At 56.5% G+C, this 51,881-nt stretch overlaps 3 protein-coding genes across 11 annotated transcripts; 1 reads left to right on the forward strand and 2 right to left on the reverse strand.

Moving 5' to 3' along the window:
• Positions 1-709: 709 nt before the first annotated feature.
• ABCB8 (ATP binding cassette subfamily B member 8) lies at positions 710-15,554 on the reverse strand. 2 transcript variants are annotated; one of them, XM_006190523.3, is made up of 16 exons: positions 15,356-15,554; positions 12,171-12,483; positions 11,675-11,830; positions 11,503-11,597; positions 11,252-11,357; positions 10,307-10,468; positions 10,108-10,193; positions 9,895-9,992; positions 9,360-9,465; positions 5,723-5,756; positions 5,370-5,506; positions 5,096-5,190; positions 4,835-4,968; positions 3,772-3,919; positions 2,169-2,419; positions 710-1,454 (listed from the first exon to the last, which is right to left on the reverse strand). In XM_006190523.3, the coding sequence occupies exons 1-16, from the start codon at positions 15,448-15,450 to the stop codon at positions 1,329-1,331; spliced, it is 2,142 nt and encodes a 713-aa protein (XP_006190585.2). In that variant the 5' UTR covers positions 15,451-15,554; the 3' UTR covers positions 710-1,328. The 2 variants fall into 2 exon arrangements, with proteins under 2 accessions (XP_006190585.2, XP_014419647.1); XM_014564161.2 differs by lacking the exon at positions 12,171-12,483 and having other exon boundaries at positions 15,356-15,487.
• Positions 15,555-17,755: 2,201 nt separating this feature from the next.
• On the forward strand, positions 17,756-25,420 carry ATG9B (autophagy related 9B). 7 transcript variants are annotated; one of them, XM_032483151.1, is made up of 15 exons: positions 17,773-17,881; positions 18,284-18,428; positions 18,569-18,612; positions 18,762-18,826; positions 19,017-19,178; positions 19,696-19,837; positions 21,365-22,119; positions 22,269-22,422; positions 22,620-22,799; positions 23,393-23,629; positions 23,821-23,954; positions 24,118-24,214; positions 24,408-24,534; positions 24,620-24,761; positions 24,892-25,420. In XM_032483151.1, exons 1-14 carry the CDS (start codon positions 17,879-17,881, stop codon positions 24,745-24,747), a joined length of 2,373 nt encoding a protein of 790 aa, XP_032339042.1. In that variant the 5' UTR covers positions 17,773-17,878; the 3' UTR covers positions 24,748-24,761; positions 24,892-25,420. The 7 variants fall into 7 exon arrangements, with proteins under 7 accessions (XP_032339041.1, XP_032339040.1, XP_032339042.1 ...); XM_032483153.1 differs by having other exon boundaries at positions 17,797-17,881; positions 18,306-18,428; positions 18,569-18,666; positions 18,770-18,826; XM_032483150.1 differs by having other exon boundaries at positions 17,756-18,428; positions 24,601-24,761.
• Positions 25,421-25,514: 94 nt separating this feature from the next.
• Positions 25,515-43,581, reverse strand: NOS3 (nitric oxide synthase 3). 2 transcript variants are annotated; one of them, XM_032483143.1, is made up of 26 exons: positions 43,424-43,581; positions 41,824-41,926; positions 41,321-41,469; positions 40,947-41,109; positions 39,535-39,626; positions 39,303-39,444; positions 38,982-39,121; positions 38,694-38,868; positions 38,031-38,132; positions 37,273-37,467; positions 37,072-37,145; positions 36,741-36,885; positions 36,400-36,504; positions 33,669-33,736; positions 33,093-33,209; positions 32,817-32,991; positions 31,069-31,201; positions 30,866-30,944; positions 30,540-30,727; positions 29,780-29,952; positions 29,281-29,491; positions 29,103-29,190; positions 27,966-28,087; positions 27,007-27,155; positions 26,398-26,592; positions 25,515-26,253 (listed from the first exon to the last, which is right to left on the reverse strand). In XM_032483143.1, the coding sequence occupies exons 1-26, from the start codon at positions 43,579-43,581 to the stop codon at positions 26,092-26,094; spliced, it is 3,603 nt and encodes a 1,200-aa protein (XP_032339034.1). In that variant the 3' UTR covers positions 25,515-26,091. The 2 variants fall into 2 exon arrangements, with proteins under 2 accessions (XP_032339034.1, XP_032339035.1); XM_032483144.1 differs by lacking the exons at positions 25,515-26,253; positions 26,398-26,592; positions 27,007-27,155; ... (8 more) ...; positions 33,093-33,209; positions 33,669-33,736 and adding an exon at positions 34,886-35,925.
• Between the last annotated feature and the right edge of the window lie 8,300 nt (positions 43,582-51,881).

Raw genomic sequence — 51,881 nt, forward strand, 5'->3', positions numbered from 1 at the left:
CCACAGGATAAACCCAAAAGGGCAGCACAGGCAACCCCTCTTCCTCATGCCAGGGCGAGGACTCAGTGGAGTCCCCAACCTGGACATGGCTGTGACGGGGGGAGGGTTCCTGGTGGTAAGCGACATGAGCAGAATCAAGGCAGGGGGTGGTTACCAGTTCTGGGAGTCGACCGTGGCTGGTGGGAAATCCTGGCTGCTCCTAGGTCCCCAGAAGCTGACCGGAGTCCAGCCCCACCCCATTAGCTTTGGCGCCACGGGCCCGTGCTACCTCAGAGGTTGGCCCATCCTCTTTCAAGGTGAGGTTCTGGTCCCACCTGCTCCAGGGAACCTCCATGACCACCAGGGAGGCTGGCCTGGCAGTGACCCCTCTTGGTTGTGGACTGATTTTGGATTTTGTCAGCCCGAGGAGCTTAGCATCAGCTGCTCCTTAGTGGTTTGGCGACTTTTAGCACTGAACGTCCCCCCATGGCTGGAGTTTAGGGTGTGTGTCCTCCTCTGTCCCCTTCAGAGGTAAGTGTCCTCACACGGGGCAGGGAGGGTGGTTCCCAATCTCTGCAGGGGACAGACTTGAGATGCACAGGGCTGGGGCAGTGGTGAGACAGCCTGGCTCCAGGGAGCTTCTCCTGGAACCGACCACAGCTCCACAGCTGCCTACCCCGCCCTTCCCCTCCCCAAGGCAGGTCAGGCGCACGTCCCATCTAGACAGGGGGAGGGCAAGGTCTAGAGAAATTTATTTCTACTCCATCAGTGGAGCAGGAAGAAGGAAGGGATGTTGTTCCCAGAATGGGGACCGTGGATTTGTGGGGTCAGCTCAAAGGGTGGGCTCCTTCTCACAGGGCTGTGAGAGGCGTGTTGGGAGTCAGTGGAGGGGAGTGAGGTCCTGGCACGGGTGTGGGACAAACCCTGGTGTGGGTCCCCATTCTCACTCCCTAACAGTGTTTTGCAAACATTCCCTGCAGCTGTGGCCTGGACACCTTTAGGCTGTCAGGTAGAGGCGGAGACTTGGCAGGGTTGGGAGAGGGGCTGGGGAGGGACTGGGCAGAGGGAGCAGACAGAGCAGGGGCCCGGGGACTCTGCTCCCTCCCTGTGCAGCCCAAGGACTCTCAGCTCTGGCAGGAAGGAGACAGCCTGGAGGCAGGACGGGCAGTGGTCCCAAACTCCTCCTAGTCCAGCGCTTGGCCGCTTGGCCAGGTTTTATCGTGAGCAGGGGAAGCAGTGGCAGCAGCCCCCACTGCAGCATGCGGGCCCTCCTGGGGCCTCGGTCCCCAGGAGCTCCCCCGCGCTGAGCCCTGGCCCTGGGCACTGATGCTCGGCAGTGACCAGACCTCTCAGGACTTGGGGTGCCGGTTCCTGGGGCCTTTGGGGGTCTCAGGAAGTGGGGCATCCAAGGCTTGTCTCCGGATGAGCTCGGAATAGAGCCCGCCTTTCTTTAGGAGCTCCTCGTGGGTCCCCACCTGGAGAGAGTAAGGAGGGGCAGATGGTCATCCCAACCCAGATAAGAGTTCAGAGCCCTCCGAGGGCTAGCTTCTTATCCAGCGCTTCGGCTTGCCTTCACCTAAACCGGTATCCCTTCTGCCGACACCATGAAACCAAAGCACAGGTGGTTACAAATCGCTGCTGGCGCGTCTGTATTTGTTCGCATCACTGCCCTGCTTAGCTGGATGGTGGAAGAGCATCTAGGTCCCACTGCCTCCCTCACGGGGCCCCAGTGCCCCTTGCAAACCCCCCTCAGCTTTAGCTTAAAAGAGTGGCCGGGGGATCCAGGCCCCACACAGCCTCTAAGCCCTGCTGCAGCCCAGCCTCGGGGTGCTGCTCTTGGCTGGTCCCCGATCAGCTCCTGCACCTCAGCCCCCACGGTCCCCCCACCCACTAAGCCCAGTACGCTTCTCTGAGAACTTTCCCCTTTGATCCTGGGAGCCATGTTGCAGCTCTGCTCACCCCCACCCTGCCCCTCCAGGGGACAGAGGAAGAAAGTCGGGCCCCAAGAGGCCAGGGCTCATCTAAGGGCAGGAACTGAATCCACATGGGTGCTGTTTCCAGAACATGATCCCAAGCCCTCAGGGCCAGGCCAGACCCTCCTCACATGGCTCAGCTGAGCCACCCGTTCCACTGTGTCCATGGCTGAAGCTGTCCCAGCCCACCGACCCATTCCCTGGGCCCCAGCTGACCTCGCAGACTCGGCCGTGGGCCATGACGACAATGCGGTGGGCCCCACGGACGGTGCTGAGCCGGTGGGCGATGACCAGTACGGTGCGGCCGGCGCTGGCGCGGTCCAGGGCCTCCTGCACAACCCTCTCAGACTCCGAGTCCAGTGCGCTGGTCGCCTCATCCAGGATCAGCACTGTGGGCTGCTTGATGAGGGCTCGAGCGATGGCCAGGCGCTGCTTCTGGCCACCAGACAGGGTTGTACCCCGCTCACCTGGGGAGGAAGGGGATGGGGCAGGGGCCGGAAGCAATGCTCAGCTCTGTACTTAGACAGATATACCTTGCAGATGGGCACCAGGGTTGCCTGGATCTTCCCATCTGAGCCCTCAGGGCCCTCCCCTGGCCCTGTGTGCCTTCGGCCCGCCTCTCTGAGGGAAGGGACGATGGCCGGCAGCACCCTGATCTCACGTGCCTGTGCAGATGTGAGCAGGCACTCACATGGATGACCAGGGTCGTGCACACAGTAGGGCTCAGTACCACCCAGGGTGGGCCCTGAAGCTCCCCTCCGGCACCAGGGCCAGGTCTCAGAGCCACGACCGGCCTGGGCCCCACCCCTTGCCCTGGCCCTGCAGCTCTAGCTGCCTTCTCCTGGCTTCCCAGGTCTCTCTTGCTCTGGGGACATCCAGGACCCAGAGGTGGCCTCCTGGGGTGTGGTGGCAGCCCTGTGTGATTTGTAACCCACCTGGGTATTCTGGGAAGCCCACGTTTGGGGTCCAAAATACCCACAGAGAACAGCAGAAGTGGCAGCCTAGAAGCCAAAAAGAGCCTCAAGGTAACAGCAGTCACAGAGCAGCGAGGGTAGACTGAATCCCCAGAGAGACAAGGAAAGTGCCCAAGAGAGATGTGGGCCCGGATGCTCCAGGAAGAACGAGGTTCACGGGAATCCAAGAACCCAGAACATGAAGAAAGGCCACACACAGTGGGGGCACCACTCGGGAAGCTCAGCTCAGCCAGACCGAGGCCTAAGTTTCAAGAAGAGTGGAGAACCTTGGATGTGCCCACACTGTGAGATAGGCTGGAACATTGTGCAGCAAAGCCAAGGGGCTCTGGATGATAAACATGGCCCAGAGGTTGAGAAAAAGACCTCTGAGACAAACACACAAAGCTACAAGCTAGAGGAGAAAGATTCTAGGGTGATGCTACAATATTTCAGTGTTCCCGAATCACCAAAGCCCTCTTCTGGGTAAGTCAGGAGAGAGACGTGCTCAACCAAATCAACCCCTATGGAGAGCAAGAGGGGAAACACCGTTCAGTGAAAGGATGAAAGGACAGGAGCGAAACAGGGCCAGAAAGAGAAACAATTACACGGAGATAAAAGCCCGCTGCTGCTGGCCAGGTCTTAGGGGTGGAGCCCTGGTGAGCAGATCACCCGTGTCCCTGCAAACTCCTGTCTCTGCGGCCTGCCTGTGCCTGAACCACATGGGCTGGTCTCCTTTGTCCCCGCAGGTTATCTCTGTCCCCCTCGGTCTCCCCTGATGCCATGACTGCGTTCCCGTCCCCCTTGATCCCAGTCCCACACGTGGGCCCCGCAGACGTGAGCAGGGTGCCTGCCATCCCTGAACTCACCCACTATGGTGTTGTAGCCCTTGGGGAAGCTGGTGATGAACTCGTGGGCATTGGCTTCGCGGGCAGCTGCATAAACGTCTTCATCGGAGGCACCCAGCCTCCCAAAACGGATGTTCTCCATAATTGTGGTTCCAAACAAGACTGGCTCCTGGGGGTGGGAGGTGGTGGGGTCCACAAGGAAACATTCTGACTTTGCCCTGAATACCCAAGGGGCGTGTCAGGAGGGGCTCCTTGGAGGGCAGGTAGGGGTAGCTCGAAGTTACAGGTCAGACAAAGCAGAGGGGTCATCAGATGGGGGAAGAGGCTGAGCTCCCTGCAGGACACGGAGCCCCTCAGGAAGGGGAGCAGGGAGGTGGCTGGGAGAGCAAGGCCAGCTGGCCAGGCAGGGCTCCTCCTCTCTGGAGAGATGGGCGTGGAGGGGTTTTATAATTTGGCTGTCTCCTGCTGTAAGGGGATCCGCTTCATCCACATGTGGGGGCAGGTGGACCCTCGCTGGGAAAGTGGTGGGGCTGGCGGGGTCTTGTTTACCGGGTGGGCGGGCCACCAGCTGTCCCCAGCAACACCATGTGGGTGTGTAGATCTCCTGGACACCATGGGCTTGCCAGAACCCAGGGATCCTAAAATGGCCATCCTGCTCCCACTTGTTTGGACATTTTATTTGTTTTAAATTTATTTTTTATTTATTTATTTTTTAGTGGAGGTACTGAGGATTGAACCCAGGACCTCATGCACGCTAAGCATGCATTTTACCACTGAGCTATTACCCTCCCTGCTGCTTGGACCTTTTAAATCAAGGAACAGAGTTCCAGCCATGGTGATACAAGGGCAGAGCTGCAGCAACCAGGACCTGGATGAATGCTGGGGACCAGTGAAGACAGCCAGCCTGCCCGCCCCTGCCCCTGTGAGAGCAGCAAATGATGGGGGTGGGAAGGGAAAAGGCTGGGGGCCGGGGCGTAAGGACTGAGAGAAGCAGGGCTGCAGGGAAGGGGAGAGGGGCTCAGTGGGAGTTAAGACACCCTTTCTGGGTGTCGCACACCATGGGGAAAGCCTCTCCCCTCCTCACCTGGCTGATGAAGCCGATGACCTGACCCCGGAGCCAGGAAGGGTCGAGGGTGCGCAGGTCTTGCCCGTCCAGCGTCACCATGCCCGCCGTGGGGTCATAGAAGCGCTCAAGCAGGGAAGCCACAGTGGTCTTTCCTGGGAGTTGGGGTGGGGGACAGGGGCAGTTAGGGAGTGTGCCTAGGAGAGAGGGACCTGTCCTTCCACACTAAGTGGCTACCGCAGGGAGGAGTCACAGGGTGGGAGGGTGGCGGGCTCCTCTTACCTCCCCCGGACTGGCCCACAAGGGCCACGATCTTGCCTGGGGGCAGCGTGAGGGTGAAGTCTTTGAGCACTTGGAAGCCAGGGCGGCAGGGGTAACTGGGAGGAGCCGAGAGACCCTCAGTCAGAACAGGTTCCAGGCCCCTCGTTGCCCTGGTCCCTCCTGAAGGCTCCCTGAACCCCTGAGAGGAGCTTATTTAGGAGACACTGACCCACAGGTCCGCAGACAGGCTCCTCGGCCTGGCGGGAAGCACCCGTGTCCACCCACTGACACTGACCTGAAGCAGACGTTGTGAAACGTGACGGAGCCATGGAGGTGCTCCCTGGGGATGCAGCAGCCCCCTGACAGCCGGATGTCTGGGCTCAGGGTCATGTACTCGAAGACCCGGGTGCCCGCGCTGAGCCCCCGCACCACCTGGGGACAGGTTTAAAGTCTGTGATGTGGGAGTGTGGTCTGGGGAGTGGGCAGCATCTCTGGGTCCCCACGCGGCGGGGAGTACTTAGGGGGCTGGTGATATCCCCTCCTCCCGCCACCCAGTTCCCGTAGCACATTAATGACATCAGGGACGGACAGGACTCCAGCCCAGATCCCATGTCCACACCCCTGGACCCATCCCGGACTGCCACTCACCTGACCAAACAGGACAGAGAGGTTGGCCATGGACCTGTGAGCAGAAGAGAAAGGCTGAAAGACGGGGGATGAGAAGAGCCTGAGAGGAGGCCAGGGCTGGAGAGGAAGGTCTGGGTCTCAGCTGCACGGGGGGCATGTCCGCTGGGGCAAGGAAACAGGTGGCCAGAAGGCAAATGCAGAGACTGCTCCTGAAACCGGAGTCCCCAGGAGCCCTGGGATCCAGCGACACTAGGTGATCACCTGGCAAATAGCTTCTTTCAGAGCTGCGTTCTCTCCTAGCCCAGACAGGGCTGACGAGTGTCAGCTCCCTCAGGACGGGGGCTCCAGGGGGGAAGCAGGTCTGGAAGGCAGACACCGGGTGCAGTGGGGTGGGCTCCACGGGCCTGCAGCCCGCGGGGCGGGCGGCTCCCGCGCGAGACCAAGGCCGGCCGTGAGGGCCAAGGGGAGGTCGGCTCTAGCGCTGTGACTCCTGGGGGAAGCGAGGTCTACTGACGGTGGAAAACAGGATGGCAATCCTTTCAGAGAGAGAAAACGAAAGACACTGGACCACAGGGGAAACACTGGGGGGACCCCAAACCCATATTCCCTTGGGATATTTTATTATGGGCTTGCCCTGTGTAAGGAACGGTGCAAGTGTATCTGCCCAGATGGTGGGTCGCTGCCTCTGCCCCTCAGGGTGGGTGGCTGCGGGGAGGAAGGTGAGTCATTACCCCTTAGTCACCAGCCCCTGACTGGCCCGTGACAGTGTGTGTCTGCGACTGTGGATGCAGGTCCTCCCTGAAGAAGAGGAAAGACTGACTCTCCAGAAATCTCACTTCTCCCAGCACCCGGGTCGGGGGAGGGGAGGAGGAGCCTGCGAGGAAATGGCTCAGAGCACTTGCCAAAGGGAGCAGGAGGCACCAAGATAGAAGAGCCAGGACAGCCTGTTATCTGCTGATGAGAAGGGAGAACATTCGCCACAAGAGATCTGGAGGTCATTAGGGGCTGGTGGAGGTGCTGGGCGCAACTGAAAACCAGATGCACATCACCGAGCTCTCAGAGATGGCTCAGAAGGCAGGCCTGGGGGGTGGGTAGAACTCAGCAGGCATGATCACGAGGACTGGGTTCAATTCCCAGCACCTCTGTTAAGCGGGGGCGGTGGGGTCGGGGAGAAGGCCCCTGGAGGCCCGGAGCGGGTTAGGGATGGGGTGGCCCATCCTGAATGCAGACCAGGCGGCCTGGCCCTGACCGTGGTCTGTCTGGGCACCTCCCCATCTCTTCGAGAGCCCCAGTGCCACCAAAAGGAACACCTAGGATGGAGTCCAAAGTTTGAGGCTGCTTGAAGCTGGGACTGCTAACTAAAAATTGGCACTTGCCATCTGCACCTACAAGAATTGTATCACATTGGCACTTGCCATCTAACTCTGCTTGGATTAAATCATGAGCCACTGCAGCCACTGATCTCCAACATGCCCTGCAAGGAGTTCAGGATGGAGATCAGGAATGAGGCTCTCTGTGCTCTGGGAAAACTGGCTGAACAGGCCTTCAGATAGTTAGGTATTTTCAGAAGATTTTATGAGCCTAAATTCTTGCGTCTCCTCATATCTAGGAAAGCACTAAAATCATTAACGGTGGCATCTGCTCCTCTTGGCTATCAGCAAGTCTCTGCCTAAACATGTGTTTGACTGCGCGTCCCCCCCTCACTGAAATCATATATAATACTGAGCTCTTCCCCTGCCTCTTTGGAGCAGTTTCTCAGAGCTCTCTGGGATGCTGTCTCCCGGGATATAGTCCTCATTCTGCCCCCAATAAAACTTAACCCACAACTCTCACACTGTGTGATTTTACTTCAGCGGACAGGGCCCTGCCTCCTTCCTTCCCGACCCACCCGCCCTGGCTAGACCCCAGGAGGAAACACACCAGCTTAACAAAATGAGACCCAATTCCTCCAAGGTGAGTAATGAAGAATCTCCGTGTGGTGAGGGGCCTCCCAAAAGGCTAGACCTAGTGGGAGCAGCCCCATCCAGCAGTCTGCGAGAGATGCTTTCTTGAGCCTGTAATAAAACTACAACTGGCTAGGAGGTGCAGTGGGGAGGGAAGGAAATGTACCCCAGCCATAAGGGGAGGGAGCCACAGGGGACGGCCAGTCTAAGGGAGGAGGGCCAGGCCTGGGATGTGTGGCTGCCTTTCCTCAGGGGGGCAGCTCTGCCACTGCCCCAAGGGGAGGGCCGTGGGGTGACTGTATGAAGCCAGCCAGCGGCGTTCCCATGGGTCAGGCCAGGGGAGGGGCAGCAGGGGGAGGCCAGAAGTTCCATTTACACAATAATCAGAGCCTTTTAGTCCTAAGGCAACAGTTCTGGGCCTCTAGGAAGGAAGGATGAGGCTGGCCAGGACCAGAGAGGGTCAGAACGGGCCCAGATTAGAGAGCACCTGGTAGAAATGGAGCCAAGGATGGTGCTGTGTAGAATGCTGGGGAAGCCAGGGCCAAGAGAGGGTGTGTTTTCTACCTGCCTGCGTCTGGGTTAGCGCCATCCTGCCCAGGCCAGCAAGGCCAATGGTGAGGGATTCTGTAAGAAATGGCTGACACACAGAGGCGGTAAGGCAGAGCAGAGCCAGGACACGAGGACCACAGGAATCAGCAGTGAGGAGGAAGGGACACAGAGGGGCGTCTGGGTGATGCTCTAGTCTCTCGGTGTAGCTGGTGGTAACACAGGTCTTCACTCTTCGATTCCTTATTAGATCATATCTACACTGATTATTGACCTAACATATCTTTGTCATGTTTTGGTGTAAGTGGTATGTGGGGTGGGGGGGGCACAAAGTGAACAGAGATGGTGGGCAGAGATGCTAGTGCTTGGCTTGGAAGGGACAGAAGGGAGGCCTGTCTGGGGGCTCCGGTAGCAGAGCCGGCTGGGAGCTCTGGTGCCCATGGGCAGACGGAGCCAGCGGGGCAGGCAGATCTCAGAGCCGTGGACCCAGTGAGCCACCAGGGTGGACCATGCAGGGAAAGGTCAGGCAGAGGACGGCAGGCCAGCTCTTAAAAAGCATGTCAAAGATGGTCTATCCAAACATGGAGTCTTACTCAGCCTTAAAAAGGACGGAAATTCTGGTACCTGCTCTGACATGTATGAACCAGGAAGATGTTATGCTTAGAGAAATAAGCCTGTCACAAGGGGACAGGTACCATATGATGTCATCTATATGATGAGGACCTAGAAGAGCCAGACTCACGGAGACAGAAAGCAGAATGATGGTTGCCAGGGGATGGGGAGGGTGGGTCACACAGATGCAGCATTTCAGTTTTGCAAACTGAAGTTCTGAAGGGGACGGTAGTGATGGCTGCACAGCAACATGCATGCATGCAACTCTATTAAACTGAATACTTAGAAATGGTTAAGATGGTAAATTTTGTGTATTTTACTGAAATTTTTTAAAGAAAAAAGTTTGTCAAGGAAACTTCTGAATTGTTTGGAAGCTGAAGATGACAATCGTATTTCTGAATTAGGCTGGAGGCGCGGCTGGGAGCCTGGGGCTCCCTCTCCCCCTGCCCAGTGCTGCGCTGGGGGACCGGGGTAGTCGTCCCCAGAGCAGACTGGCAGGCACGCCCTGTCCCTTGGCCCAGCTGGGCTCTTAGGAATGGCAACAGCCCCACACTCACCTCTGCACTGTCTGGGAGGCTACCAGGAAAGACATGAGGTCTCCCCCTGTCAGCTGCTGTCCAGCCACGAGGGAGCCCCCAATAAACAGGGTTCCCAAGACCATGCCTGCGTGGGGAAAGGACAGGTGGTTAGGAAGGCGGCTGTGGAGGACAGAAGACAGACCCGGCCCACGTGTTGGTCTCCAGTTCCAGTCCCTGCTGTGCTCCCAACTGACTGGAATTTTGGCAAGTCACTCGAATGGTCTCTGCCTTTGTTTCCTCATTTGGAAATGAGTGGGTTGGGGGCAGCTCCATGGCTCCCTCCAGAGTGGCCCGGCAGCACACTGCACATAGTGACGCTGGGCCTACCTGCCCGTCGCCTGCCGGCATCAGCAGGCTCCACAGACTGGCTAACTGGCACTCAACAGACATCTGAAGGCCATCAAGCAGGTGGAAAGCCGCCCCTTGCCTGCCTTGCTGGGACCTGTCCTTCCCGCCTCTGCGCTCACCTCCAGCCACAGCCTGGGTCCCCCCAGGTGCGGCCTTGCTCACTCACAGTTGAAGGCGATGTTGGAGAGCCCTTGGAACAAGGCGATGCCTCTGCCCAGCTCCTCTGCCTTACAGCGGGACGCCTCCAGCTCTACTCTGTAGCGTCTGGGGACAGAAGTCAAACTGGCCCTCAGGAAACAGGCGGGGTGGGGCGTGGGGCAGGTGGGAGGTACATTTGGGGGTCCCCCTGCTTTTGTGCTCCGCCTCTGCCCCGACTCACTCCTCTTCCCACTGCTCCATGGCGAAGGCTCGCACTGTCCGAACGTTGCCCAGGGCCTCATCGGCTACACCTGTTGCCCTGGCGACCTGCAAGAAGTCCAGGAGATAGGGAGCCAGGTTGGAGATGGAGAGGGGTTGACAGAGGAGTATGGGGCAGAGAAGGAGGGTAGGGTAAGGAGGGTGGGCAGGACTTCTGGTACCTGCTCCTGACACTGGCGAGACAACTTCCTGAGAGCTGAGCCCATTAGGGTGCCAGCTCCCATCAGGGCAGGCGTGGCCACCATCAGGAGCAGCGTGAGGCGCGTGGAGAGCATAGATAGGGACACCAGGCAGCCGGCCACTTGGGTACAGCTTCGCAGCCCCTGAGGAGTGGGAAGGAAGGCTGTTTGACATCAGCACCATGACATGGGACATGGGGGACTTTACCAAGAGTCAGCTGGCTACAGCTAGCTCTATACTCACAAGGGCAAGGCCACAGGTCTGACCCCTGGGAAGTCAACCTGCAGTCTGCGGGACACAGAACTTAACCCTTCCTTGACCAGGCATAAAGGCGCTGGGTGAGGATGCCTATGGACAAAGGCATCCTTCCCCTAGACAAATCCCACTCTCCTGGTCTTCCGCTCTAGAAGCTGAACAAAACAAGAATCACCTGGGGATGCCACCTGGGGACTGCTGTTGGCCAGTGACTGGCAGGATCTGGCAGCTACAGTGACAATCTGGGGGTATGCAGAGGGGACATCAGGACACAGCAAAGAGCCATTGCTTGTTCTCCTGTTAGTGAGCCAGGCATTCTGAGGACAAGACAGGCCACTGCGATTTTGCTCTTGGCAATCTGGGCTGAGACAGGCTCTTGTCTGAGTTTTTGAGAAGGTTTTCCAGGGAAGTAAGATTTCAGGACAGGAAAGAAACAGCCTGTCCTGACCTTGGACAGTGCCGTGGCACCTCGCTTCTGTGAACTTCCCTGTTCCCTCACCCACACCCTCACCAGACAGCAGGCTTCTCACTTCAGTGTGAGCCTAGGCGCGAGGCCCAACAGTGGGGTGGGTGGGGCAGGGCTGGCCTGGTGCATCTGCACCAGGGAGTGAGTGTGCGTGCGTGTGTGCGTGTGTGTGAGTGTATGAGTGTGGGGGACCTGGGGCACTCACCTGGGAGATGACAAGTTTGAAGGACGATTTAAACTCCTGCACGTCCGTTGTCAATCGGCTCACCAGCTGCCCTGTCCTTTTAGCATCAAAGAAAGCAATGTCTTGTCTGGCGGTGGGACACGGGGTTAGCAGGTTGGGGAAAAGAGAGAGATGTTACCTGAGGACAAGGCCCCACCCCCAGACATTCACCCAGACCCCCTCAGGGCCCCTCAGCCCCCTGCCTGCACCCCGCACCCCACGGCTGGCAGTACCGAAGCAGGTTGCTGAAGAGGGCCCTCCTCATGTCCACTGCCATGCGTTCACCGATGCGGGACAGCAGCACCAGGTACCCGAAGGTCAGCAGGCCCTGGGAGAGAGGACGGGGCTCTCAGGGGTGCCCAGGCAACTCCTCTGGGTGCCCCCAGGCCCTCCCTTCTGCCGTACCTGGATGCCATAGAGAATCAGCAGGCGGGTGCTAAGGTTCCGGGACTCAGTCAGGAAGTTGCCCGCACGGTCCCTTGTATACTTGGCCACAATCTCCACCAGCTGACCCAGGAGAAGGGGGATCTGCACGTTCACCAGTGCTGCACCCAGCGCCAGCTTCAGGGAGGGGACAGACGTTTAGGGGAACCACACTCTTCCCAATCCCTGGCCTTTCCTCTCCCACTGTTGTCCATGCATTGGAGGCTCCCATGTCTCTCTGAGAGTTAAAGTTCAGCTGCCAGCCCCTGGGGACCCCCGTGTCCACACAGCCACCCTGTGCAGGTCCTCAGCCCCTGTCCCCAAGCCAGCTGGCTCTGCTGCTTCCTGAGGTCTCCTCTGAGATTTGGCCAGGCAGGAGAGCTGTCCTGATGTGTCCTCTGGCTGGGGCTTCTGCAACCCCCTGGCTGGATCCTTCCCTGTCCCTGATGGGGGCAGAGGGGGCGGGAGAAGACCTCACCACGATGGCTGCCCCCAGGATCAGCAGGTGGGGGCGTAGAAACTGCCAGAAGAGCTTCCAGTTAAAGCGGGACTCCACGACCCAGGGTCTGGAGCAGGCAGGAGGGGCCTCTTCTGCCTCACACAGTGCCACAGGGCAGAGGCGGGGGCATTTAATCAGAACCACAGGGCCCAGGAGGGCTCCCCCAACCCAGCACCAGGCAGAGGGGCTCCGGCCAGGAGCTGGGGGTGCTCGAGGGATGCGGGCCCGGAGCTGGGACCGCAGCTGGGCCACGGCCCTGAGGAGGTAGGAGCTGGGGCAGCCGTCGGAGGACCTGTGGGGAGAGAATGCCATTGATGGCTTGAGGCCCCAACTGTCCCTCGACTGAACGACAAACTGCTTGAGCCCTCAGCGGAGCCCCATGGAGAGCAGCATTTCCTCTTCTGTTGGACCCACACTGCCTTTCTCAGGGTGTTCTTAAGCAACCTCGGTTTCTGAGACAAAAAACCCATGACGGAAAGCAGTGGAGGAATGAGAAAACTGAGTGGTCGAGTCTTAAAGGCGTCCTCAGACAGCCGGGCCCTGTCAGCCTCCAGAGGCACCGGCCCCCTGGGTCAGTGCCAGCTCCAAGCCCTGCTCTTTCAGAGTCACGAGACATTGGAGCTGGAGGGCACTGCTTTCACAGAGAACATGGAAGCTCTGAGTGAATGCAGCTCAGAGAGGTAGAGCGGGAGAGTGCCAGCCACGTCACCAACGCGGCCACCGCCCCACTGTCACCAGCCCGTGGCCTGTGACCCTTGCGTCCCTGGGAGGGGGCCGCTGTTATTCTCACTTGATAGACGAAAAAACTCACGTGAGGCTGAGAAACTGAAATAATCTGTTCCCAGGCAGCGGAACTGGGATGAGAGAGGAACCCTGCTGTCGGATTCCAGGACCCAGGCTCATTCTACTCTGCCCTGTGTAATAAGCTCAGGTGATGTGTTGCAGGGCCAGGACTAGACCCAAGTCCCCTGAGCTTACTACACCCCATCAGCCTCTCCCCTTCCAGGCCTACAGTGCTTATGTGACAATGCACAGAAGGAAAGGGTGACAGACTCCTCTGTCTGCTGAAGATAGAAAAAGAAATAAAAATCCAAATAATGTATCTTGTCATCTTGCACAGGCCAAGATCGTCTCCTTCCTGCAGTTTTGGTATCTATAGGTGGCAATGTAGGGTCTCAGGCCTACTGTGCACCGGTGTTCTGCTCTGAGGCACAGGGAACAGGAGGTGAACAGGACGGACCAAGTAACTACCCTCATAGTGGTTAAGCTTTAGTGTGTGTGTGTGTCCGGAGCCGGGGGCAGATAAGGGGGAACAAATAGCTAATGACAAAGCTTGCCATGGGTGGGGGGCTGGGTAGGGGGAGTCATTACAGTCTTTTTAAAAGACCTGGACTTGAGGCAGCAAAAGGACCGTAATCAGATTTGCATTTTGAAGATCACAGCAGAGGGGAGGAGACTGGAGGACAGGTGTGGTTATAGAGAGGCCTGTTAGAGGCAGAAGTTATCCAGCTGAGAGAATATGGTAGGATGCTCAAAGATCCAAATGAGATTATTGATGGGGAAAGACTTCAAAACAAACAGAGAGGTTTTCCCTTTACTATGAGGGTCTTCCATATTTCCAGACCCACCTAACTGCAGACTCCATCTCATCGTTCCCTTGTCTCAGTGAGGCCTGGGCTTCTCTGCTACCTTTATATTATGCCTTCCCTCACCCTATCCACCTGTCTGTTTTCTGCTGGGCACTTTATGTCTATCCAAAACTTAGATAGAGAAGCTCACTCTCCTTCTGCACTGGGTAAATGTCTCATTTCCCCATTAGACTATGTATTCCTTGAGGGGCAGGAAGCTCTATCTTATTCACCACTGTATCCCTAGCAGTTAGCAGAGCTCTGGTACATAACATCATTCAGCCAATAGTTATGTTTGTTGAGTGCATGCCCTCATTAGAAATGCAGAACAATCTGACCTGACTCGCTACTGCAGCATTTGCAAAGTTTTAAACTTACTGTGACAACAGCAAGGAATACATTTTACATTGCAATCCAGTATAATGAACACAATATGTCACAGAAAATTGAAATGCTTCACAAAACTACTTTCTCTAATTTCTTTTTAACACATATTCCATCATATTCACTTTTAAATGGCTTGTACTCACTAAATTCACTTTATGATCTATTGTGATTTGCACATCTGAAAAACACCAATGAACATACAAATACTAGAATATTATTTGATGGCTTTCCTTGGGTTTCTCTCTGGTTTAAATAATATCAACACCCCTACTCTTTTCCTAAGGACTGTTTTCAAGCCTTTGAATAATTTACCATGGCCACTTTCCAGCTTTTCTCATCTTCTCCAAACTAAGGCTCTAAGCAGTACTCGGCCCCTGCCAAGAACTGGCGGATTGCTTCTGAGCACCGGTACTTGTAGCTTCAACTCCGCCTGGCTCTTGCCCTCCATCAATCAGATAGGCTTTCCAAACAGCACAAGTCCACATCCACCCGCCCCTGCGAATCTGCTGCCTGCCTGGCCCACAGGTTCTTCACTCCAGGAGTAGAAAGGAATCAGTCCCTTTTCATAAAGCATTTACCAGTAAGTCGCCGTTTCAGAGTCCTTGTTCATTTCCCACCTGTGTGTCTTCCTCTTAGGACCAACGTGTAGAGCCAACATACAAGAACACATACATACACGTGACTAAATTGACTCTTTAACTCTGCTGAAAGTATCCAGATTTAGGAACCATTTCACACTGAATCTTGGGAACAACAGCAATACTAAATGACTCTGGACACTAATAATTTTTGTCCACATCGCAAGACCAATTCCAAGAAGGACAGGGGCAGGAAACGGGGGCCGGAACACCCGTGCAAAACGGCGCCCCCTGGTGGGGAGTATAGGTCGGGAGTGGTCACCACCCCGGAGCGTCCCCTCCGTCCAGCCCACACGTGCTGATACAGACGCACCGAGTCTCCTGCTGGTACCTGGGTCGTCGCTATAAATAATTGAGGCCAATCCCTCAGGGAGTGACATTCAACTCTGGGCCGGGCCAGCCTACGACTCCCAGCAGGCCTCGCGCGAGCCCGGGACTCCATCTCCCGGCAGGCCCCACGCCCTGCCGGCAGGTCAATGGCCCGCGCTCCCGTAGGTTTGTCCCTTTTTACCTGACGGCCGAGAATGTCTGGAAGCGGAGGGGTAGCAGCGGCCTGCCTGGGACAGGGCCACCCCGAATCCCGACCCGAAATAAGTGCACCAGCATGGTGGAGGGAGAACAGGAACAGCCGGCAACAGCGGTTTCACCCTTATCCCGTTGAGGGCTCCATGTTGGCTCCGGCCCCCATCCCGACAACCCCTTCGCCACTTGCCGATGATTGGTGGAAAGAAACATCAATTTCGTTGCAAGCTGTGATTGGAGAACACCTTGTTCGCGCGTCTTCTTCTGGAGCTGTGATTGGAGAGAGCCGCCTGTAGCCCGCCCCCAGTCCTGGCCTGGGGCCAAGCAGGATGTGGCACCGCCCTCTGACCGCTGCCGGAGTAGGCTCTGGAGTGACGTTTTGAGGGTGTGCGCTGTACGCCGCCCGCCCCGGGGTATCCATAGTAACGCGTCAGCTGCTGACCTCCGGGCTGTTCTCTTATGGGTACTTCTAGCGGACTCGAGACGTCCTGGAGTCCCGAGGGAGTGTAGAGCGCTGGTTCTGGGTGACGAAGGGACAAAAATCGTCTGGAGCGTTTTTTCAAAATAAGTGCACGTTGCCCATCACAGTCCTCCCCGGGCGAATCAGAGCTCCGGGGACGACAGTCACTTATACTTGGAAAAGAACTCCTCTGGTGATTCTGATACTCTTCCCCCTACGCAGTGGTTTAAAACCACTGGTGTGGAGGTACTGTAGCTTATCACCGCACGCCCTCAGTTCCATCTCCCCAACAGATGCCTTCCTCACAGTATATCAGGCTCGCTTGCCTAAGGCTGCCAAAGCACAACTCTTGTACCTTTGTGTGCTTATTTATTTTTTCTGTGTAATGATTTGTTTGCATAGCTGCCTCTCTCACTGGGCTGTGACTTGCTTTTGGGTAGTGGCTTTGTCTCATTCATCTGTCCCCTCCTTCCCCTCCAAATGCCTGGCAGGGAAGTGTCCTTTATAATAAATGGACTTGAATTGGGGGTGGTGGTAGGAAGGCTGCCCATCGATGAATCTGGAATGAAACTCGGTAGGAAAATGTGGCAGGATTAGTTTGAGGTTGGGCTGGGTGCGGAGGGATATAGGAGAGTCCTAAAGTGAGTATGGTGGAGTATCTCAGGGTGAATGAAGTTGGGAAAAGACCAGAGGAAACCCCTTGTAACCCATCTTGACAGACGTCTCAGAGAGATCGTGGGAATTTCCTAGCCCCTCTGCAGTGTGGGATTCCATTTTGGGCACTAGGAGTCTTGTTTTTATAGTTCAGCCTCCTGCTTGGGGATAAAACTATGCAAGTCCTGAGCTACTGTGACAATGCCCCTCACAGGAAGGAGGCGCAAGGAAAAAATAGGTGTACCTGGACTCAGATTTTGTGAGCAATTCCTCGACTGCCTCTAAGTTCCTCTGGTGGACAACATGGGAAATGTTCTGTTCCTCTCTCTCCGGTTCCTGCATACTGGTCTCTACAGCAGCCCTGGAGCCTAAGCCCTGGTGGCTCTGACACCTGGGTGGCTGAGTCAGCACCTCTGGAATGGCCATCAGTAGGTAACCTGATGATTCAGGGACTCAAGAATGGCGTTGGACAAGCCACCAAACCAGTTGCCTGGGCCTCCGCCTCCTCGTTGAGGTGACAACAAGGAAGTCAACTCAGTCAGTTCATCCATGGGGCACCCAAATTATCCTTCCAAATTCCATGCCCTCAGCTGCCCTCTGCCATCAACCCCGATGCTTCTCAGAAGGCCCCAGAAACTGGATCAGGATTTAGGGGAGAGGGTTTCAAGAGGATAAATAAGTAAACAAGTAAACATAGCGGCGCATCCAAGAATCCCCACTTTTCTACTGTAAGCTCCCAGAACCATCTCACATCCAAGATAATTAAAACCTCTCCTATCTTTACTTCCTCTCCTTAGTTTCCCCCAACCTGGTTGCAAAGTCAGGCAGTCTCCCCCTTTTCTCTTCCTTAGTACTGTCACACACACAAAACATACAGCCTTTCTTGTCTTTTTCTTTTTTTCTTTCTTACTGTTTTTTGTCTTAAAGCATTTCTCTGTTGATCACTCTGTGTTTGTATATGCAGGGAGGAGAGATAAGGTTTTAAGAAATCAAAGATTCACTATCTTGACCCCATAGTCCTATAGTCCTTAATAGGATTCTCTTTGCTTTTGTTATTGGCGGCTACCCTCTGGCCTCCTCTGAAATCCACTGGGAGTCTGAAGATGGGACAGCAGGGATCTCCTTCGATCTACTGTTCTTCAGCTCCTGCCTCCCCAGCTACTGTCCCTGCCAGGCTAGAGGTGGGGCCCTAAGAGGTTTGGCTGCAGGTTGCCCTGGAAGGGGTGTGAGTGGTCAGACAGGTGACTGCGAGTTGGGACGCCTGAGGCCTGCCCCACCTGAGTCACCAGGCTGTTGTTGTCACTGGCCTTGTTGAAGTCCCTGCTCAGCCAGCCAGACCTCGGCGGGAACAGCAGCATCTCCCATCCTTCCAAGCTTTCAGGAGAAGCCGCTGGCCTTATGGTGAGGCGAATGGGTTGGGGGGGGACCAGGGGGCGGTTGGGGCGGTGGGGAGACTTGGGGCCTGGATCAGTGCCCCTCCTCCCCATGCCACTGCCTCCTCTTCCTCCTCCTCCAAGTCGGGGGCCTGGGGGAGGGAGGGTCTCCATCTTCTCTCTGTCCCCTGCCCCTCACACAAGAAGTGCCCTGTCCTCGGCTCCTCCTTCAGCCCTGGGGCTCCCCTGCCCAGCAGTGCAGGCGTCAGGGGCTTCTCAACCTCACCATAGTGCCATCTCCACCCCAGCCACCCCCACAATGCAGGCCAGGCCTGCGATGACACCCATCTCTGTACCCCCCTCCTGGGGTTCCCGCTCTGCCCCACCCTTGGCCTCGGTGACTCCCCCTCCCCCATGCCGGTGCCCCCAGGACCCTCCTGGGCTTCGGATAGGCCCTCTGATCCCTGAGCAGGATTACGAGCGGCTGGAGGACTGTGACCCTGAGGGGTCCCAAGATTCACCCCTCCACGGGGAGGAGCAGCAGCCCCTGCTTCATGTACCTGAAGGACTCCGAGGTGAGTGGGTAGTGGCGGGGGCTGGGGAGGGTCTGGGGGCTCCAGAGTTTCCTCTGGACTAGGCCTCTGGCAGTAGCTTGAGGACGTGGAGAATTGTCCCGGTGAGAGCCGAGTCCCCATGCTCTTCCCTCTGTGCCCAGGCTCCTGGCACCATATCCAGAACCTGGACAGCTTCTTCACCAAGATATCCTTTTGTGCTTGGCCTGGCAGCAGTGGCACCGAAGGCAGGGAGCCAGGGGTGCAGTGGGTTGGGGACTTGGGGGAGGGAGGGGGAGGCGTCCTCAGGAAAGGCCCATCATCACACCTCAGGCTTATTTCTTGATGGGTGGCCACATCTACAGCTACCACCAGAGGAGCGGCTTTACCTGTATCCTGCTGGAGGATGTCTTCCAGCTGGGGTGAGATGCCTGTCCCTGGCCCCAAACTCTTCCTCTCATTTCCTCAGTAGCGCCTGCTGCTTCTAGTTCCTCCACTGCCTCCCCAGGCAGCCCCAGGGCTCAGCAGGTTGGGTTAACCAGGCCAGCCTGGAGGCTGGGGCTGGAGCCCACTGGCCCTTGGGCCTGACCACTGCACTCCTTGCCGTCCCAGACAATTCATTTTCATCGTCACCTTCACCACCTTCCTCCTTCGCTGCGTGGATTACAATGTTCTCTTTGCCAACCAACCAAATAACCGCACAAGACCTGGGCTGCTCCACAACAAAGTGACCTTGTCAGATGCCATCCTACCCTCATCCCAGTGTGCCCAGCGGTGAGTGACAGCCACTGGGGGAGGTGATGGAGGGGACTAGCAGATGAGAGCCCCCACCTTCTTTTGTCTTTTGGTCTAGACCAGCTGTTCTCCAAGTTTTTGGTCCTGGGACACCTTTAATACACTTAAAATTAGTTGAGAACTCAACTCCCAAGAGATTTTTCTTATGAGAATCAAATCTATCTCTATTTACCTTATTTGAGATTCAAGCTGAGAACAGCTTTAAAACCTGAAAATGTCCAAGCACACATTCCATTGACTGTGAATGTGATGTCACGTAGCCTCTGGAAAAGTCCTCTGTATATTCTTGAGAGAATGAGAATTAAAATGGCAGAAAACCTTAATATCTGAAAAGTTTTGAACTTGTAGATACTTGCGAGGGTCTGGGGAGCCCCAGGGCCCACACTTTGAGAACGACCGGCCTGGCTGGGTCCCCTCTCAATGACCTCCATCGCTCCCCAAGTCTGGTCTCCCTTGCTACCAGGCCCCTACTTCCTGTCTGTCCCACCCGACACAGGATCCACTCCAGCTCCCTGATGGTCTTCCTTCTGATCCTGGCTACTGCCTTCTGGCTGTTCCAGCTGCTTCGCTCTGTCTGCAACCTCTTCAGCTACTGGGACATCCAAGTGTTTTACAGGGAAGCCCTCCACATTCCCCTGGTGAGTTGGGTGAGCGTGTCTGAGGAGAGGTACAACGTCGGGGGGGAAGAGGGTAGGGAGGAGTGAGGGGCTGCAGAGACAGAAGGACCTACTGGAAAAAGGGCAGAAGGACTTACTGACCCCTACCCTTGGCCCAGAATATTGTTAGGAGGTGGGTTACCACTTGTAACACAAGGCCCTTACTGTGGTGGAGCTTAGTTGATTTAGATGGTTATAGAAGATGATGTATGGTCACATGCTTGTGGTTCAGGCAGTGGGTATTTAGAGGAAGGGCAGTCATCTGGCTTTATAGGGCAGGGGGGTTTGGGATGGGGCTGGGAAGGGTAGGAGGTGGGGACGCATTCCAAGCCTTGGGCAGGGAGGGGGGAAACGCTGAACTCTGTGGGCAGCAGTGAGGAGACTGACCCACCAGCCTGCATCTGAGCATTCCAGTCCCCAGTGGGTAATCCTGCCTCCCTTTCTGGCCTTCCCCCTGATTGCAAGAAGCCACTTCACAGGCCCCTTCACTGTCCCTGGTCACGCTTTCCTCTTTCTTTCCTCCCTGCCTTGCTCACACTCCTTCTGGCTCTGTACCTAAATTCTTTCCTTAAGGCAAAGCACAGAGGCTACCTTCTCCCCTCAGAAGTGCAGAACCTTCTGCACAGCCCTCCTGTACAGCAAAAGGGAGAGGTTTCAGAAAGCCCCTTTGAGTAGGAGAGCACAAACCATAGCACAGGGAAGAGTCACGGGGGCAGGGGTGGAGGCAGGGAAGATCAGGAGCTGGACCGCTGCTCCGCTGGGAATCAGCTGACCCTTCTTTCTCCTTCCTGCTTACCCCATTTCCCCTATTCCTTCCAGGGGAAGGGGAGACCCTGGGATGGACTGGAGAGGCTGGCCTGGAGGGACTTGACTAAGCTGGACTGGGGAAGCTGGGTGAAACTGGGCTAAAATGAGGTTTGCAGATGAGTGAGATCTGACAGCCCCCACCTCCATGGCCAGATGTGGCCATTGTCTTAGGAAGGTTAATCTGACAGAATGGGATGGGGCTGGGATTCTCAAAGCAGGCTGAGATAAAAAGTGGTGAGGCTTCTGGGTTGGTGGGTACCCTAGGAACGGGGAAGAGGGATTTCCCTGTTACCTGCAGCTGGGATGTGCCTTCTACGTGTAGGGCTGTGTGTGTGTGTGTGTGTGGAGGGGGGGGGGGTGCTCAGGAAAATCTACTCTTAAGGAGCTGTGCTCAGATACGTGTAGAGTTTAGCTTAGGAGGTGTCCCTGGGAAGCACATGGCTCATGGCCTCAGGAGTGGCAGGGGTGTGAGGAACACAATTCAGAAGCAGATGAGAGGAAGTAAGGGTTCCCATTGTTAGAGACAAGGTAAAGGGAGAGCGAGAAGGCAGAGAGCGGAAGGTGACAGGTGTCATGCCTGAGGGACACTGGGTGAGAGTGGTGGGCACGGGAGGACACTCAGGGACTCTGGTCACGGTGAGTGTGGGCATCACTGTGGAGAGGAATCCAGGTCGCTGGCTCTCAGCCGTCCCCTCTCCTCAGGGGGAGCTCGGCTCAGTGTCCTGGGCAGAGGTGCAGTCCCGCCTCCTGGCGCTGCAGAGGAGCGGGGGCCTGTGCGTGCAGCCGAGGCCGCTGACGGAGCTGGACGTCCACCATCGCATCCTGCGCTACACCAACTACCAGGTGGCGCTGGCCAACAAAGGCCTGCTGCCGACCCGCTGCGCGCTGCCCTGGGGAGGCAGCGTAGCCTTCCTCAGCCGCGGCCTGGCGCTCAACGTCGACCTGCTCCTCTTCCGCGGGCCCTTCTCGCTCTTCCGCGGCGGCTGGGAGCTGCCCGACGCCTACAAGCGCAGCGACCAGCGGGCCGCCCTGGCCGCGCGCTGGCGGCGCTCGGTGCTGCTGCTGGCCGCCGTGAACCTGGCGCTGAGCCCTCTGGTGCTGGCCTGGCAGGTGCTGCACGCCTTCTACAGCCACGCCGAGCTGCTGCGGCGCGAGCCGGGCGCGCTGGGGACGCGCCGCTGGTCCCGCCTGGCCCGCCTGCAGCTGCGCCACTTCAACGAGCTGCCGCACGAGCTGCGCGCGCGCCTGGCCCGCGCCTACCGCCCCGCCGCCGCCTTCTTGCGCGCCGCCGCGCCCCCGGCGCCCCTGCTCGCGCTGCTGGCCCGCCAGCTCGTCTTCTTCGCCGGCGCGCTCTTCGCCGCGTTGCTGGTGCTCACCGTCTACGACGAGGATGTGCTCGCCGTGGAGCACGTGCTCACCGCCATGACTGCCCTCGGGATCCTGGCCACCGTGGCCAGGTGTGGTGGGAGATGCCCAGGGAGGGGGGCGTCTTTCCGGCCTGGGGCTGAACCTCTCGCGAATCTCTACCCCTCCCACCGCTAATGCATCCCACCCGCACATCCTCTTTACTCGCCGGCCCCTTCTCCACCCCGATGCCGCCCTCTAGGTCTTTCATTCCGGATGAGCAGGCCCAAAGTCGTTCACCGCAGCTCCTGCTGCAGGCGGCCTTGGCCCACATGCACTACCTGCCGGAGGAGACCGGCCCTGCCGGCAAGGCCAGCGCTTACCGGCAGATGGCGCGGCTGTTGCAATACCGAGCGGTGAGGGTCCAGGCTGAAATGGGGCTGCGGAGGAGGCTGTGTAAACCTCGAGGTCTGAGAGAGGGCGGGGACAAACGGGCTCAGGGCTGGCTATCCCGGGAGTCTGGGAAAGGCGGAATGACGGAGTTGGAGGTTTCCTGCCTGGCGAGTGTGGTTGCCCTCAGCAACCCCTTCTCAGCCTCGCCCTGCTTCTCCAGGTCTCCCTCACGGAGGAGCTCCTGTCCCCTCTCCTCACCCCACTGTTTCTGCTCTTCTGGTTCCGCCCTCGCGCCTTGGAGATTATTGACTTTTTTCATCACTTCACTGTGGATGTGGCCGGGGTTGGAGACATCTGTTCCTTTGCCCTTATGGATGTGAAGCGCCACGGCCACCCTCAGGTTAGAGCCTTTCACTGGCTGTGCCGGGTTGTGGTTAGGTAGGAGTTTGCTTGCCTCACTCAAAGCAGAGCTGGGTTCCACCCCCAGCTCCATGGTTTGCCACCTGTGACCTTGAGCTAATCACCTCACTTCCCTGTACCTAATGCCCTCGTTTGTCAAACGAGGACAGTGACCAATGTGCAGGGCTATCATGGGGATTACATGAGATGACGTGTGTAAAGCCCTAACAGAGTTCCAGCACATCCTGACACCAGTAAATGGGAGCCAAGACTGGTAGAATGGCTGGAAAACAGGTTGATCAGTGGATGGGGCTGGAGTAAGGATGGGTTTCCTGACCAAAGCTGTAAGGCAGGCCCTGGCATCCAGTGTGCACCTGCTGGCAGAACATTGAGCCTACATCCCAGTGCTGGATCTGGACCCAAGTTCTGCTCTGCTGCTGTTTTTGGGTGATCTTGAGCAAGTCCCCATTGTGACCTCCATCCTTTCACCTGGAAAATGGGGCTATTGTCTTCCATCCTGCCCACCCCACGAGGCACCCACTGCAGGTATACAAGCAGTGTTCGTGGCACTTGAAGGATTGTCGTTGCTTTCAGTGGCTCTCGGAGGGACAGACAGAGGCCTCACTATCTCAGCGTGCCGAGGATGGGAAGACTGAACTGTCCTTGATGAGGTTCTCCCTGGTTCATCCACAATGGCGCCCCCCAGGCCACAGCTCCAAGTTCCTAGGGCACCTTCGAGGCCGGGTACAACAAGATGCAGCCACCTGGGGCGCCAACTCTGTTCGCAGTCCCCCCACCCCCGGGGTCCTCAGCAACTCTTCCTCACCTCTGGTGAGTTGAAGCTTGGTTTGCCCTTCCACCTTCACACCCTGCCCCCTCCTCTCCCCTCCCCTCCTCTCTCCTCCCTCAGCCTCACCTTTTGCATTAACCTACTCACTAGTTCAGCCTGCTCTCCCACCTTACTTAGCCCTCCTCCCTCCCTTTCTGTCTTCTCTTCTGACCCTCTCTTCTCTTGCTCCCAGCCGGAGACCTTCCTGGCCAACCTTTTGGTGCAGCCCCTCCTGCCCCCACAGGACCTGAGCCCCACAGCCCCTTGCCCAGCTGCAGCCACAGCCAGCCTCCTGGCCTCCATTTCCCGAATTGCCCAGGACTCAAGGTGAGGGGTGGGGACTTGAGATGCAGGGGTCAGGGGTGGTGGGGCTGATCAATGCAGGGGTATTGGGGGGCTGAGCAGGACGAGGAGATAAAGCCTGGCGTTCCTTGTGGAGTGCAGGGGGGAAAGGGCATGTCTTTCTGATCTACTGCACCTTCTGTTTCAGCTGTGTGTCCCCAGGAGGCACTGGGGGCCAGAAGCTGGCCCAGCTCCCAGAACTCGCATCTGCTGAGATGAGTCTCCATGCCATCTACCTATACCAGGTGAATAGAGGGATGCCAGATAGATGGGGAGAAAGCCTCAAAACAAATGGAGACTGTGGAGGGGGCTGGAGTGTAAGAAATTATCCAACAGGAGCTGGGTAGGAGGTTTCAACACCCTCTGTACGTAGCCTGGGGGCTGGGTCTCACGCTGCTGGGCAGGAGGGAACCCCTCATTCTTCTCCCTTCCTTTTAGCTCCATCAGCAGCAGCAGCAGCAAGAACTGTGGGGGGAGGCTTCAGCCTCCTCCCTGTCCAGGCCCTGGTCCAGCCCCCCACAGACTCTCTCGCCAGATGAGGAGAAGCCTTCCTGGTCGAGTGATGGTGAGGCAGTTGGGGTGTGTAGGGGACAGACTCTGGGTGAGCAGCAGGCATCATGGCACTGCCCAGCTGATGGATTTCTCATCAGGCTCCAGTCCCGCCTCCAGCCCCAGACAGCAGTGGAGAACCCAGAGGGCCCAGAATCTGTTCCCTGGAGGGTTTCAGGAGCCCACAGACACGCAGAAGGAGCCTAGCCAGGCCCCTAGCATTGACTGAGAGGGCTCCTTAAGGTCAGTATTACCTAACTGGCATGGGGGTGAGGGAATGAGTAGGGAATTGGGTGGAGTCAGACTTGGAGGGATGGGAATCCCGGGAACCCAAACCCCTGGACTGTTTGCAAAGAGCTTTCTCCTTCTCCAGGTTTCCTGGCTTCTCCAGCCCCAGGAGATCAGACGAAGTGGAGTGGAAGGACGTGCCAAGCCCCCCTTAAAGACCCCCATGGATGCTTTAGTTGGGGAGTTGGGCAGGATTTGGAGTCAGTGATGCCCTGCCCCAGAGAGCAGAGAAAGGGTAGGAGAGGAGAGGCAGCTGGAAACACATGTTAGAGCCCACATGGAGGGGCAAAGGGGACAACTATTTGTCCTGGAGTGGTTGCCTGGGAAGAAGTTCTCAAGTGACCTCAACGTGGAGGGCTGGGCCAAGGTGGAGGCCAAGCTACACAGAAGGGAGCAATGAGGGACTGGATCTGAAAGGCAGTAGGTTCTTCAAGCTCGCCTGACCTTCAGGTTCCCCTGGGACTCGTGGAGGGCGATGGGGGTGGGTGAGTGGAAAGCCTCTAGGGAGGCCTGCTGTTTTTGGAGTTCAGCCTTGGTGTGATGCCTGAGGAAGTGGGTGTGGTTTCTCATCCTGTCTGAAACAAGCAGTAAAGGTTACTCCTGGCTGTGGTGCACATGTTTGTGACTTTAGTCCTTGGAATCCCCACTCCTGGTAGCTGAGGGCTGCATCTGCTTCTCAGTCAAGATCAAAGGAGCGACACAACAGAATTGCCTGTAATTGGCTGGAAACCATGTTTTTAGAGGGCTGGGTCAGAGAGGAGTGTGTAGGGCAGGACTCCCAGTCGAAGAATTACTCCCTCCACCTCCCTCTCACTGCAGAAGTTAAAAGACAAAGCTTGTCATTCTGTAACTGTAATTGACAGTGCTGGGTCGCACATCTTAGTAGCTCTCATAACTTCTGGTCCAGTCTCTTATGGTGAATCTTCAGTAATAAATATTTGAATGATTTAGAGATCAGGTTTCAAGATAAGATACTCCTTCCTGAAAGAGATGAGGGGAATCTAAAATTCACCTATCAACACGAAAGGGCTGACAGTAGGCTCAGGAACACCACTGCTGGGAGGGGCCTTCCAGATTTACTCAGACCTGGGTTAGGGAAACAGGCCTAGAGAGAGATAGAGACATTCCCGGGAATAAGGCCAGTCTCTGGACAGGCGTGGGAAGGCACCTCGGGAAGGGGGCGGGGGAGGTGGCTGGTCCTGGTCCGGCAGACAGGAGAGCAGCACCGCCGTCGTGGACTGATGGCCCCTCTTTCCGGGAACTGAAGTGGAAAGCAAGCGGGCTCTCAGGAGCCAGGGGTGTCTGGTCCCGGCAGGTCGAACGCCCAGGGCACTGCGCCCCGGAGATGCCGCTCCTGCAAGGAAAAGCTCTGGGTGCGTATGCGGCTTGTCACCTCCTGGGTGCGCAGCGTGAGCCCAAAAATGTCCTCGTGATAGCGTTGCTGATCCTGCGGGCAAAGAGGGCGGAGGATCAGGACCCCGGCCGAAGCTCCGTGCGGAATGGGCCCCGCCCCCGGCATGGCCCCCTTGCCCCGGCATGGCCCCGCCCCCGGCTGGACGCCCCCCGGGCATCTGGCCCCGCCCCTCCGCACCCGCAGCACGCCGATGACGTCGCCGGCCTCGTCCAGCTCCATGTCGCCCTCCGTTGCCAAGATGCGCTGCACGGTCTGCAGGACGTTGGTTGCCATGGTGACATCGCCGCAGACAAACATGTGGCCCCGCTCGAGGCAGAGGACGCGATGCACCTCGGCAGCAAGCTCTGTCCGCAAGATGTCCTGCACATAGGTCTGAGGGGAGGCGGGATTAGGGGCAGACAGTGATGGGGCTGCCGGGGAGGGAAGGACAGGCCCCCGGGGTGCCGGGGAGGGAGTTCCCGGGTGTGGAAAGATTGCTGGAGCGCCAGGTGGGTCCTAGGTGCGCTTGGGTTGGGTTTAGAGAGGCAGAGCCAAACAAGGGGCGGGGCTTGGGTTTGGATGGGTAAGAACCGGAGGGGCCTTGGCTCGAGGGTGGGGCCGGGTGGGGCCAACTGGGGTGGGTGTCTGAGTGCCATTAGGTGGAAGCTGAGTGGTGGTGAGCGGAGGGTCAGCACTGCAGGGGGCGGGGCCGGCCTGACCCTGGACCCCTATGTTCCGATGGAGCGCACGTCAGTTCTTTTCCTGTCCCTAGCTTCGGGTTACCCCAGCGTCCTCAGAGTCCCGCACCTTAGGACTGTCGGGTTCCCGGGAGAAGGCGGTCAGGACGCGGCCAAACACCCCGCGCTGCTGGGCATCCTGCACCTCGTCACGGTAGAGATGGTCGAGCTGGGAGCATCGGCAGCCGAACACCAAGGTCATGGGGGCGGGTTGCAGCCCTGCGAGCATCACTGCGGCTTGGGAGAGCCCTCCTCCCTCGGGACATAGCCCTAGCGATACCTCCCACTGGCTGCCCTCACCCAGGTTGACAGACCAAACTTCCAGGCAGATACAACTACTCTTGGCTGTTTGGCCTCCAGGAGAGTGCAGGATGCTTTCACAGAGACCCTGCCTGACTCTGATTTACAGAGAATGTCGAAGGTCACAGGAGGTGGTGACTTTCCACTGGTGGAATGGCCAGTGGTGACACTGTGCTACAGCTGGGGCTTCTGACTCAGAATCCATGCCCTTTGTACCACTGACACTGCAGTCTGAGACTCTGTCTAGCCCCTTTCTTGCTCCAACCCCACATCCTCCCACACTGTCTTCCTTCCTCTCAGTCACAGCCCTCTTTTGATTTACCAGTCCCCTGGGCACCCTATGCCCAACCTGAATACCCTGTAGCCTCTTTGGGTCTTGGACACATGTAGGTGACCTCTGGCACAGTCCAGAGTCCACCTGGAGCATTTCTGACTTCTGAGTCCGAGCCCCACCTTCTCCAGACTTCCAGTTCCCTTTGTCCTTAATCTCACCAACACCTACTTTGTGCCCGGCACCAGGAAGCCAGACCAACAGTGCCCTGCCGTTTCCTCTAGGGCCCCTTCCCCCAATACTGTGCCCTTGGTCTGATATGCTTCTTTCCACCTTTGTAGCCCTGTTCCTTGCCCTCTTTCCTACCTGGTTCCTGCTTTCCAGCCCTGTGTCCCTTTGCCCCTAAATTGTGTAACTCCCTCCTACCTTCCAGTCATTCCCTTGGCTCCCAGCCTCACCTTTGCTCTCAATGTCATGCAGCCGCTCCTGCCAAAATCCTCGAAAGGGGGCGATGCCAGTGCCAGGGCCCACCAGGATGCAGGGCAAGCTGGGATCAGGTGGCAGCCGGAAGGAGGGAGCCCTAGCAAAGAGACTTTCTAGCAGGCCCCCTTTCCTTCACTAGCTACCTCATTCTTATCAACCTCAGCAGGGTGGAGAGGAGAGCTTCCACTGAAAATGAGTTAATGTTTGTGTCCAGCTCATAGTAAGCATGATGTGTTTAATAAAGGAACTGCTTACAGGCAGAAGCTCTCTGGACCCGTGGTTTCTGGAGGCTGGGTCAAAGGAAATATAGCTTAAACTTGAACTGAAGAATGTTTTGATGTTTAAGAGATATAGAAAGTTTGGGGAGGAGAAGGACTGAGCCTTTTGGTTCATAATGGGTTCACTGGGTGTGTTAATTTTAAGCCATAGCCCCGGTATTGGTATTTGGTTTGTGTGCACTAGATTGGCAGTTTATTTGTAATTTAGCTTCCTGGATGGGTTTGGGTCACTGGGCCTAGCTGGTGCCATCCTGGGAACTCTTCTTAGTCCCACCTGAGACTTTCAGCTCCTGGGCGCTGGATGGGGCAAGACTTCTGAACACAGCACAAGGGAAAGGTAACCTGGATCCTCCACTTGCTTTGAGTCCTCAGTGATACTATCATCGCCTAACCAGTTGTCCCTGGGCTAAGTGGGGACGGGACATGTTCCCAGGTACCCTGCCTGCCAACATCAGGCCAGCCCCAAGGATGCAGGGAGGGGCACAGTACACCTTCTAAAAGGAACAGGGCCTGCTGAGTCCAATCCCAGCCCTGTTTCTGGGAGCTGCAGTTTCAAGGCAGGACCCTAGGTCCAAATTAGTGAAAGACCCAAAGCTTAGACAGAGTTCTGAAGTGGTTTAACTGGATGCCCCGCCCTTGATATGCTAAGTGGGTCCTCCCTGCTACCAATCAGACCCCGCACCAAAATTTCCACCCCGCTCCTGTACATACCTGGAGATCCCTCCATCTGTCCCCAGCCATCCATGTGGCACTCTGTCCACCCCTGCTTGGACTGGCACTCTCTTCTCAGTGCCCCTCCCACCTCCACCCCCCCCCCCCACAGTGCTCACTTACCCTCTGATGAAGCAGGGCACAGGGTCTCCAGTCTTGAGTTGGCTCAGCCATGTGGAGCAGACCCCGTAGTGCAGGGGACCCAGCCCATCTAGGGGGGTGGGGAGGGAGAGGGCCAGTGAGGGGTCCATCCCAGGGTCACTGGGTGACCCTGGCCCTGCCCTGAACTCCCTGGCCTCACCTTGTGTCCTGTATGCCAGCACGGCGACTGTGAGGTGGATCTCTCCTGGATTGGCGCTGGGTGCTGAACTGACCGAGTAGTACCGGGGCTGGAGCAGGGGCAGCTGGGTGAGGAGCAGTGGGGCAGGCAGTGCCACAGATGGAAACTGCTCCAGCACCTCCAACAGCGTGGGGCAGCGGAACCACTTCCACTCCTCATAGCGCCGGGGGTCCTGGTCGGGGCAGAGGCAGTGGACTTGGAACCTCCTAGCCCTGCCTGTTGACCTCCCTTCTTGACCCCTCCTGAGCTGAGCCTCCTGGGGGGTTTCTCCCTCCTCAGTCCAGACCAACAAACATTTCTCGAGTACCTTCTCTGTGCCCCTTTAAGGCATGAGAATTCAGAGATGAATAGGAACTCCAGAACTGGCTGTTACAGCCCCAGTACTTGTTAGCCAGGTGGGTTCCTCTTCCCCCAGCTCATCCTGCCTCACTGGCCCCTGCTCCCCACTGAGGTGGCCAACCTGGCTGAGGGTTTCAAGCTCCTGCTGTTCGCTGGGCTCTTCGGCTAGGGTGCTGAGCAGTCGAAGAAGTTGAGGGCTGGGCGGGGAAGTGATGTCCAGAAAGAAGGTGAGAGCCTGGCGCAGCGTGCACGGGGGCAGCCGGGGATCCCGCACCCAGCAGGGAGGAGGTCCACCTGCGGGGTGGTGCAAGGGGAGGGGCTCTGAGGAAGGGGCCAAGCCTGGACTGCATTTCCTGGAGTGATGACTGCTTCTTGGGGGTCCACGTGGGCTAACCACACCTCATCGTGTTTTATCTGAGACCTGGCCCTTGAACAGTGGTGGTAAGCCTGTCTGGGCAGCCTCTGTGTGTGTGTGTGTGTGTGTGTGTGTGTGTGTGTGTGTGTGTCTGTGTTTGACGGTCCCTACTGGATTGGGTTGGTCTGGGTTCCTGCCTCTCCCCCACACAGCTTATTTTAACTCCACTTATTGGAGCGGCAGAAGGTAGACCCAATGGCAGCTCCAGAGCAGGCTAGGGTGCCTGGGGGAGCCTTTGGGAGGAGCCCAGAGGGAGGGGATGGCTGGGGTGGGGCGTGGTGGTGGGTTCTGAGAAAGGAGCTGCGCTCTGCAGACCATCCAGCAGCAAGGCCAGCCTGGCAGGATGTAGCTCAGCCAGCTGTGAGAGGAGGTGGCAGCCTCCTGCCAGGTCCTGAACCCGAGGGGACCCTGGGGCCAGAGGGATGGGGGCAGCTCTCACGGTCATGCCCCAGACCACGCCCCTCACCAGGGCTGCCCTTCTCCAGCTGCTCCACTGCCACAGGCTCGGTGGGCGGCGGCGGGTCCTCCACACGGCTCAGCAGCGCCTCCACGAGGCCCGGCCGGTTGGGCGGGCAGATGCCTATGTGGTCTCCTGGCTGGTACTGGAGCCCCTCCTGGCCTCCAGTGTCCAGGCGCACCAGGATGGTGGCCCGGCTGGGAATGGGGAGAAGAGGAAGTTACAGGAGGGCTGAGGGGATGAAGGGGAGGGAAGGCAGGATGCGGGAGGAGGGCCCCGGGGTCTGGGGAAGGAGGGGCAGGGACAGGTGTGTGTTGGGGAGTGGTCCTCCTCACGTGGACTTGCTGCTTTGCAGGTTTTCCACTGAGCGGACTGTAGCTTGGAACATCTTCCGCCTGTGCACGTGGATCAGGCCTGAGGGGTGGGGGGCCAACGAGACTGAGCCTGAGCTGGGGACCTGGGCCTGGCCCCCGAGTGAGTCTGGGGACCCCAGAGAGCCCAAAGGGCCAACAGAGTCAGGGTGAATTCACGGTCGCACCTGGCAGCAGCTGGAGGCTCTCGGCCTGGACACTCAGTCGGTACCTCTGGCGTTTCCAACTCCGTCTGGGGCTGAATATGTCCTGGGCAGCGGCCTTGGCATCTTTTCCAACGCAGAACGTCTCACAGGAGGCCTGGGGGCGGTAAGGAGATGAGGGCTGAGGACCTCTGGCCACCAGGGAGGGCTCAGAGGGGCTGGTGGGCCACCAAGCTGGGCGGGTGGCGTTCCCAGTCGTCCCCTTCCATTCCTGGGGCTGCTGGAGCGGAGGCACCATCTGAGGCTGGCACTTGTAGGATGGGCAGCCCCAGGGGCCGGAGGGAGAGTGGGCCTGAGACGGAGGCTGAGGCTGCCAGCACCTGGTTCTTCAGCCCATTTCGTACCTTGGCCACTGGGCTAGCTCTTACTTTGCATATATCTGTATCAACATCCACTCGCTTGTTAATCTGGTGAGTGTTAATCCCATGTCCCAGGGAGCACAGTGCTTGGCACACAGTAGGGCTCCATGAATACGTCCACGTGTTCAGAGCTGTGTTCACATTCTACTCCTGTACTTGCAGCTTACCTGCCTCCGTATCCCCGTCTTTATACCTCTTCAGGGTCTGGTGAAGGCTAAATGAGATACTTTATGGGAAGCCCTTAAGTGCTCCTGGAGTGGGACACAGAATTCCGGCAGCCATGCGAGGGGGTCTCTGGCTGGTCTCTCATGCCCTGCACTGCACATAAGGAGCTGGAGGGAGCTTCTGGGGCAAGACCCCTGGTAGGGTGGATCTCCTATTTGTCTCTGCTCAGGCGCAATTCTGGCAAACTGCTTGGCCAGTCCCCAGCTTGAAATCTAGGGCTCACCCATGATTGGTTGCTCCCTCTCCTCCTGCCCGGTATCACCAGTCCTGTTAATCTTTCTTTTGTGTGTGTAAAGTCTTATATCTCTTCCTTCCTTCCTTGGCCCCCTCCCTTCCTTCCTACCCCTACTGCTACCACCCTGGTTAGCTCAGGGCCTTCCTGCTTCTAGTTGGTTGCTCCTCCGGTTAACCCCGAGCCTCTGAAGTGGTGTCCCCAGTTCACGCTGTTCTTTTCCCTTCTCTTGTCCCACTCCCAGCTTCCTGTCGCTTCCCTTTGTCTGGATTCTTTAGTCTTGTTTTCCATTCCCGCTTCTCCTCCCCAACAAACCCTCCATCTGTCTGGCCGGCTCTCCCCAGCACACCTCCTAGGATGCCTCCTCCTCAGATGCCTTCCTCCTTGCCATCACTCTTGAACTCAAGCCTCGGAACCCTGGTGAGGCCAGCGCTGCCCTGGAGTGGTGGCTGGACTGGGAGTAGGAGCCCTGTTCAATTCCAGGCATAATCCCCAGACCAGGAAGAGCTCCTCTGGAGGAAGCCCAGGCTTAGAAAGTCACAGCCCTGGACCGGGGCCTCCTTGTACTCCCCTAGGCCAGGACCCCCTCCAGTCAAGACACCACCCCAAACCTGTCTGGCCTCTGCAGTTTCTGCGTCGGCCTCAGCATCAGCCCTTGCCTTGGTCTAACTCTCTCCTGATCCCTTCTCCACTCAGCCAGAAGGGCTGACTGTGCAGTGGCAAAATGGAGGTGGATTTTAGAGGAATAGAAGGGGCCAGAGAACCACGTGAATCAGGGCACTGGTGAGGTCCTCTGTATTGCAGGTCTCTGGGGCAGATGCCCAGGTTGGCATGAGTCAGCATTGGGGTTGGAGGAGGGTGGGAGTGAGATGTCGCGACAGGCTCGGGGAGCTCACCTGGAAGGCAGCCTGGGCCCAGCCGCGGAAGGCCTCCTCCTGGCCACACAGCTCGTCGCCCTGGCCCAGCTGCAGGAGCCGCTCCCCACCCAGCTCTTCCAGCCGTGTGTCCACCGCACGAGCAAAGGCGCAGAAGTGGGGGTACGCCCGGGAGCCCAGCCCGAACACACAGAACCTGGGGTGCAGGGAGCCATCACTGGAATCCCCCTTGTCCTGCCTGTGTGCCCAGACAGCTTGTCCCTCTCAGTATGCCTCCCCTCGCTGTGGCCCCCAGACCTGAGGGTCCCCAGTGCCCCTGCACTGTCTGTGTTGCTGGACTCCTTTCTTTTCCGCCGCCAGGAGGACACCAGTGGGTCTGAGCAGGAGACACTGTTGAAGCGGATTTTGTAACTCCTGCAAGAGAGGAGAAAGACAAGGGTGTCACAGGGATCTGGAGACAAGGTGCAGGCCCAGACACAGCCAGGGGACGGCTTCAGGGTCTGCACTGGGCAGGATGGACGGGACCCTGCCTTTAGGCCTGGCCTATCTCTCTGGAGCAGGCTTGGGATTGGGGCTGAGGGCTGGTGTCCCAGGGTCTCTGAGCCTCCAGGCCCTGCTTCCCTTCCTCTCTCTGAAGGAGACCTCAGGACTGGTCGGCCCTGACAGAAGTGGGGACTGAGGGTGGGCAGGTCAAGAGGATGAGGCATCCTAAGGCTGTCCTGGGGGCCCAGGCGTCTGCTCTTCTGTCCTCCCGCTTTTTGGGAAAATGACTTGCATCCCAGAGGGAGAGGTCTTTAGACCTCCTTTCCTTTTGTGTCTCCAAATGCCTCACCGCCCTGATGCCCTCCCCCCAGAACTCCTGTCCCCACTCACTTGTGTTGTTCCGGCCGAGGGGAGCTGTTGTAGGGGCCTGACATCTCCATCAGGGCTGCTGCAAAGCTCTGGCGAGGGGAGGGGAGTGTTGGCGGCGTAATTAGTTTATTTCAAACTGTATAGGAGTTTGTCCTGCACCAGGCTGGTCCTTATTATTATTATTTGTACCTTTTTGTCTTTTGAAAATTTCAAAAAAAAAGGTATTGACTTTCTGAAAATGTTACAGAAGTGGGTAAAGTAATGAAAGAGAAACTCTGTCCTTCCCCAGTTTGATCCCCTAAGGCATGTGTACCATGGACAGCTGTTTAACTTCATAGCCTTTATTTCATTGTACTTACATACATATCTATATTTATAGTTTATTTTTAAAAAATAAAAGCGGGACCATATTATACTTCCCTGCTGTTCATCAATAACCTATCTTGGGTGTTCTTCAAGGTCATCACACCAGGACTGACCTCATTCTTTTGAGTGACTACATAGGATGCCCTCATTTGTAGGAACCATCATGTATAAGACTTCCCTCTGACAGGACGCCTGGATGATCCACACGCAACGCGCAAACACTCACACACGCGGTTCCTCATTTGCGTATTTCAGTAGGGTAGTCCTTAGAAAGGGAATCGCTGAGTCAGAGGACATAAAAGCTCGATGGGGTCATCAAATCGTCCTCCAGCATCAGGGTAGAGGGTGCTCTTTCCTCACTCCTGTCAACACTGGGTGTGACCAGTCCTTAGCATCTCAGCCAGTTTGATAGGTGGAAAACAGCTCAGTCTCCCTCCATTGCCCTGGTCGCTAGTAACACTGACATCTTCTAGAAGGCTGAGCCACATCACATGCTGCCACAGAAACAGCTCAGCACTACATGCTACAAAAACCTTTCCACAGGAAACATCTAAACATGGCAAGGCCATAAAATCCCAGTGGTAACTGTAGATGCATTTAGGTGGCAGGTCTACAGGCTTACCATAAGTAGCGTGTACCCTAATTTTACTTTTTGAACATTTTGTTGGTGTCTAATGTTCATACAGAAAAGCAATAAATTGCTTTTATAAACATGTTATAAATGCACAGCTTTATAGATCTTCACAAACTGAACCTACCTGTTTAATCAGCATTCCATCAAGAAGCATTGTCAGCATCCTAGAAGTCACTTTCGTGGCCCCTCCCCTCCCCCTCCAGTCACTCCCACTCCCACCCTGGGGTGACCACCCACTTCCCTGATTAAAACACCACGGGTTAGTTTTGTCTGTTTCTGAACTTGATCCAAAATGCTTCCTATGGTCTGATTCTTTTGTGTCTGGCTTCTTTCCCTCTACGTGATATTGGAGATTCATCTGTCTTGTTGTGTGTGGTTGTAATTTGTTCACCCTCATCGCTGCATCGCATTTGAATAGACCATGATGTGTTATCCAGTCTACAGTTGAGAGTCATTTGAATCTTTTCCAGTGTGGGGGTATATCATGAACAATGCTGCTATAAATATTTTTGTTTGTGTTGTTAGTGAATATATGCCATTTTCTGTGGGGCAAATTCCTAGGTTTGCTCCATTAAAAAAAAATGAGGTGAAATTTATGTACATTGAAATGCACAGAACATAAAGGTGCAGTTCAATCTGTTTGGCTGTTTGGCAGTCTCATTAGAAAAAAATTAAACATACATCTACCCACTGACCCAGCAATCCCACTCCTAGGTATTTATCTAAGAGAAATGAAAACATAAGGCCACAAAAGCCTTGTGCAAGAATGTTCATAACAGCTTTATTCACAATAGCCAAGCGCTGGAAACGGCCCAGGTGTCCGTCAGCAGGGGAGTGGAGAAATAAACTATGTTCATGCTATGGGTGCGGTTCGTGGACAGAAATGAACCACTGAATCATTCAACAGCGAGATGAACCTCCAAGGCAGGCTGAGTGAAAGAGGCCAGAATACCATGTGGTCCCCAATCTATGACGTTCTAGGGCGGGTGATAGATGCCAGAACGGTGGTTGCCTTGGGTGGGGAGATTGGGACGCAGACCGACGGGAAACTGACAAGGGGACTTTTCAAGTGATGGAAATGTTCTCTATCTTGATAGGGTTGTGGGTCACATGGGTGTAAATATTCCTTTTATACTAAAAAAAGTTAGTGACTATTTTTCTTTGAAAGGCAGATCAGAATGAGGACGGAAATGGGTGGCAAGGCAGGGGAGAAGGCTTCCATCTGCACTCTGCTCTGGGGACTGAGGAGGTGCTTAGTGCTAAGAAGGCATCTATCACCTAGAAGCAGAAACAGAGAAGGGCCCCAGAAATGCAGCTGGGGACAGCCTAAGACAGAAGTGGGAAAGATAATAGTTAACAATGACGTATTCAGAGGTGAGACTCTAGTTTGTTTCTTTAAAGATTTGCTCAGAAAGTGAAGTTACCTAGTCTCTGTTGGCACCTGAGTGCTTTTTTTTTTTTTTTTTGTTAAGAAGACAGAGCTTAGATCTCACTTGAAGTGCAGTCTTTCCCATTTGTCAAAGCCTGAGCTCATTCTCACTTCACTTCCAGGAATGAAGTGCCTTCTGCGTATTAAACACTTGCTCTGATGATGGAAATGACTGGGGATACGGTTAAGAAGGTGTGTGTGTGTGTGTGTGTGTGTGTGTGTGTGTGTGTGTGTGTGTAGGAGCCACAAGGATGGGCCTCAAGTATGGCTTTAAGTTTTGAGTCTCCCCTCATTTCCAGTAGCCCCTTTCCCGGCAGCCTCACCTCTCCATTCTCGGGCGGATCGCCATTCCCAAATGTGCTGGTCACCACCAACACCAGAGTCTCATGCTCCAGGGACACCACATCATACTCATCCATGCACAGGACCTGTGGGCAAGGAGAAGACGGATGTCTTAGGAATTTGGGCCCCGGTCCTTCTCACTCTGACCCTCCCTGGCAGGGCAAGATTCTGACCCTGACTTGATCCTTGAATCCCTGAGGATCCTGGGGTTCCTTGTGGGCCCTGATTTGTGACCCTCTCCTGACCTCCAGGGTGTGTCTGAAGATGGGGAGACACCCCCTCCCCTGGCTTTCCAGACCCTGCCCTCTGATCTCAGTCCTACCCGGGGGTCGAAAGCCTTCCGGAAAAGCCTCCCCAGCTGCTGCGCGTAGCTCTGGGCCCGGCCAGTCTCGGAGGCATACAGAATTGTTGCCTTCACTCGCTTCGCCATCACGGTGCCCATGAGTGAGGCAGAGATCTTCACTGCGCTGTGGGTGAGGGCGGGGTGAGGGAATCCCAGGCGTACAGGGCCAGGACCATTCCAGGCGCCGGGCCCAAGCATGGTCTTGGTGGGTGTGGGTTGGTGTGGAAGTGTGGAGGGGTGGTGTGCCCAGACCACTGCTGGGGAGGTCCCCCTGGGTATGGGGGAAGGGCAGGACTCCTAGAGCACCTACTTGGCCACTTCCTTAAAGGTCTTCTTTCTGGTGATGCCGACGCCCTTGGTCGCACTCCCCTTCCAGGGGTCTGGCTGCAAGGAAGTGATGGGGGGGGCGGGAGTGGAGGGAGAGGTGAGGAAAGAAAACCGAAGGTGGGAGGCCCCTGGGTGCTGCTCAGTTAGAGCTGACATAGTAGGCGAGAGCCACTGGGGTGGGCACCTGGTAGCGGAAGGCAGGGGACAGGACATAGTTGACCATCTCCTGATGGAAGACAGGTGTGAGGCTGCCCGAGATAGGGGGCACGATCCAGGCCCAGTCGGCAGGGCAGCCTCCCCTCGCCTTCTGCTCATTCTCCAGGTGCTTCATGAAGGAGGCCGTGGCTGCGTGGTGATCCACGATGGTCACTTTGGCCAGCTAGGGTGAGGGAGGGAAGGAGGGATGGGCTTAGACTCGGCCCACAGACCCCACCCTTCTGTCACCCCCAAATCTGATGTATACCATCTTCCCCCAAACCACCATATTGCCCCTAACTGCAGCATCCATGGTCTTGCTCCAAGTTCAGCAGGCCAAATCTGCTCCAATCTCCACCTTCTGTATTCCCTCCATAGCAAAATAGCCACAACCCTTGAGACCTTATAGAAATACTCAGCAAACACTGGTTTCCTCAAATTACAACACTCAGCTTGCCTTTGATCCTGGAATTAGAGTTCCCAGAATCCAGTGGGTCCCACAAAATGCAATACTTAGTATGCCCTGGGGACCAGAATGACTGAGTATGAGCTGGTGGGCGGGGCCCCCATACTGCAGGGCCCAGGATATCATGTGCCACGTGCCCAGAACTGCAGGCCTGGTGTGTCCCATGGCACTCAGGCTCTGGAACTCCTTCCAGCTGTCTGTGACCCCTGCCCCAGTTTCTAAGCGCCTCCCTCTCTTCTAGCCCCGGTCCCTCACACTCTGGCCAGTCAGAGCCTGTGCACCTGATAACTGTGCAGCACAGCCAAGTTGATTTCCACTGCAGCCTTGTCTTTCCAGAGGGACGAGGTGGTCCGGGTATCCAGGTCCATGCAGACGGCCACATCCTGGGAGCAGGAGTGCATGGCATTGTTAGGGATGGGGCAGTGGAGGGTGACAGAGAGCATCTCTCTCTCTGACTCGTGAGTGCAAGGAGTCAGGGTGGGTGTGCGGCTGTCAGGAGGCCTGACCGCTTCGTTTGGAGTTGATTCAGGTTCTAGCTGGCAAAGGCACCACAGAGCAGAGAGGGGCCCTGGGCCAGCCACTCCTCAGCCCTAGCCTTCATTTCTCATCTCTAAATGGGCTTTAACACTTTTCAAGTCAAGACCCACTTTGAGAGTCTGATGAAAGCTATAGAGCTAGAGAAACTATCCACAGAAAAATAACTATATATTCATGCTTTGGGATGTGCCCCCCTTTACCCCAAACTTGGTGGTTCCAGAACCCTCCTCTGCCCTTCTAGCTTAGGAGGCAGACTGGACCTGACCTTGCTCAGATTCTCCCCGTTGCTGACATCCTGTATACTTGTTTGTGAGTCAAAACCTCCGGCCCTGGATGGGGTGGGGCACACAGTTCCTAGTGTGTCCCTCCACTGGCCCCCGCCCCTGCCACCTGCGCCCAGTCCTCACCTCCAGGATGTTGTAGCGGTGAGGATCGCACAGATTCCGAGTGCCGATCTCAGTGCTCATGTACCAGCCGCTGAAGGGGGCCGCAGGGAACTCCAGGCCCCCAATTTCCAGCAGCATGTTGGACACTGCCGGGAGGGCGTACCAGCGCAGGCCCAGGGTTGCAAACCACTCCAGCCTGGGGGCATCAGGGCGTGGGATCAGTCCCTGTGGAGCCTTGCCTGCCTGCCCACCCGCTGGGCAGCCCCTCTTTTCCCCTCTTCCACCTGACCCAGTCCCTCTTGTGCTCACGTTGGGTGCTCCAGGGGCACCTCAAGGACCAGCTCGGGGGGCAGAGCAAAGAGTTCTGGAGGCTCATCTGGGGCCTGGAGCAGCAGGGGCAGCACATCAAAGCGACCGTTTCCTGGGGTCCAGCCATGCTGGATACAGAGCTGCAGGGAGTGAGGTCGGAGATGGGTCTGGGGGGCCCAACCCCCTTCTTTGGCATCTCACATCCTTCATCTCAGTGAGGTCCCCTCTCCCTGCTGCACTGACCACTCTTTGACTGGACCCCCTTGCCTCCTTCTCAAGCCCTCAGGGGCTGGCCTCCCCCTTCTCCGCCTCTGTGTCCACCTCAGTGATCTCCACGTTGGCTGGATCGCCCCGCACGGAGCCATCCTGCTGCCTGTAGCCTGCGTAGCGCACCAGCTGGCTGTTCCAGATTCGGAAGTCTCCACGGCCCGGAGTGCGCTGGGGGAATACTGTGATGGCCGAGCTGACATGGGGACGAGAGCTGGTCAGAGCCCAATGTCACTGGGTGTGCCTGGGGGAGGGGTGGGGTCTCGAGAGCATGCGGGGCACTCACCGAAGGTTGCCCCGGTTAGTGGCATACTTGATGTGGTTGCAGATGTAAGTGAACATCTCCTGTGCAGAGCCGCAATCCCGGGCATCAAACACCTGAGCCATCCGAGGCAGGGAGACAGGAGGGAGATGGGGGTCTTGAGGATCAGCCCCAGGAGAAGGGAAGGAGGCAGGGGAGGGAGTAGTGACCTTGTCCGAAGCTTTCAAAGGCTGGGGGAGTCACAAGCTGTCAGGCATGGTTCTTTCTCCTCTGGGGGGCCTCCCTGACCATTTGCACCCACACTTACCCCTTCCTGCCCTTCACCCAGTAAGCCTGGCATAGCATGGTCTTCTCCTTGTCTCCTTGCTGGGGCAAGTGTCTCCCCATCCCTACAGAAGCTGACTTGGTGCCTGGTACTGAGGAGGGACCAAGTCATTGCCAAATTGATGACCGGGAGGCCACCTAGGGGTGTGGGTGGTAAGTTCCCCTTCACCCATGGTGCTCAAGCAAAGGCAGGTGACTCTCGCCAGTTTTCTGACTCTCCTTGAGCACAGTGATGATGGGAGGAGGGTGGCTGCAGTAGGTGCCTCCGGGGACTCTGCACTTCCTGACTTTCTGATGCTAAGCAAGTCTTCTTGACAGTTGGGTGGAGGCCCCAGCAAGAGGCTGGGAGGTCCCTTTCCTGCTTCAGGTAGGAGACTTGTGTTAGTGACAGGGGCAGAGGTGGCAACGGTTGGCCTGAGGGCATGTGCGGGATCAAATATAGAATCTCTGATGGGTTCAAAGCTGAGCTAGAGCTTTGCACAGTTTAAGGGATTATGCAAGTGTCAGACAGGATTGTTCTGATTTGATTCGAGACTCCTTTGGGATTTACTGAGCATGTGGCTTTATTCAGATTCTCTGGTGTCCAGTTATAGCTAGGGATGCCAAGGTCATGCATTCAGTTCCCCTGCGGGTCAGCTTGCTTCTCTGAGTGCCTGGCCACAGGCTGTTCCAGTAACTCCGGGTGCGCTGTGGGTCATGTGTGAAGGAGGGTGTGGGGACCAATCACCAGAGACTGGGAGGTGTGTCTGGGATGAGGAGGCTGTGCTGGGCAAGTGAGGCCCACGAAGAAGAAGCAGTCAGAGGCCTTTGTTCTGACAGTACCCCCAGGGATCACTGCTCATCTGTCCTCAACTACTCAGTGTGTCCATCCGTCCATCCAACCATCCATCCAAGTGTTTCTCCCCCGACCCAGGCACTGCTATGGGGCTTAACAACCAGGTGTTAGCTCCTGGGCTGAGGGCTCCCCTGGGAGGTACCAGTCTCTCAGGGAACAGGCAGGAATGTCCCCACTGCTTGGGGCCCCCCAGGGAAGACTCAGGATTTGTTGCACCTCTCTTTTCCTCTTCTATGTCCCCCAGCCCCCAACCTGGGTGCTTGCTGGCCAGTCACACCTGCAGCTTCCCCCACTGGATCCGGCCCACACAGCGGGGAGCGTTGCGCCAGGCCTGCTTGGCCCCGAACACCAGCTCGCTCTCCCGAAGCTGGTAGGTCCCCGTGGCTGCCACCTCAGCTTCCACCTCCTGAAGCCGCTGCTCGTGAGCCTGGGAACCACTCCTGGGGAGGAGAGGGAGCAGAAAGAAGTCGTGGGGGGCGGGCTCAGGCCTGTGTGAGTGTTGCGGAAAGGGTGGTGAGCTCAGGCCCTGCTCGAGAGTCAGGATGGGGGAATAATGAGAGTGGTCCTGGGAGAAGGGACGCCATTTCTAGGTCTCAGCAGGACCCAGTCAGAGGACAAGGGTGGGCTGTGGGTCTCCAAGGAGGCTCTCACCTCTTGATGGAGCTGTAGTACTGGTTGATGAAATCCCGGGCCTGGCTCAGCAGCTGCTCAGCGGGTGGAGGGCCCTGGGAGGGCCGGCCTGGCAGTTTCCGTGGAAATACGAGGGAGCCCAGGCAGCGTCGGGGGGTACAGGGCCCGTCCTGGGTCAGAGTAGGGGGCAGCCGAGAGAGCAGGGAGCACAAAAGTCAGGACCAGATCAGGGGGAAGGGGCTGGGGCTGGGGCCTGGAGGCCAGAGCCTGGGGCCGAGGGAGGGAGGGAGGGTGCCGGGAGGAGTCAGCGGAGAGCCTGGGCTAAGACTGGAAATAAGGCGGAATTGGGCAGGACTCAGGGCAATGGCTGGAGGCTGAGAGTGATAGAAGTCCCCTGAGCATCCCTTTGCCCCTCTGGTTCTTCCCAGTCTCCTCCACTTTTGGAGAGGAGGGGCCAGTGCTGGAGGGGATGGGCCTCAACCATCTTGACCCCCAACTTGGGAGGGGGGTGCTCTGGGCCATACCTGCTGTGACTGAGCACTCAGAGTGTCGTAGGCGATGCTTCCCACCTCCCAGTTCTTCACACGAGGGAACTTGGGCGCCTCTGGAGGCCGGGTAAGCGGGGGGCTGTTGGGAGCCAGGGCAGGGTCATGGGAGAGAAGTGTGGCTTTTGGATGTACAGCACTAGTAATCTAGTGATTTACTGCTTGCCTGCCTTCTCTCTCATCAGTTGTCACAACTGCCTTAGGAAGTAGGCAATAGCGTACTCCCATTTACAGATGAGAGATCTGAGGCTCAGAGAAGTTAAGGATCTTGCCAGGGCCCACATGGGCAGAGCTGCCCCTTCTACACCCAGGCCTGCCTCACTCCTGCCTTGTTCAGCCTCTTGATGCTCAGCCAGACCCTGGGCTGCCGGGGCTGTGGTGCTGGGATCCTGAGCCCCTGGCCCCAGGCTGAGTCCTCATCTCCACTGCTCCTTTGGGCCTGGGGTGTCCAGCCCCCTGAAGTTGAGATGACCCTGCCTTGAAGGGAGGGAGCCTCCTTCGCAGTGGAGGAAGCCCCAGCAGGGATTCCTCAGTCCAGATTTCCCAGATTTCCCTCCGGCTCACACCCCTCCTGACAGTGGCCATCGTGTGAAGGGAAGCCTTGGAGGCCTTATCACTTCCTCCCAGAGCTGCCAGCCTAGCTTCAGAGAGGAAGGGAGGGACTCAGGCCTCGGGTACGCCTGTGCGGCCGGGCCCCTGGCCCCTTAGCCCTTCCCCACACAGCTGCCCGCAGCCCCAGCCACCCTGCCTGGCCTGGCACTCAACCTGGCCTCTGCCTGTGTCCTTCTCTCCAGGGACCTTTGCCCCACAGGGGCCCCTTCTGGGGACTGGGGCTGCAGGGCCAGTTTTGGGGTTGATGGCTAGAGGGCAGAAGGGCCTGGAGCAGAAGAAAAGAGCCTAGCTGGGGGTGGCGGGGGTAGGGTATGGCTCAGTCATAGAGTGCGTGCTTAGTATGCAGCATGAGGTCCTGGGTTCAATCCCCAGGACCTTCCTTGAAATCTAAATAAATGAACCTAATTACCTCCCCTGCTAAAAAAAAAAGTTAGGGAAAAAAAAAACCCTTAAAAAAAAAAAAAAGAGCCTAGCTGCTCTGTTTTCTTAGAACCTCCCTGAGGACCCCGTTTCCTGGCCCAACTCTCTCCCCCATCCTCTCACTCCCTTGTACCTATGTCTCCCCAGCTCCTTTCTTCTTCTTCTGTTATCATGGCTGTTTGTTGAAGTCTTGCCGTGAACTAGAAACTTACAACAACCCCACGGGGTGAGTACTGCTATATCCCTATTTTAATATAAATGGAGGCTCAGAGAGGTTAATTAATTTGCTCGAAGTCCAACAGCTCTTGGCGGCAGAGAAGAAATCAAACCGTGGCCACTCGCACCTGGTAAGCTGGCACACTCACCCCCGGCTTTCACCTGTTGCCCGCTGGCCCTGTCCTGGTCTCCTGTCTGAGCTTCCCTGGCCGGCTTGTTCTGTCCACACTGACAGCCTTTTGCGCTGGCAGCTCCAGCCCTTCTGAGCCCTGGCCTTCAGGCCTTGCCACCCATACTCTTGCCATCTGTTCCTAGCCTCCGTGGCCCTCACCTGTGGTCTGGCGCCGGTGGGGGTGCAGGTGCTGGTGCCCGGCTGGGCTCAGGTGCTGGGGCGGCCGGGCCCTGCTTGCCACACAGCCCGAGGCCCAGCCCCAGCCCCAGGCCGCAGGGCGGCCCGGGCTCCTGGCCCACGCTCTTCAGGTTGCCCATGTTGGCTTCGGCCTGGCGTCTTGGGCCTCGCGTCTGCTGTGCGGCTCCCAGCCGAGCCTCAGCCTTTTCCTTAGGAAGGGGAGGGGGCAGTGGGAGGGGGCTCTCCGCTGCTGGCCCTCGCCCCGCCCCTGTCCCACACACAATGGGACAGGAACAAGGCCGGCTGGGAGGCCCTAAACTCTCGGCTCCCCGCCCGCAGGCCCAGAGGGTGGGGGGGGGGGAGGCCGGACGCCTGGGTTCCGTTCTGAGAACGAGGGATGACAAGTGGGAACCCAGGTGTCTGGCAGAGCCCTGGGGCCCAGGAAAATGGTGGGGTGGAACAGCCCGAGCAGCAGAAAGAGCCCTCTGTGGTGCCGACCAGCGGAGAGGCCTTCCACCTCACCCTTGCTGGCCTTGCCCTGAGGGGTCAGGCAGCAGGTGAGCCCTCTGTCAGTTGCAGGCAATGATTCCCAGACTCTTAGTGACACCAGGGAACTCTAGGGTCACCCTCGTACTCTCCTTCACCACCCTCCCTACATCTAGGTGCTCCTGGACCTTTGAGCCCTTTCGGATTCTTGAGGATACAGGCCCAGCAAGAATGCAGTGACCCTTTGTCCTTGGGTCTGGCATTAGGGTATCCCTTTCCCCCCCAGCTCCAATTTCCTGGAACCCCCACCCCCTGTGACTCAAGTGGGGGACACAAAAGAGCAGGAAGCTGCCATCCAGGGCCTCCACCCCAACCCTGTCATCCAGTGACGCATGCTTCCCTGGGGGTGGTAGGTCAGAGATAAACCCAGCAGCCAGGGCTGAGGCAGACACTGCCCACTGGGGAGATCTTGGAGCCCTAGCAAGAGGGTGGGGAGAGGGGAACTACAATTTCCAGCATGCAGGTGGTGCCCACTGACACTCTCCAGGCACCTTGAGCAGTAGTGCATGCTGGGGTTTGTAGTTCTAAGACATGGAGGGGCTGGAGAAAGGCCATGAGCTGGGGCATTTGGATCTACAGGGGTCGAAGCCCTGTGGATTTGAGACCACAGAGGCTAAGAGAATCTGCAAGAAAGAAACAAAAGTTGAGAGACTGGGATAGGCAGAGACCAGGAGAGGCAGACAGGCAGACAAATAAACATGTAGATTTGTGTTGGCTGGACTCCTCTGAAACACAGTGGAGGATGTGATTGGTGTGGACCTGGGTGTGGGTGTCGGGGGGCAGCAGGCAGACCAGCTGGAAGGAATGGGCTGTGCTCTGAGCTCTGGGATCACACCAAGAAGGTAGGGTCTGCCAGTCTGGAGGGAGGAGGGTGAGTGGTCCTTGTAAACATGGACAAGCCTGAGTTCTTGGGTGCCTGGAAAGCTTTGCTGGCCCTCCTGCAGGCAAGGGGCAGGTGAGAGGCAGAAGGTCCAAGCCTGTGCTCACTCCTGGCCTGTCCCCCAGCCTGCCTCTGCCCTGGAGCCTGAGGCCCCACCCGACTCACCTCCCTTTCCAGTGAGGCTGGAGTTGGGATCCAGGCCCCTACCTCTCAGACACATTTCCCCACTGTGCCTGAAGCAGGCCGACCCCATTTCTGGCTCCCATTCGGTCACCACTGACTGCACATCACTCCTTTTTTCCAGATTCCAATTAAGAGAGCTGTGGCTGGCTTCCTCAGGGACAAGGAGCGTAACAGGCTGAACTCTTCATGACCTCTCACCGATAGCACTGACCCTAGCCCTTCCATGTGGTCTCCTAACCTTGGGGTCTCCCCTCCCATCTGTGCTCCACACTGCTGCCAGACTCATCTCGAAATCAGGGCTTCCCTCATGCTTTGGCTCTCCCTGAAACCTTCAACCCAAGGTCAGAGCCACTCCAACACACTGGCCTGGCCCTCAGTTTCCCAAATGTGCGGCTCACACCCTCTGTTCTACACAAACAGGCTTCCTCACAGATATCCAACCAGTCCTGTGTCTTCCTGCCCCTGGGCTCTTGCTAATGCTGCCCCGTCCACCTCTCCCTTTGCCTTCTGACTAAAGAGCTTTCTTTTCCTTCCTCACGGCCCAGCTTTGGCATCTCAGGAGGCACCCTGTCCATAGGGAACCTGCTGCAGGAGGTGTAGGTGTGATGGCCTCAGAATCTGCCCAGCAGCAAAACCCAAGCCCTCACGCTCCTCCGAAGCGCCAATCCCTGAGCCCCGGCAGGTACATGGCTCACCACTGCTGCCCTGGGGGCGTCTACAGGCGGTCTTTCTGTGGTGCTCCCGCTGGCCTGGTGAGACCATCTCAGAACTCACTCTGATCCGAGGCTTCTCCCACCTCATCCTCTTTCTTTTTCTCTCCTTTCACAGATGTCAGACCTGCATCCTGTTCCAGAGCCTTTCCCTGCCTCCCCATTATGTTTCACGGGCACAAATCTCTTAGGCTTCTAATTCCTTCTTAGTGCGCTTCCTGGCGGGTTTGACCACCACAAGGCCCCACTGTGTTTCTTCTGTGACGCCTTCCTCCCAACCCCTTTCTCCATGCTCCCCAGGCCACGGGAACATCTCTCGCTCTGGTTCCTCCCAGAGTGGTTCGTGGGCAGCTTGCTCTGTGTCTGATCTCTCTTCCAAATGAATTCGTGTGCTCTGGAAGGACAGGTCAAGTTTTGCTCATTTGGGATTCTGCCAGGCCTGTGTCCCCCACACTGAGTAGGTGCTTCGTGAATACTGGCTTGTTCAACTGCTAATGTGTGCGGCCGCCCAGGGGCCCATGGCTCTGTTCTAGAGGCAGTTGGAGAGGGGCCATTGAGATGGGAGGCCCGAGGCTGGCGGGTCTGGGAGGGCAGAGGGAAGGGATTGTGCTGCTGAGGGTGATGGCGCCAAGAGGGGGCATTCTCCAGACATAGGGAGGTCAGGGACAATTCAGCACAGCAGCACTGATGGTGGGGGCGGGGGTGGGCCTGAACTGGTGTGCATCTGGGCAGAGGGAGCCATGGCAGTGGTTTTAGGAAAAGAGGGAGAAAAAGTACAGCTGGAGAACGTCGAGGTGAGGCTTTGACGACAGGGGAGTCCCCCTTTGGTCACTCTTCCTGGAGTTGCAGCCAGCACTGCCCATGTGTCCTAACTTCCATCAAGGGCTCTGGCCTTCCTGATGGTTTGTGATTCTTCCACCCCTGGGATGGGGCCTTTCCCACCCTTCCTCGTGTCCTGCCTTGTTTTTGGCCAGCCACCCTTGATGGGTATTAAGACTTATGCATTTCAGTGGCTGACTGTTCTTCTTAGCAATTGCATTTTAGAATCATTGCAAAAAAACCCCCAAATTTCAAAACGCACAGAGTTGAAGTTTCCACTGCTAGGAAAGAATTTTAACTTTAACTCATGAGATTTCAAGCTGGAAAGGACTTTTGAGAGAATCTGTTTGGGAACCCAGTTGCTTGGTCTCTGACAGTGGCTGTGTTTTCTGCCACTGGGGGAGGACAGCCCAGTTCCCAGCCCCCATCGGCCTGGTCAGGGAGGGTGACAGACCTTCTGCAGGCTAGTAGTCAGGCCCTCGGCTCCTCCTGCTCCCTGAGAAGGCAGCAAACCTTACTCCTGCCTTCCCTTTCAGACCAGAGAGCTGTGCAGGGCTTGGGGTGGGATGCCCTGACCTTGAGGGAGGAAGGCCCTGGCCCCAGGGGTGTGTGTAGGGGCTGTGGGGTGGTGGAGGGTGGCGGGTGACGGAGCGGAAGGCACTGGCTCTTTATAGCCCAGCCCGGGGTTGTTCAGTGTGAGCTGGAAGCGCCCCGCCCTCCCCACTATGAGCAGCTTCCTTCCTGCCTGCTGGCAAGCCTGGGTGGGGAGCTGAGGGGAAAAGAGGGAAGGGAGGTGGGGAAGCAAGCAGAGGGGAGGGGAGCAGTGTTCTGTGGCTCAGGGAGGCCTCTGTCCTTCTGTCCTCAGGATGCAACTCAGGCTGCGTCGGAAAGCTTTGCTGAGATTCCAGACTGCAAGATGGAGGTTGGATGTTTGGGGAGGGGCTCTAGGCAGGGTCTGGGGTGTTCAAGGCTCAGGCAGTGGAAGATGTTGCCTGTCTGAAGGGGCTCCAGGCTGGCACTAGGGCGCCTTCAAGTAGCCCAGCCCTTCTTCAGGAAGCCACATGGGGGCAGCAGAGAGCTGGAGAGAAGAGATTAGAGCAAAGGCCTGAGCACAGACACCCTGATTCTCCGTGAGATCCAGGATGAGCGAGGGTCAGTGGCGTGTGCCTCTGGCTCAGCTGGGGTGGTGGGTCCACACTAGCCCTCTGGGACCCTGAAGTGGTTTGTTTGCATAAGCCTGAAGTTCCTGATGATGATTCCGTGAGGCGCAGGGATGCCTTCCCCAGGGAACCTCTCTGCTTCCGAGCAGACCACACGGGTGTAGTGAACTGAAGGCACAGGGAGCACATCTAGCCGAGCCCAGGGTGTGATCAGCAGGTGCCCCGTGGCTCCCGTGAGGGGAGGCAGTTCCCGCAGCTGTGGGGGTTGTGGGAAGGAGCGCTCCCAGATGCTGCCCCATCCCGCAGGGGGTTCCTTAGGGACATTGATCCTGTTCTGGAGACTCTTGTGCTTCCTGATCCTCAGACTGGTAAGACAGTCACTGGGCTGAGAGGACTGTGAGAATCCCAAGACCTTGCCCTGGGAGTGACAGTGACTGTCGACCTTTGGGAGTTCCTGGGAGGGGATGGCACTAACTTCCTGAGGGAACCTGGATATTTCTAGGACTTGATTCTCCTTGAGGTTTAGAATCTTCCTTCTGAACCACAGCCTTGGGCGGATTCTGTGCTTGTGTGTGTATGTGTGTGTGTGTGTGTAAGTATGAGTCTGTGTGATTGTGTATGGCTATGTATAGTATGTGCATGTATGTGTGTGTGTGTGTGTGTGTGTCTGCATGTGTGTGTGTGCCCTTGGGCAGTGTGGCCTGGGGCTCACTCCTTGACCTCCTCTTCTGGTCCCTTCCGAAGCTAATTTGGACCAAGAACATTGGGGTGGATAGGAATGTTTTCACAGGGACTTGAAATTGCCCTTTCGTCCTGGGATCCAGAGTGAAAATGAGGAGTTTTTAGGGTTAGGCTGAGGTTTCTCAAATGATGACCATGTGGCCCCCTGTCTCAGGCCATGGGGGCCCTATACAGAAGGCCAAGGTTGTCAGGGATCAGTGTGACAGGCCCTATCCCCTTCCTCCCTCCTCCTCTCCCCTCTTCTCTCCTTCAGTCCCTCAGGCTGGCCCAGTTTCCTAGTGTGGTTGCTGTGGTTCCAGGTCTCTTGGGAACTGGGGCTTTGAGCATCCAGCGTGCCCAGCATGGGAATTCTCCAGCAACCATCACCAGAGGTTGGCTGGGCAGAATCCCTTCCCCTTGCCTCTCGGGTGTCCCAGGGAGGGGCCAGACTCCAGACTCTCTCCAAACCAGGGTGGGAGGATGAGCCTTTATATCCCTGCTACTGACCTGTGAGACAGAGACACTCTGATCCCAGGTCCTGATAAACCTTCGGTCCTTGTGTTGTGTTTTTTCCTGTCTTCCTGCTGAATTATAAGCCCCTTGACCTCCAATGACCAGAAAACGAGCCATTCCTGGTGTATCTGCTGTTGGTGGTGATCTGGGCCTTTCCTGGGTCCCCACTGTTGTCTGGCTTCCTTAATTCTAGTCTATGCTGCTGTAGGAACTGGTCCACCCATGATTTAGAGGAGCCTGATTGAGATGGTGTTCTGCCTTGTGGGTCCAGAAGGGGGAGCTCTCAAAGCCCTTTCTTTTCCAGAGAACAGAGACATCTCGCTTCCTGAACATTCTGGACCCCTGGCCCGTGATTGGCCACTGCTGTCACTTTCACACCCTCACCAGCTTAGCCTTCCTATCAGAAGGCTCCCCACTGGGCTTCTGTTCTCCAGAGGGACAGAGATGAGGGTGTCCCGACGGATGTTCTCAGCTCAGTCAAATTCTCCTTAAACTCTGCTCCTTTGTGAAGTCTTCCCTTCCCTTTCCAGCTTTAAAATGATCGCTCCCTGTTCTGAAGTCAAAGCATTCATGGTCTGAACCACTTCTTGGCACTTGGGATCTAGGACCATGTGACTTTTCTAGTTGGCTGTCATTATTTGTATTTGGCCCCTCTAATATTGTCTATTTGTGTGTGAGCATATTTTCTTCCCAACTAATTGCAAACTCTTTAAGGCCCAGGGGCTGCATTTTATGCCATGTGTTTCTCTAGGGGTCCCTCACAGCATGGGGCACATAGAACGTGACAGATAATTGCTTGTGGATTGGGGAGATGATGGAGAGGGAGACATGGTAGGGCCTGAGTTCTGTTCTCTGGTCCTTCATATTGGCTGAAGATTCATAGGGTGGGATAGATACCCTTTAGGATATGGAACTAGTGTTGGGTTAGCATTCCCATGCCCATCCCTCCCACCCACACTGGGGGAGGCTTAAATTCCACCTGATGAATTTAGCAGAGTGAACAAGGAATAGTTCTGGAGAGCTAACATAGCTACCTCTGTGTCTAGAGCTCTCTGGGTCTTGTATCTTTCCTCTCTCCTGTGCCACAACCCCGAGGAAGGGTCTGCACTGCTCTGAATCTGTTTTCTCATCTAAAATAGGAAAGTGTTTCTTTCTGGCTCTAATATTTCATAAAGCAACAGATAACTTCAAGGGAAAGAGCTGCAAGTGTAAAGTTCAGAGGATTCATATCTTTTCCTTGATGACTTGTGTTGGGGTGAGGGAGGAAGACGCATCCTGGACAGATGAAAGCGAGACTTGAGGCTTCCTAGAACCAATGGGCAACGCGAGCTCTTGCTTCACCATGTACTGCCTCCTGGAACCACTGTCCAGTTCCAGAAGCATTTTTATGGTTTGGAGTGACTGTCTAATTCTCTGGGTCTGGAGGAGAGCCCCAGTCTTGGTCACCTGAGCTGCCCTCCCTGGTTTCCTGCAGAGCCTGGCATGGAGGGTTTCAGCACCTTGGACAGAGACACAGCTCCTGGGCAGCCAAGAGAGCTTGGGATTGCCTGCCAGGCCAGCTTCCCTGGCGAGGTGGCACCAAAGCACGGTTTGCTCCTTAATATTTTTCAGTCTCTCAAGGACACCCTAAAATAAACCTCCAATCTATGTCAAAATAATGCACTCGTTCTGCAAACCCTGATGGCATTATTTAACAACATCCATCACCAGAACTATATCCTAGAACAGTGTCAGGTACGTAGTAGGTGCTTAGTAAATACTCATTTTAAAGGAATACATGGAAATTCAGTCTCCAGACAAATTTCCCAGCCCCCTATCTTTGTAATCAGATTCTCCCCTCCTCATCAGTGCCTCCTATATAATAATTCTGGAGTTTCCGTTACTTGCTAAGTTTTGGAGGGACCCCTTCCTGTGTATGAGAAGGCTGAGCCCCACCCTTAAATCAAAGGGACAGATGGCTGTTAAGTTCTCAGACAGAATCAACTTAAAATGTCCCCTCTTCTTTTTTCATTTTGGGGTAAGTAGATTGGTGGGAGGACTCCACACCTGACTCCTATGGGATCCTGCTTTATGAAGATGGTCATTCCTTTCTTCTGTGCCTGAAAAAGCCCTTACAATCCAGGAGGCCCAGCCTTCCCAGGAGGCACCCCTGGCTGCTTCAGCCCACTCAGGGCCCTCCCTCTTCTGGATTCCCTTGGACATATTGTCAGTAGCACAGTGTCACACCTGACTGTTTTCATGGCATTTCATGCCCATTGGTTCTCTCTCCCCAGTTGGATTGTGGATTCCTTGCAGGTACCATATGTCTGTTTTCAGAAGACTCTGCAGGGGGAGCACAGAGCAGGGTGGGATGGGAGACTGGATGGGTCTGAGGGTCTTCTCACCTTCCCTTAAGGGGTCTCCCACTCCATTTATTTTTAGTATGAAATAAACATGTAGGAGGGACCAGGGTCCTAGTTGTGGCATAACCATTATCCTCAAGGGCACCTAGGACCAAAAAGCAGAGGTAGCAGATGGAAGTGGAGTGGAGACGGGTATTGAGGGAAGTGGAGGATGGTTGGCGGGTGGAGAACACGGCTGTGCAGAATTAAGGAATCACTCACTGTTGAGGCTAAGAGGGATCTCAGAGATCAGCTTGTTTGGTCTCCTCATTTTACAGGCAAGGAAAGTGAGATTTAGTGACCCTCCTAAAGTTACCCAACAAACAGGCTCCTTTCCATCACCTCTGACCTGGTTCAAGTCTTCTCCCTCTCTCCCTGGACTACTTAATAGCTTTGGGTGGCGGATTATATTTTTCCAAGGTGGTCATGACAATAGATCTGATTGCACGTGCTTTTTTTTTTTTTTTATGTTGGTGACACTTCTTCATTGAGAAGTAGGGGGTCTGTGTTCCTCTCTTTAAATCTGAT

This window comes from Camelus ferus, chromosome 7, assembly GCF_009834535.1.
Source record: "Camelus ferus isolate YT-003-E chromosome 7, BCGSAC_Cfer_1.0, whole genome shotgun sequence".
Taxonomy (NCBI): Eukaryota; Metazoa; Chordata; class Mammalia; order Artiodactyla; family Camelidae; genus Camelus; species Camelus ferus.

Bases quoted from the DNA above. Each gene is read 5' to 3' on its own strand.
- ATG9B (XM_032483149.1), top strand. From the start codon at position 17,879: ATGGTGAGGCGAATGGGTTGGGGGGGGACCAGGGGGCGGTTGGGGCGG. The intron at 18,827-19,016 runs GTGAGATGCCTG...TTGCCGTCCCAG, and splicing joins GAGGATGTCTTCCAGCTGGG to ACAATTCATTTTCATCGTCA. The intron at 22,423-22,619 runs GTGAGGGTCCAG...CTGCTTCTCCAG, and splicing joins GGCTGTTGCAATACCGAGCG to GTCTCCCTCACGGAGGAGCT.
- NOS3 (XM_032483143.1), bottom strand. From the start codon at position 43,581: ATGGGCAACCTGAAGAGCGTGGGCCAGGAGCCCGGGCCGCCCTGCGGC. The intron at 39,445-39,534 runs GTGAGTGCCCCG...TCCCCATGTCAG, and splicing joins ACTAACCGGGGCAACCTTCG to CTCGGCCATCACAGTATTCC. The intron at 36,505-36,740 runs GTAGGACTGAGA...CCTTGCCCACAG, and splicing joins GGAAGGCTTTCGACCCCCGG to GTCCTGTGCATGGATGAGTA.
- ABCB8 (XM_006190523.3), bottom strand. From the start codon at position 15,450: ATGCTGGTGCACTTATTTCGGGTCGGGATTCGGGGTGGCCCTGTCCCA. The intron at 9,993-10,107 runs GTGAGTCGGGGC...TTCTGTCCCCAG, and splicing joins ATGGAGCAGTGGGAAGAGGA to ACGCTACAGAGTAGAGCTGG. The intron at 9,466-9,894 runs GTGAGTGAGCAA...TTCCCCACGCAG, and splicing joins CTCCAACATCGCCTTCAACT to GCATGGTCTTGGGAACCCTG.